Genomic DNA, 72,089 nt, shown 5'->3' on the forward strand with positions numbered 1-72,089 from the left:
ACGATGCCACTCAATAATATATAAAAAAAATAAGTGGTGACATCGTCCGCCAAATATCCTGATCAACTAAACAAATGTCTGGAAGCAACGCTACTATGTCATCTGTGTAAGGTTGCCATAATACCTAATATATTCAAATCTTAGTATGTATTTAATAAAGTTTAAATTATAATATTAATATTAATAATCTTGTTAAAGAATACTAATATTTAGCCCAAACCTGATCAGATCACTGTCTATCAAACTCATCTCTGTTTGTGACCAACACATGATGAGGAGTGTTTGTATGAGATAAGAGGACTCTCCACCTACTCCCTAGTGCATCTGGTGGTAATCTCTCATCTATAGGCATTGGTGCATGTGGAAGTGATCTACTAGGACGACCCACATGTAATCACTCCCATGACCATAACTAAAAATGAAACAAAATTATGTTTAAATGCACATAATTATGACAAAATTACATAATTAATAAGACTTGTAGTTATATCTACAACAATTGTAATGGTTCTGCAATAGTTTCTGCACTATCTAAGCTAGCTCGACATAACTCTCAATAAAGATGTGCTAGTGTTGCACTCCCCCAACTATATTGTGCAGTCTCACCAAAATCTCTTTTCATGGGTAGAATTGCTAATTGGATGTAAGTTCCCTTCTTATCTAGAAATAATGAACCACCAACACAATAAAAGATATGCTCTAGCATGGCACTGTAACGTGACCTCATCTATAACCCCTGGTGGTAAGTGGGAGAAATGGGTAGTAATGAAACGAACTCTAAGGGATGCTCCACGAATATCAATCTCTGTCAGTCAAACACCCAATAACTCCTCACAAAGTGCATGCCAATCAATATCTATAGAACCAGTGACAGGATGACCATGTACATGTAATCCAAATAAGATGGCTACGTCCTGCAATGTGATGGTTATCTCACTAATTGGCATGTGGAATGTGTGCGTCTTTGGGTGCCATCTCTTTACCAATGCAGTAATCAAAGGCCAATCAACCTTAACATGGCCTACTTGATGAAAGACATAAAATCCTGACTGTATAATATATGACCAAACACGATCATCCAAAACCCACTCTCGACGAAACCTATGTTGACAAGTCAAAACATTACCCATATCTGGATCAACACGAATGGTGGATGATCGATGTCGATGTTGAAGAATAAGCACAGATGCATCCTTAGGGTCAGGACGAGCAGGAAACAACGGAGTATCCATGTCTGCATGTACATCAATACATGATATAAACAAAATATGAATGAATTGATAAGAAACAACAATATCTAACAACATGAATTTCATGATTAAAATTGTAAAAATTTGAGCAGCATTTCCCTTAAACAGTAGAGATTCAAATTTTTTCAATATAACCTGATATAATCAAAATATTAATGAAGTGACAAAAAACAACAATTTCTAACAACATGAATTTCATTATTAAAATTTTAAAAATTTGAGTAGCATCTCCCCTAAATAATAGAGATTAATATTTTTTTCATGTAACTTGATATAAGCAAAATAAGAATGAATTGACAAAAAATAACAATTTCAAACAAACAAACGTCAATAAGATGTTCAATAAAATAGTTTCTACATATATCTTAAAACGATTAAGGTCAATACTAGTAAATAAATAAATAAAAAAATAGTACAAAAGATGTTCATGAAGTACATCAACTCCTCCTATCATTGGTTTCTCTATTAGGACAAGAATGTCGATTGTGACCTTATTGCTTGCAAAGTCCACATGTTTGTGGAGTTCTAGTTTCCCTTGCATCCATCTCATTATGCAAACGACTTGATTTTGGTCGACCAAAAGTTAGCTGTTTCATTGAGTGCGAAGGTACAATTATCGGTCCATTATATTGAGGCCACTCCAACTCATCAAATATGGGATAAAACAAGGGAGCCCATGTTGATAGGTAAGCACGTGTGGTGTAATAACCTTGTACAAATTGTCGGAAATCAATTACTCGACAATGACAAACAGCAAGAATGTGCGAACATGGGAATCCTAACAAAAGTGTTTTGTTACATGTGCAAGACCTCGTTTGAAGGGTAACATGATATGTGCGAGGTTTCTTATTACCGCTTCCAACAGAGTGTCTGGTTTTAACATGAAAACGTCCCGCCACATGATCATACAAAACAACCTCAATTGAACCAGCCTTAACAACTTTAGCCTTCATTTTGGCTTCAATATATGGAGCGAGTCGACTAGCACCATGCTCTCGCCTGACTGTGAAGTATTTGTTAACCCGATAGAAAGTTAATTGGACTAAAGCTGTTATTGGTAAGTTATGAGCACCCTTAAGGACACCATTAAAAACTTTAGACATGTTAGTTGTCATAATCTCATATCTTCTCCCACCATCATGTGAGAGTGCCCATTTTTCAAGAGGAATATGCTCCAACCAATTTCTAGCCTTGGCATTTATCCGACCAATCGTATCCATGTGAGAAATAATTTTTTTGACTTTACTCTCCATAGCAGCCCTACACATAAGATCCTTTAAAGTCTTATATTTGAACTTTGTGTTGAAGTTACTCGCTAAATGACGCATACAAAATCTATAATAAGCATCTGGCTTAGTCCATCCTGAATATGTTTCATTCACAGCAGCTATAATGCCAGGATGACGATCAGAGATTAGACACAAGCCTTTCTTTTGTATTACTCCAACTCTGATACATGCCAAAAACCAACTCCAACTATCTATATTCTCTCTTTCTGTAATGGCAAATGCAAGTGGGAACAATTGGTTATTACCATCACATCCCATAGAAATCAGCAAAGTCCCTTTATATTTTCCATACAAATGTGTCCCATTAATACTAAGAACTGGTCAATAGCGAGTAAATCCTTCAATAGATGGAACGAATGCCCAAAAAACACGTTGGAAAATTTCTTCATTTGGGTTGTTTCCAGGAACCATTTTGGAATAAATAATACATCCAAGATTTGACTACTCCAAAGCAAGGAAGAAGCAAGACAACTCTGCATAAGACTTGTACCAATCACCAAATAATCACGTCATTGCTTTCCTTTTTGCCTTCATTGCTTTTTGATAAGAAATTTGGTAACTAAATTGTTCAACAACAACAGCTTGAATTGTAGCAACTGTAATGACCATTTCTGCTTTCACCAATGTTTCAATATACTTAGATACAAAGCTAGAATCCAACTGAGAATGATCCTGATTTATACATGGATTGACACATGTATGAGGACCTTTGTACTTTGTGATTCTAAACATACTTGTATCTTTCACCGTCATTGCCCTTAGTTGCCATTGGGACTCTAGTGTTTTTTTACATTTAAGAACTAACACACTTTCATTTAATCTATAAACAGTAAACTCTTGGTGCGACTTTATGGAAAACATCTTCATAGCATGTTGCAAATATGATTTTGAGGAAAATCTTTGGCCAATTGATAACTCCCCATCAACATTTCCTAAAGTTAGGTTTTTCCACGGAGTCCAATCACTTACAACACAATTAATTGCCTCGTCCATATTTAAAAATTGTTGTGTAGGTGGCATATGGTATGAAACGGGTGCAAAAGTTGCCCCTTAGTTGTCATGTGGGGAGGCAACTGGTGATGTGTTTTCAACCTCAAACTCAACCTCAGGATTATTAGACCTATCACCAACTTCAAGGTTCACATATCTTGTGCTTTCACATTCCACAACTAGCTAGACCATAACCAAATCAATATTTTCTCTTTCACAACAATTCATCATCATTAGGTAAATGAATGTCATTTGTATTGATTGCATCATCTCTATCATCTTCCTCATCTCTTTCATTTTTGTCATCAACATCAATATCACCTGCCGACAACCGTGTCAAATGGCCCATTTTATTACTCAAATGATAGTGATTGGGAGCTTGCTCGATGAACAATTGAACTGAAGACATTCCATACTTTGATGGCACCGCTAACATACGTGCAACTGTTCGATCATTCTTGACCACTAATGGTTGAAATTTGTTTATTTCAGTTGGATGTCGACATTTCAAGACTAACTGATAGTGTCTATTAACATTAATGATATCATATATCATGTTTAACAATACCACAAAGGTCGTATGATTTTTGATTTTTTTTTTCTTTTCTTCAATTTTGAAAATATTTTGTTTATGTTATTTTGTTTTGCTTTTTTAAATCACAAATTGAAAAATTAAATTTCAAGTGAATTATGTCTTATTACTTTTTTAAATCAATTATATTATTATATATAGAATTTTGATTATTATTATTATTATTCTTATTTTTAGAATAAGTTCCTCCGATTAAAAAACTTCAGAAAAAGATCTTGTGTTGAAGTATGTTATTGAAGGTTTGAGGGAGAAGTATATAATATATAAATTTTGCAATCAAAGATGTACAAGAGGGGTGAATAGACTTAAACATTACTTAGTTGAAACTCATCATGGTATAAAACCATGCAACAAAGTTAGTCAAGATGCTAGATTAGAATGCAAAGAGGCATTGACCAATTATAAGGATAAAAAAAAAAAAAAATGAATTGCTCCAAGAAATTGGTATGGATCCAACTTTAACACATGAGAGTGCCTTCTTTAAAACAATAGGGACATTGAAGAGTGGGAATGGGGAACCTATACCTAAGGGACCCATGGATAAATTCACTATTTCATAACCTAGACAAAGTACTTTGAATTCTAAGTGGAAGCAAGAATAAAATAAGGAAGTGTGTAGAAAAATTGGTTAATTTATGTACTTAAAAGGTTTCCTATTCAATATAGTGAATGATCCTTATTGGGTTCTTATGATTAATGCTATGGCAAATTTTGGACCTAGGTTTAAGCCTCCATCTATGTATGAATTCAGGACATGGATTTTTAAAAAAGAGGTAAATGACATAAATATCATGATGGGAGAGCACAAAAAAGCTTGGAAGCAATATGGATGTCCAATTATGTCAAATAGTTAGACAGATGGAAAGAGTAGGTGTCTTATAAATTTTTTGGCGAATAGTCTTATTGGCACATGATTTATAAAATCAATTGATGCATATGATACAATAAGAAAAATGAGAATTGATGTTCAAATATCTTGACGAGGTGTTTGAAGAAATTAAAGTGGAGAATGTTGTGCAAGTTATTATTGATAATGCCTCTAATTATGTGAATGCTAGAACAAGGCTTATGGGAAAGAGGAAAAGATTGTGGTGGACTCCTTGTGTTGCTCATTGTATTGAATTGATATTGGAGGATGTTGGAAAGCTAAATGTTCATAATAATAAACTTTTACGAGCTAGGCAAGTAGTGAAGTTCATATATAGACATACTTGGGTTCTTAGCTTGATGTGAACATTTACAAAAAACCATGAACCTATTTGTCCAAAAATTACACGATTTGCTATTGCATTTCTTACTCTTCAAAGTCTTTATAAGAAAAAACAAACTCTTATAACAATGTTCTTATTTGAAAAATGGTATTCAAGTATATGGGCCAAGAAGGTAGAAAGTGTAAAAACTCGAAGTATAGTGTTGTTTGATCCAAATTTTTGGCCTCATGTTGCTTTTTATATAAAAACCTCTATTTCATTAGTTAGTATCTTAAGAGAGGTTGATTAAGAGGAAAGGTTAACCATGAGTTATACTTATAAGTTGATGGATTCAGCTAATGAGAAGATTGCATTTAATTGTGAGGACATAAAGAGAAAATATGGCACAATTTGGAGAAAAATAGATGCAAGATGGACTTCACAACTTCATCGACTTTTACATGCAACAGGTTATTATATTAATATTCAATTACGATATGAAGATAAGTTCTCCAATGTAGATGAAGTGAGGAAGGGATTGTTTGAATGCATAGATATGATGTTAGATTATTAAGATCATTTAAAAGCTGACATTCAATTGAACTCATAAAACAATGGGTGGATTTGGCAGTCGTGTTACAATTGATTCTTGAAAATTAAGAAGACCTATAAGTTGGTGGATTCGTTTTGGGGGTTCAATGCCGGAGTTGCAAAAGTTTGCTATTTGAGTCCTTAGCCTTACCTGTAGTGTTTCATAATGTGAGAAAAATTAAAGTACTTTTGAATCAAATACTTCTATTTTCAAAAAATTTATACATATGTTTCTATATTTAGTGTTAGATAACTTTAATTTCTTGTTAACACAAAGTTATTTCTTTTAATATTTGTAAATCCATACAAAAAAAAAAAGAAAAAAAAAAATAGACTTGAACGTAAGAGGTTAAATGCTTTAGTATATGTGAGGTACAACACTAGATTAAGAGAGCGAAGTCTACAAAGGAAACAAAATGTTAATATGATTTTGGTACATGAGATTAATTCGGATGATGAATGGATTGTGGAAAAAAAAGCTCCCATCCTTCCTTCTGATCTTTGTTGGCTTGAAGATAATGAGCTATTCAATGTTGATGTTGTTAAAGTTGTGTCATCCAAAGACCATGAGACTCAAGTATCATTGGATAATATGATTTTTTCACATTCTAACAAAAAGAAACATGATGAATTTGCAAGTGAGTACTAAAATTTTTAAGTTATAAATGTGACTAAATGTATTAATGAACTTATAATATTTACACCTAATTGATACATTGGATGATGATGATGATGACATTGGAGAAGAGGCTTTAAGTTGAAACATTTTAGTCATATGTGTTCAACTCTCTTTGTTATTTTATGACTTAGTTGTGGTTTTTTGTGAAAGTTTAGAACTATTAATATGTTGACTCTATTTTTCATTTTGTGACTTAGTTGTGGTTATTTGTAAAAATTTAGAACTATTAGTATGGTTGACTCTATTTTCTATTTTGTGACTTAATTATGGTTTTTTTTTATGATTCTAATAGATCGTTTTCATGTTTTCGATTTATGTTATGTTATTTTTATTTTTTATATAATTTAAAATATTTATTAATTATAAAATGAGGGTCTTAAAAGGCTTACGCCTTAACGCTTTGAGACTTATGTCTCGTCTCATGAACACAAGAACGCCTCACCTTACACTTTCACCTTTCAAAATTTTGATTCTTACATATTAGTGCCATAATAAAATATTAACAAGATATAAAAATTTGTAATTTGATTACATTCTTTTTCTATCTTTTTTGCATGATATGAACCACCTTCCTCAATAAGTGAATCCACTCTACTCCCTCCATTAGGTGAAAGCAACCCTTGATCATCATTATCAAGGATGAAAATATCGGTAATTACAGATATATCGGTACTTTCATTTTATGGATATATCAGATATATCGGCAGATATTTTGACATAAAATATCGATGAACCTAAAATTGATAAAAAAAATTAAAAAAAGTATAAAAATAGAAGAAAAAACACGTAAAAATAAAATTAGAAATATAATAGATATTTTAAAATTGTTTTTTCAATAAATTGATATATGTATAACATAATTTATCATATTTGATAATAATATTGTATGTGCTAATAAAAAAAATATGAATTTCATAAGTAAACATTTATTATTAAATTATATCAAATATTATTCGATAATAATATTATGATATTTGATTATAATATATCTAATTTTAAAATATATTTAATATTAAAATTATAGTTCATTTAATTTAATTGTATTAAATGATATAAAATAAATGATAATATATGTATGATTTTTAATATTTAATTAATATATTAATGATATTAAAAACACTATGAAGAAAATTATCACGATAATTTTTATATTTTTGGTATTCAAATAGATGAAAAATTTTCATTTAATTATAAAATAATTATAATTAATTTGTTCTTTAAAATATATATATTTTTTTAAATTATGTTTATATGATGAATTTGAGTTTGTATATGTTTGGTGCGGTTTATATATCAAAGAGCAAACTTGCCCTAATGGTTGGCTCCATGCCGACCAAACCTTACAAAAATATCATGATACTAATATTTGTTTTCCATATATCGTGTCGAGATGCATCGATACTCAATATTTCGGCGATATATCACCGAAATATCTCGATATTTTAATCACTGATCATCATAAGGTATAAATTTTATATATGTTCTAACATTAATCCTTTTAAAGTTGTGAAGAGTCATTGAAGCAATAACAAATCTTAACTTGTTTTTCAAGAGGAAAACTATGCATTTCTCATAACATTCTTTATTTATTATTTCATATGGTAAATGTTTTTTTTTTCAATTGTGCACTTAAAATATGAATGCTATGATTAAATATTTCCTTCTTACCTCTATGTAAACTATCCCATCGAAAATCTAGAAGATAGTAACACTTGCCTTTATTCATTTTCTCTCTCCACGACATAACTTCAAATATGGTTTTCCTTTGAATTACACGTGTTTTTCTTTTTCTAAATTTTCTTTAACTCTAACATTTTTCATCCAACAAATAAAATTCCAAATTATACTATATTTCATATATAGAATTTATTAATTTTAAAAAATAGTTTGAATCTCTAAAACCGATTTCAATGGTACTATAAAGTCATGGAACTTAATCACATTAGAAAGTTATAAACCAAAATTTATTTTGAATGATTTGATTAGTTTTCTTTACATGTAATTATATTTTTGTAAATTTTTCACTAGGAAAATAAATTCCAAATTAAGCAAAACATAGTTGGATTTATCAATGAATCCAACAATTTTTAAAAATAACTTAAAACTTAAATAATGATCTAAATAATATTAGAAATTTATGAACAAAATTAGTCTAGAATAATTGTATTGTTTCTTTTTTACATAGAATAATATTTTTCTGATTTTCTTAAATAGACAATTAAACAATAATTAAGAAGTACTTAATCTTTTGGATTCATTAACAAGTTTATAAATTTTTAAAAATAATTTCAAACTTAAATAGTGAAAAGTTAATATAAAAGAAAATTATAAATAAACATTGGTCCATAATGACCTGATTATTTCTTTTCTATACATGATTATATTTTTTTTATAAATTTTCTCACTAGAGAAATAAATTTCAAATCAAACGGCATTTTATATTAAATTTATTAATAAGTGTAATATTTTTTAAAATAATTTATAACTCAAAAAATAGATTTAATCGTTATAAAAAATAATGGACCAAAAATGACACATTATAAGTCATGACTTTATTGTTTCTTCTACACACAAAATTATATTTTTTTTAATTAAGTAAATAGATTCTAAATTAAGTAATACATAATTAATAATTTAAAATTTTTAATAATTTTTTTAATTTTGAAAATAACTTAAAATTAAAATAATTGGTTCAATTAATTACAGATTAAATCAAAGCATTCCAAATATACATTGTTAATAATTGAGGACTAAATATACATGTAGTGAAAACTTCCACTTATTTAGATGTTAAAAAAATTAAAATTTATTTATTCTAAATAAATATTATAAAACAATTATTATTTTAAATGATTATTATTCATTTTTAACAAAAAAAAAAAATCAATTATGCTTTTAGAAAAACGTTTATATACATATTTTTATAATATATTGTGAAAAAGCGCTTTTTTTATAAACATATAATTTATGAATTTATTATAATAGTATTATTCATATTTTACTAAAAACTATTTATTTTTAATTATAAAACTATTTTTATTTATTTTTAATAAGATTTGAATTAAATTTAATTAATATTGTATAAATTGAATTTACATTATCTTTACAAAATCAAAATAAAAAGCTTATTTTTGAAAACAACTTATCCAAATAATTTTCTTTTTATTTTTATTTTTTGAAAGAAAAATTAAAAAACAATTTGTCAAACACTCTTATTTTTATAAAATATTTAAAAAAATTGTTCATAAACTTAAAAACAGTTTTTAAAAACAAGCATAATCGAGCCCTAAAGTTTTCATGTTGTTAAATATTCAAAATATACTATTTTAATATTTTAAAAATGACTATTTTTTAATAAATATTTTAGAAACTTGCTAACTATGTTTAAGTGTCATTTTCATTTTTATTTTTTATTTTTAAATAAAAAGACATTCTCATTTTAGCTGTCAAACAGGGCCAAACTATTTATACATATTCAAATATTATTGCCGAGAACAGGGCAAAAATGTTCAGTAACCCCAACTAATGGAGCAAGAAAACTGGCCCAGCCCAACTTTGAAACCAAAGCGGAGTAGGCCCATCAAAAACCCAGAAACTATACACCTAAATGCAACAAGGCCTTCATTAATTAGAGAATGCCTGAAAGTGCATTCTTGATCGGGTGCAACTTGTTTGAGTTCACCCCAACTTATTTCGGGCCGGCTTGGCAGCTCCTTTTACAATTTGGGTTATGATTTGGCCCAAAAGCCAACCCCAATTCAATTTGGGTTAGACTTGGGTTGAGATGCCGAACAACCTAAACCCAATAATATTTAGAAGTGTTTATAGTGACAATGTTTTTTGTAAAAGTATTTTTGAGATAAAATGCTTTTTTCGAAAACATTATAAGTAATTTTTTAACTTTTTAAAAATATTTTTTAAACTTTGTTAAACATTTTATTTTTCTTTAATTTTTTTTAATGGTAAAGAGGGTTTTTTTAATTAAACCAACTCCCAATTAATTTTGATTTAAGCTATAATTTATAAACAAATGTGTCATAAAATATCGATAAATTCAGATATATTAGTATTTAATTTTATAGATATATCAAAAATATCATATATCTTGACAAAAATATATCGATTGATTAAAATTATTCAAAATTCATGCAAATGTTTGAAAAAGTAAAAAAAAAATGATAAAATAAGTAAGAATATTAAAGTTATTTTGTAATTGTAATTGACACAAATATGATCAATGATAATATTTATCAAATCTATTTAGAAAAAAAAATCTAAAATTCCTTTAATGTAATTGACCCAAAATGTATATATATATATATATATATATATATATCAAAGTAAAAGTTGGTGATATGTCCTTTCCCCTTCTAAGCGTGGAGTGTTGAGTTCAAATCCTTGACCCAACAGCACTAAAAATTTAAAATTTTGAATGTTGAAATGCCATCCCACATCGGAATTTAATGATATATTTAAACAGAGAGCAGCTCCTATACGTCAACCGCATCAAGCTGCACTGGGCTGGACGTGCGGGCCCACACAATGGGCTATGAGTTGAGCCCAGAAAAGAATTTTGGCAAAAAATCAGGAAGTCAAAATCGACGACGTGAACGCAATATATATTCATATATTCGGGATATATCCTGATATTTTCAATACTTTTTTGCAGGGAAAGTCTTAGGGAAGATGTGTACATGCAACAACCACTTGACTAAAAAATTACTCATGGCGGCAAGCCCCACTGGCTTCCTATGAAAGTTAGTTTCTTTTGAATTTTGGTTTCACCAACCCAAGATTGACACCTACTCATCCATCTCACATGCACTGAAATCGTTACTCATTTATAATTCCAAAATTACCCTTCAAAACTTCTTTATGCTATCACCAAAATAGCCATATTTGTACCACACCCTTTTTTTTCTTTTTCTTTTTTTCACTCTTTTTTTATCAATATAAATGTCAAGTTTTTTTTTTTTTTTTTTCCCTCTCCCTCCTTTTTTTTTTCTTTCATACAAAAGTTATAACATAGTTTTTGAATTGTTTATTTTTTCGGAAAAGACACGATTCTTATAAAATTTTGGAAACTTATTAAATTATTATTAATTATGTATGGGGGTGTTTGTGACATCTTACATTGGATAGGGAGGAAATTTTTCTGGTGTTATATAAGTATGAACTTCTTTTAACCCTATAAATACGTTTTAAAATCGTAAGAGCCATTTTGAATTCAAAACGGATAATATTTACATGATTGAAAGTGAGTTATTACAGTTCAAACTCCAAATCCAACCAAATTAAGTTTAAATTAAAAAAATATAACACAATTCTAATTTAAGTATTGAAAATGATTACTTAAATCCAACTAAACATAAGATCAGGTTTAAGTTAGGTTAAAACATCGCACCCAAGTTACATATTTAATAATAAAAATGATTTTGAAACAAAACGTACCAAATTTTAGTTAAAGAATCATTAATATACTTTTTAAAATGATTAAAAATGAATTTTAAATTTTACCAAAATGATTAGAAGTAGGAATTGCTTTTCCCATTCCTAAAATCACTCTCTACTCATCCTAAATTCTTTAAAAATTTTATTACTCTATAAGTCCAAAAAAAACTTTTCAATTTCACCTACCTTCAATTGACATCCATTCATAACTTTCCTTCAACGCACCATGTTACCTTTTTGAATTTCCACCAACCCCCTAATGTTCATTCAACAAAAACCTTTGACCCACCATACTACCATTTTGAATTTTCATTCCACCTACCCATAATGTTCCTTCAACATATTGCCTTTTTGGTTTTTCACCATTAGTTCGATTGATGGTAGATCATTCCCCCCTATCACATTGTTTGCCTTTTGGAAACGACATTAAAGTAAGGTTTTTTATTCTCTTCTTCTACTTTTATTTTCAAAGAAAACAAAATTCAACTTTAAAAATATGTTTGGATGATATTTTTTCATTTTAATTTTCTAGAAAATTGAGCTCAAAAAAGGGAAAAAAGTAAAAATATCATTTTGGTTTTTTCAAAATTTTCTTAGCAAAAAAAACATTTTTTAAAAAAGTTGAAGCCAATATAAAAGACTTTGTGGAATGAATATAAAGTATTATTGGTATTAAAGAAATATTAATATAAATAAAATATTATCTCAAAACAAATATTATATACCTTATAAATATTTTGTTTATTTATTAGAATCGATTTTATTAATGAATATATTTTTATATTAAAATATTTTACTTGATTAATTATAAATATATTAGAAAATTTTATTAAATATTTTAAAATAAAAAGAATAATAAAATTAAGATTTATAAAATATAATAATAATTATCATTATTGCTACTTAATATCACATTATGTGTCTTATAAAAGAAATAATATTATTCATTTTAATACTAAGTCTCATAAAATGACATATAAATTATATAAAATTTTACTTATATTTTTTTGTCCACAATTTGTTTTTAAACTTAAAACCAAATAATGTTTTACAACTTTTATTTAAAAAAAACATTTTTCACTTTTATTAATCAAATGAATTTTCATAAAAAGAAAAACTGAAAATAAAAGCTAAAATGAAAATAGAAAATTAAAACTAGAAAACGTTGTTCAAACCAAACACAACCTAATATTAAAATTAATTTTCAAATTACCATAATAAAATTTAATTGATCATCAAATATTATTGGATAATATATTTAATATTTATAAATATTATTTATTGATTAATATCATATTCTTAATTGAATTATTAGTATATTATATCATTCATTTGAAATTAATATTTTTTTAATAATGAATATATTCATGGAAAACTCCTAAATCTAATTTAAATTATTTCATTAAATATGGTAAAAAATAATTTACAAAAGGTTCATGCATTTAAAATGATAAAACCATGAAAAGTAAGAAAAATATATATATAATTAAAATTAGTTAAAAAAATATGTATGTTTAATTATTTAATTTATGTATGAAAAAGAAAAAAAAAAGGTGAAACAAGTATGCAAAAACAATATATTAAGTTCAAACTATTTTCTATATTTTAAAATTTTATATTTTTTTTCACAGGAAAATAATAAGGAAAGTGAAAAAATGTTAAAGAAAATAAATTTATATATATATATATATATATATAATTATTTAATTTATATATAAAAAAGAAAAGAAAAAGGTGAAACAATTATGCAAAAAATAATATATTAAGTTTAAACTATTTTATATTTTTCTTTATTATTTATTTTATATTTTCTTTTTCTCTTTTTTTTCCTCCAAAATTTCAAGAACCCATGAATTTTGATCCCTTTATACGTATCATGCAATAAACTCGTAAGTATATACATATAAAATATTGTGGCCGAAAATAAAATTATTATTCCCTTTCCTATATTAAAAAAATAAAAAATAAAAAATAAAAAATAAAAAAATGGGGAAGTATGTAAATATGCACTATTTACAAATATATGGATGAAAAAACAGTCCAAAAAGATGCATGTTGGTGGGAGAGCATTTTGGGAAAAATAATGGTCATTTCATACACTAGAAGAGTGTTTTACCATACATTATCAAAAAAATGCTTTTATATGTTGAGGATGATACACCGTTCAACTACCAAAGATATTTTAAGCCTAAAAAAATGTTACTTTAAGATCAAAACACATACAATAGGTCGACACTATTTCACAGCATGAAATGATTTTTTTTTCATCTATATGATAAATAATGCATGTTTACATAATTCATTTTTTTTTTTTATAATTCCTTTTTTCATCTATTCCTTTTTTTATAATTCATTAAATGGTAAATAATGCTTTTGAATATACTTCCTTTTTTATTTTTATAAAATAAGAAACTTTTATATGATGTAATTTTTTTTTCAACAAATATAAACTTACCTTATATCTTTAAAAATCATTTAAGAAATTTTAAGATTCAAGGAAATAAGTTTTTTTGATATCTCAATTTTTTCAAAACAATTTTTTAAAGCATTACTTTTTAAAATTTTTTATTTTATATATCTTTAGAAGTTCTTATAGAAAATTATTATTATTTTCTAATTTTTAAAATACAAGTCAAAAAAGTTATTCAATTCATTGTCATCTCTATAGTATATCTCATCCGTATATAAAAGGCATAATATTTAAAAATAAATAAAAAAATAAAAATTAATTTCTTTCCAAATTTCAATGTAATAAAGATCAATCATTTCATGAAATTATATAGATTAGAAACCTTTTCATCCATAATTTTTTTAAAAAAATTATATAAATTAAAAAAGAAAGGATATTTTGCCAGGTGGCATATGATAATTTCTTTTTTATTTGTTGCTAAAGGACGAGGGGAAATCGATAAAATATGAGGAAAAAGGAACAAATGAAAGGCGATGATTTCATACCCAAACTCAACGGCCACAATTTACTCTCTTCACATCCAACGGTTGTAATTGTCAGACACCTCGTGCCCACCGGACAACACACTTGAAAGGTCGATCCTTTAGGTCTATCTCTCTTCGTCCCCGTAACGAACCCAATCCATACAATAAGAGCCTTCACAGAGAGAGAGAGACACCCCCTATTTCTCTCTCTACAACTACCCAGAGCCACCATCAACCACCACCATGGCGGCTGCTTCTGCTTCGTCATCGCTCTCTCTCCTCCCCCGCACCCTCAACCACCACAGCTCCACCCCACACCCCAACCGCCTCTCCCTGTCGGGTCTCACCCCAAAGACACAGGCTTTACGCACCCGCCATGGAAGGCGCGCAAGGGCCACCGTTAGGGCGGCGGCGGTGGAGACGCTCCAGAAGGCGGACACGTCTCTGGTGGAGAAGTCGATCAACACGATAAGATTTCTGTCGATAGACGCAGTGGAGAAGGCGAATTCCGGTCACCCAGGTCTGCCCATGGGGTGTGCTCCCATGGGTCATATACTGTACGATGAGGTCATGAGGTACAACCCCTCCAACCCCTACTGGTTCAATCGTGATCGATTCGTTCTCTCCGCTGGCCACGGCTGTATGTTGCAGTATGCTTTACTTCATCTTGCTGGCTATGACAGTGTTAAGGTGAATTTTTGATTTCCAGTGCATTTTTTTTTAAATGTATATTTTTAATCTTTTTATTTTTTATTTTTGGTATATGGCCTTTGCCAGAGTTTAGCAAAACAAAAGAAAAGTGAATTTTTTAATCTTGAAATCAGTTTCTTTGATTATTTTTGGCAATTGAATTGGTTTTGAATCGGGGCTTTTTTTAATTAAATTTTTTTTTTTTCATTTGCGTTCTGTTTGTTTTCTGAGAAAGCTGAGCAAAAAAGGGCATGATTCTGGGTGTGCTAATTTGTTGATTTGGGTTTCGTTTGGTTCCTAGGAAGACTGGCCAGAAATGAAAGGAAAATGAGCCTTTTGTTGTTAAATTGAGTTTTTTTTGAGTAGTTATGCTAAGTGCATTGGTTTCGATTCTGGGGTTTCATTTTGTTTGGTTTGCCTGAAGGAATTGAGGAAAAGGAAAGAAATGTTTCTGGGTCGGGCTGCCCTAGGTTGCTGAGAGAAAGAGAAGAAAAAAAAATGAAGTTTTAAATTTTGTATTTTTCATCCTTTGGATTGTCGGAAATTGCAGGCTGAACTAAATTAAGCCAATTAGTTGTATTAGTCTCACTTGCATGGGTTGTTTTTCTTTTGAAATTCTGGGCTAGAGCTCATAAACTAGATTTGAACTCTTTTGTGAACTTCTTAGCAGGAATCGTTATTTTAAAATTGTTGAGGTGAAATCCTGATTGAATAAACTTTGGGCAGGAAAATAGCTAGTTTACTTTGGATGGTAGGACAAAGTGGGATTCATGGGAAAGGGAAGGAAAAGAAAAAACTGTAATAATTGAAGCCTGAGCTGAGACTAGCACAAACAAAAAAGTTTAAGGATATATGTTGATGAAAGAAATCCATATGTTTCTTCAGATTATTTCACATTTTAATTTTGTTCATGACTTCCTCCTCTGGGATTTGATTGCTCAGGAAGAGGATTTAAAGTCTTTCCGACAATGGGGAAGTAGAACTCCTGGTCACCCAGAGAACTTCGAGACACCTGGGGTTGAAGTGACAACTGGTTGGCTGCTGTTCCTTGAAACTTAATTCAATGTCTGTATGTTAGAATGCTAATTACCGGTCCTTATGTGTTATTGCTTTTATAGGCCCTCTTGGTCAGGGTATTGCCAATGCTGTTGGTCTGGCCGCTGTGGAGAAGCATTTGGCTGCAAGATTCAACAAACCTGACAATGAGATTGTCGACCACTACACGTAAATCCTCATTCTTGGTGTTCTTGTTCTGTTTCCTATCTCAACGTATACAATCATTTGGCCTTACTTGTTTGGTTTTTTGATATTGATTATTCTTAGGTATGTGATACTTGGTGATGGATGTCAAATGGAAGGAATTTCAAATGAAGTTTGTTCCCTTGCTGGGCACTGGGGGCTTGGGAAGCTGATTGCATTTTATGATGATAACCACATTTCAATTGATGGTGACACTGAAATTGCATTTACTGAAAGTGTTGACACCCGTTTTGAGGGACTTGGGTGGCATGTGATTTGGGTGAAGAATGGTAACACTGGGTATGATGAAATTCGTGCTGCCATCAAGGAAGCAAAGGCTGTTAAAGACAAGCCCACATTGATTAAGGTCATTTCTCCAACATGATCTTTAAGGTTTTGGTCATGAGAGTTCCAACTTAAACTTCTTTTCCCCCTTTTCTGAAGTTGGACTTTACCTCTATAAACTTCTCTGTTTATGCAGGTGACAACTACCATTGGTTATGGTTCTCCTAACAAGGCAAACTCATATAGTGTTCATGGGAGTGCTTTGGGTGCTAAAGAAGTAGATGCAACAAGGAAGAACCTTGGTTGGCCTCACGAGCCATTCCATGTGCCAGAGGATGTCAAAAAGTATTGAAATTGAGAAGGTTGCTTTTGCTTCATGTTTCAAATTAAGTTTGAATCCTTTAGTGAGCTTCTTGTGTTTCACAGGCACTGGAGCCGCCACATCCCTGATGGAGCTGCCCTTGAAGCTGAATGGAATGCCAAGTTTGCAGAGTATGAGAAGAAATACAAAGAAGAAGCAGCAGAATTAAAGTCCATCATCACTGGTGAACTACCTGCTGGTTGGGATAAAGCACTTCCGGTGAGTGATGGATTTCCCTAATCACGGTGTTCATGGACTTGCAATCTTCCTAATGATGATCATGAACGTGCAATTTTTGTACTTTTTATTGCTTTTAGTAAAACGTTATTTTCTGTCTTTTTCTCAGACTTACACTCCTGAAAGTGCTGCTGATGCTACCAGAAATCTGTCTCAACAATGTCTTAATGCTCTGGCCAAAGTTCTTCCTGGGCTCCTAGGTGGCAGTGCAGATCTTGCTTCCTCCAACATGACTTTGCTGAAAATGTTTGGTGACTTCCAAAAAGGCACCCCTGAAGAGCGAAATGTCCGTTTTGGTGTCAGGGAGCACGGGATGGGTGCCATCTGCAATGGAATTGCTCTGCACAGCCTTGGCCTTATTCCCTACTGTGCAACCTTCTTTGTTTTCACCGACTACATGAGGGCCGCCATTAGGATTTCTGCCTTAAGTGAAGCTGGAGTTATTTATGTGATGACCCATGATTCAATTGGGCTTGGAGAGGATGGACCAACTCATCAACCAATTGAGCATCTGGCAAGCTTCAGAGCCATGCCAAACATTCTAATGCTCCGTCCTGCTGATGGAAATGAGACTGCTGGTGCATATAAGGTTGCAGTTGTTAACAGAAAGAGACCCTCGATTCTTGCTCTCTCACGTCAAAAGCTTCCTCAGCTTCCTGGAACATCCATTGCAGGAGTTGAGAAAGGAGGTTACGCCATTTCTGACAATTCTTCAGGCAATAAGCCAGATGTTATTTTGATTGGAACTGGGTCCGAATTGGAGATTGCTGCCAAGGCAGGAGATGAGCTGAGGAAGGAAGGAAAGACTGTAAGGGTGGTGTCCCTGGTTTCCTGGGAGTTGTTTGATGACCAGTCCGATGCATACAAGGAAAGTGTCCTCCCAGCTGCTGTAACAGCTAGAGTCAGTATTGAAGCAGGATCCACATTTGGATGGGAGAAGATTGTAGGAAGCAAGGGAAAGGCGATTGGCATTGACCGATTTGGAGCCAGTGCACCAGCAGGAAAGATCTACAAGGAGTTTGGAATTACAGTGGAGGCTGTAATTGAAGCAGCTAAGGCAGTTTGGTAGGCCTAGACCTGTATTGTAGTCCTTTGGTTGGTTCATTGTCATTTTGATGGGATTTCAGGGAATTCAGCAGAGAAGAGCTTGAGCTTTAGCTTTAGCAAAATAAGAAAAAGTAATAAGGAAATGTGTTTTTGTTGTTTTTTTTTTTGTTCTTTTATCAATGAAGTTGGTGATTTCTCATTTGAGATGAGTCTCCCGGGATATGACACAATGTAGTTTATACAAAGGATGATGGTCTCAAATGTGTTATATTATCCTCGCATATTTCTTTTTATATGTTGTTTTGCGATGGGATTGGGAGCAATTCTCTCTTTTTGAATGGTTATCCAGGAAAATGGATGTGAATGGTTGGCATGGAAGGGGGGGATGTGGGTGATTTTGTGAGGACAGAAATGGATTTAGGAGTGGATTGAAGCCATCCAATGAGGCTAAGGCAATCCTTTTCATGTCTGGGCTAAGGTATTCCTAGGCTTGTGATGCCTGTGTGGCTGCTCACTCTCACGGTCTCACCTACTTATCCTAGACTCTTCCTTACTCCTGCGGCCCTGCCTAGTTTTTGGATATTCCAAGCATCTACTCTTATTCCTAAGACTTGCCATTTTAATTTTATTTTTAAATAATTAAATATATAATAAATATAGCCTGTTTTGTGAAGTTTTTAAAAACATATATTTTTTTTTATAATACAACTTTTAAAATTCATAACATCGTTAGGTTATTGTTGTTTATTTTCAATTTTAAAAACAAAATGAAATTGAGGATAGTTTTTAAAGAATAAGTAAAAGTTATTTTCACAGATTTAAAAAAAAAAAAAAAAACACACTTTGATTTCCACGTAGAATGATTTTTTTTTTTTTTTTGTTATACAATATAAATAAAACTTAATGCCTTAGATTTGTAAATAAGTCTATTAATTTTTAAAATTAATTTAAAACTTAAATAATAAATTCATTAATACCAAATAAAATATTATTTTTTTCTAATATATAATAAAATAATATATTTTCTAATAAAAATATAATTTATGATTTTATTTTAATATTAAAAAATTATTTGATTTCTATGAAAATAATGAAAGAAAATAAAATATAATTAAAATTAATTAAAAAATTATGAAAATTTTAATTATCTAATTCTTATATAAAAGATTAAAATAATGACATCTTTACTTCAAAGAAAGAGAATGAAAGAAACGAGATTGATTCATTTTCTTTTCATTTCCTTGTTTACGTGCGTAAAGGAATGAAAGGGGGTATGGATCCCACAAATTTAAGGCAAATCCATTCTCCAGAGGGGAGGAATGGGCCCTCTATCATAGTAGAGGAATGTGATTCTTGGAAAGGGAATCAAGAAAATTTTAACCCAATATTAAAAATAATTATTAAATATATGAAAATAAATCATTATAATTATAATAATAATTAAGTAATTTTACATTTGAATATGTAAAGTTAATAAAAATATTTAAATATTTTAAAATTATTAAAAAATTACATATTTATCAAATTTTAAAATAATATTTAATCTTAGAAAACCCTAGTGATTAATTTTTTTTTTTGAAACAAAATTTAATTTTTATCATGCTAAACATCACCCAAGATGTCTTCAATACCGTTATACAACAAATATTAAAAAATAATATTATGTCTAATTAAGCCCCAAACAACAAACATTTCTATTTTAAAAATAAATTCATAATTTAAATTAATTATTAAAAAAAAATGAAGATGTTAATAAAATAAATTTCATTCATCTTCAATTCCATTTAAATATTTTTTTAACCTTGAATAATAATTGTGAAAATTATGTGCATAAGGGTAAAGTAATAAAATTATTCACTTTAAGGGCAAACATATTCATTTTGATTTTGTTTTACAAATAAAAACTTTAATAGAATTCTTTATTTTGATTTCTTTTCCTAATATTCCCTAATCATGATTTTCTCTCCTAATATTCCCCCTTTTCCCTTTTGAGTGATTTTCTTTTTCATGAAGTAAAAGTAAACATGTCCTAAATGAGATGTTTTAAATATATTTACATTTTTTTTTCACATTTTTTTTTCTTTTCATTACATTTTTTTTTCAATGTTAGTATTTCCACCATATGAATGACAGTTGATCTATCCATTTAAATAAGCATAACAAAAGATTTTTGAATGGGGTAAAAGCTCCCTAAGTCATTTAAGATGTGTATGACATAATCCAATACTAAAATATAATTAAAAATCAAAGAGGTAGGACTGATTTACAAAAACAATTTGGCATGCAAAAACAGTTGTAAATAAGCATTTGAGAAAAACAAATTATTCAACAAGCTAGACAAAGGGTTTTTTAACAAAGAGAATTATTTGACACATTCATGATGTCTAAAACACATCCTTATTGGGAACCTCGGATTACTTCGTTCCCGAACCTTGGATCTCATAAGGTGCATGCATCTGTCCCTAAACATCTCTAAATCTATCACAGTGGAATAAAATGATAAAAAAAACCGTTATCAACTATAAATTTAGAGATAAAGTACTCATACCTGAATTTAGATGTTCCAAAATCAATTCCTTATAGTGAAGAATGTATATGGATAGTTTGGAGGTCCTGTTCACCCAAAATCTTCTATTCGATGACTCGAACCATGATCTTGGTACTCAAAAGTATGGGGTATGGAAAGGTAGAAATCCAGGCTCTCTCTTTGAAAGTGAAAGACGACTATCTAAAGCCATGGGCTTATGTGACTTGAACCCATATGGGTTTGGGTCACTTAATTTAGCCCAAACTGAGTCATAATTGATTAATTAACCACACATGACCATCTAATTAATTAATTCAATCTAAAGACCTTATTTATTATCCCTTATGCAACCTTGTATAATTAACAAAACACCTTTATGCGCATGAGTGAACCAAAAACCCATCCAGCCCTCATAAACCTTGTTGACATGGTAGATGAGTTTGGTACGGGGATCACTAGGACCCATATGAGTATTGATTCCCTCATAATCTAATTCTGAAGTTGATTTAACATCCTACTATAGAGAATCAACTACACTCCAATACTCTATGTAAAAAACAATGAGACAAAGGTTAGGTTAATGACCAACTATCCACTGCATGCAAACTTCCCATGAATTGGTGTTTGTAATCCAATAAGATAATGTTATCACTTATCAAGACTATATCCCTAATCTTTGAGTTATAGATCCCACTTATTATGTGATTAATTGACATACTTTAATTTCAAGGAACATGTTAAATTCCACTAAAAGAATTATTATGACCATAGATTTCATTATCACATGCCCTTTGGATAACTCAAGGGGACACATTGTCTCAATCCCATGAGATATCATGATATTTCTATTGAGAATACCTGTTGCCACTAGTCTTTATCAATGGTAACCTAATCCTTAAGGATATATGACTACTTTAAGGTCTTACTTATAGATCAAAACCTCTTGTTGATTTTGACATAAACTTAATATTCTCTCAAGGTTGAGAGTTCATACAATATAGTAGCTTGGTGAATCATGAAAATTGATAGTCTTACATAATGCTTCACCGTAGGTTTTGTCTAGTGTACATCACATATACTAATGCACTCACCATGGGAAACCTATCCTGACGATCAAGACAAACCATCCCTCCAATTAGGAGATAGTGCACTACAGTCCCTATTAAATTACCCAAATTCATGAATTGATTGTTGACAACTTATCTACTTATAAGGAACCTATAGCTTGTATCCTCTATTCAACTCCTAATGTACCCAAGTTATGTACAATGTAAGAAATATGAACTAATTAAATGCTTAAATTAATGTCAATGCATAAAAGGGATAATAAGGGAACAATCAAATTTGACTTTATTATTACATCATGTCTTGTCTTCAGGTGCTCAATCCCAACAATCCTAAGCCTAAAAAAAAGTTTAAAACAAGTCAAGAAGTTTAGATTTGCAAAAATAGTTTGAAAGTAAAAAACAAGGCAACAAGGAATTGAAAATTGGAAATCAAGATATATGGGATTTGACACAAGCCCAAATTATTTTATGTGGATAATCTGACATCTTAACCCTTTAATGAACATGGGAAAAGGCTCATAAAGGTTGGAGATAATCCCATTCACTTAGGATTTGTAGGAACATTGTATTTGAAGAGGAATATGCCACTATTCCTACTATTGCAATTGATAATGAGCAATTAATTGCACCTGTCATTATGCAAGATGCAAATACAGATAATCAAGATGCTCCTGAGATATCTCCTACTCATACTAAAGAACTCACTCCTACTCTTGTAGATGGGCAACAACAGTCTCAATTGGAGGTGCCATTGAAGAGATCCACTAGGGAGAGGAGATCAATGATTTCAAATGATTATATCGTGTACCTTGAAGAAGAGTTTGATATAGGATTGGAAGATGATCTAGTATCTTTTACTTAAGCCAAACAATGTGTAAATTCCCATAAATGGATAAATGCCATGAATGATGAGATGAAATCAATGAAAGACAATGACGTTTGGGATCTAGTCGAATTCTTTAAAGGACCGAAACCAATTGGTTGTAAATGGATTGTCAAAACCAAACAGGATTCGAAACGCAATATTGAAAGATATAAAGCGCGTCTAGTCGCCAAAGGTTTCACAAAAAAAGAAGGCATTGATTATAAAGAGACTTTCTTTCCAATTTCATTGAAAGATTTTTTTAGAATCATTGTGATACTTGTAGCTCATTATGATTTAGAGCTACATCAAATGGATGTTAAGACTACGTTTCTTAATGGTGACATTGAAGAAATGATATAAATGGTGCAACCAGAGAACTTTGAATCTAATGATTCGAAACACCTTGTGTGCAAATTAAAGAAGTCCATATATGGTTTAAAGCAAGCATCCCATCAATGGTATTGGAAGTTTGATGAAGTGATTACCTCTTTTGGATTTTAGGAAAACACTGTTGATCAATGTATTTATCACAAAATTAGTGGTAGCAAATTCATTCTTTTGGTGTTGTATGTCGATGATATTATCTTAGCAAGTAGCGATATAGGCCTACTGCATGAAACTAAGAGATTTCTTTCAAATAATGTTGAAATGAAAGATCTTGATAATGCATCTTTTGTGTTGGCAATACAAATTCATCGAGATCGTTCTTGTGGTATTCTTGGCTTATCAAGAAAGACATATTGATAAAGTGCTTAGTAGATTTGACATGAAGGATTGTGCGCCAAGAGATATGCCCATTGCTAAGGGTGATAAATTCAGTTTGCTTCAATGCCTAAAGAACAAAATTGAGAAGAAAGAGATGGAAAATATTCTTATGCTTTAGCAGTATGGAGTCTTATGTATGCTCAAGTTTGTATGCGTCTGGATATTGCGTACATAGTCGGTATGCTTGGAAGATGTTTAAGTAACCTAGGAATAGATAATTGAAGAGTAGTTAAGAGGGTTATGCGATATCCACAAAAGATTTCGCGCTCACATATTGAAGATCTAATCATTTAGAGATCATGAGGTATTCCAACTTTGACTTTATTGGTTGCCTTGATAGTAGAAGACCCACTTTTGGCTATGTTTTCATGTTGGCTAGAGGAGTTGTGTCATGGAAGAATGTTAAGCAATCACTCATAGCTACTTCCACCATGGAAGCAAAATTTATAGCTTGTTATGAGGCATCGAATCAAGGAACATGGTTACAAAATTTTATCACTAGATTGTGTATTGTTGATGGCATTGAGAGACCATTGAGAATAAAGTGTGATAACAAAGCTACAAAATTATATTCTAAGAACAAAAGCTTGTCAAAATCGAAACATATTGACTTAAGGTTTTTGGTTGTTAAGGAAAGAGTTCATAGTCTTCAAGTGTCCATTAAACATATTAGTACAAACTTCATGATTATAGATCCACTCACTAAGGGTTTACCATGTTTGATGAGCCTGTAGTTGGTATGGGTGTGGTTCATCTTAGTGATATGCTAGTATAGTGACAGTTTGTTAATTGATGTTCATTTCTTATTGACATGTTTTTCTAATTAGATTTAAGTATTATTCTTTCTTTATTGAATTCTTTCAAATAAAGTTATATTCTTTCAACCGTAGTTTTGAATAAAGTTTGAAAGTGTGTTGTTTAACTCTTTTGAGTTATAAAGTTGGACCAATTGGAAATAGTCATGTTAAGGGATTACATTGCATGAAATTTCCATGCTATGCATCTACACTTGATCTACGTTGTTGATTATATTGATATATGTGACCATTCATGGGTTTAGTTATGAAATATGTAATGAAGATTGCTTTGATCATATACTAGTATAATGGATGGACCAAATTGTTTAGAGATGTTACTTGGTAAAGATAGAAAATATTGAGCTCATAAAGTTGTTTAATAATGTACTATTGTAAAGTGACATGTGTGGCCCAAGTGGAAGATTGTTGGGAATTATTAAAATGGGCCCACATATGTTAATTAATTGTAAATTATTTGCTATCATTTTCGTTTAGCCAATTAAAGTTATCATATAAGTTTTTTTATTTTTTTATTTTATATATATATAATTTTTAATTGGGCTTGGGCATCTCATTAAGTGTGGGTTTTAATGTATAAAGACCACTTTATTTTATTTTATTTTTATGATAGGCCAAAAAATAAAATAAAAATAAATATATAAATAAGCTGAGGTCCCTAGTCTAAACAAATTTAAAGAATTTACTCATATCCCAAGTGAAATAAGGCTTTTCTCTCTAGAGAAGACATGGAAGACTAAAATCTCATTTCACTACGTCACATTAGATCTAGATACACTTTCGATTTATTTTTCTTAATGATTTAACATGATCATGATTTTGGGTTATAACATATATGATCTTGATTTTGGGTTATAATATGATCTTGTTGTTTTTCGGTTATTAATATGAGACTTGAATGAGTTATAACATGAGATCAAATGTATGAGTATTCCTACAAGTAGTTTGGGTGGTTATTAATATGAGACTTGAATGAGTTATAACATGAGATCAAATGTACGGGTATTCCTACAAGTAGTTTGGGTAATCCCTCTTGTTAAGCAGAAACTAATATTTTCTATCATTTTATATTTATTTCTTAATTTTATTTTATTTTATTTTTATATTTTATTGTTAATATATTGGTGATTTATTAAATAGAAATCAACAATTTTGGTCATTCTAATTTATATTTTATTTTTATATTTTGCTATCATCAATCTTGATTTCCATTTTTATTTATAGTTTATATTCTGGTGAACAAGTTTTTATTAAATTCAAATATGAAGAGATAAGAAATCAGGAATTTAATGATAGACTTCATATTATTGAAGTGATAGATGTTTAGTCATTATTCAGCACATGGGGATCATATAGATTTATTTTCTTCGTGGAGGATTTTTTCACTTGAGGTGAATTTCTTTTTTTTTTAATTTTATTTTATTTATTGTTTTAAATATAATATTTTAGGATGATAACAGTTGTTAAACTACTAATTTTTCTAAAAACTTAAACTTACATAATTTGAATTCACAATCTCATTACAAATGAGTCACTTCTCAAGCTCCAAACGGATATGAGAATTATCCCATATTGTCGGGCTTTATCTTGTTTATTATTATTATTTTTAACTTTTAAAAATCTAAATTATATTAAAAATAAATATAATTTATAAATTAAAAAAATATTATAAATTTATATTATTTATTTTAATGATATATTAACTAGAAGACAAAATGAGTAAAAAGATACAAGGTAATACTCAAACCCACCTCATTATCTACTAATACTTGTTCTAATTTACATTTAATACCATTCATTATAAAATGTAAAGTAAATAAGTTAGTATTATAAACATATTTAAAATTAAAATTCTCCTTTCATAAAATAGAAATATTAAGGATTGGACTTTAAACAATACAATGACTCATTTAACTAAGAGTTTATTTTGAAAAAAAAATGGTTAAAATTTTAACATGCCCATTTAGGCTAAGGTGCATCTTCATAGCAATTTAAAAATATAGTTTCCTAAATACCTAAACAAAGTTTTGAAACTTACCAATTGCCAAAAATTTGAAACTATAATCTATGAATGCTGTATTATTTTAAGTCATAGTTGAATTTTTATTTTTGTTTTTTTGCTTAAAAACAATTTTCTTAAAAGTTATTATAATGTTAAAGTTAAATCTCCACCCAAACCCAAACATAGTGTAGTATGCGTTTGGGGGATTTTTCTCAATAGTACGGTAATTTAAAAAAGTTATGCTTAAATTATTGTAGTAGAAGAAGTTATTACAAATATACGGTAGTTTTTGCCACATAGGAGAGAGGATTTGCCACTTAGGAGAGAGAAAAGAGGAGAGAGGAGAGAGGGTGAACGGATAAATTTTTTTTTTAACCAAAATCATCTTTTCAAATTTCAAAAGTCAAAAGGGAAATCGTCTCTTCAAGAGACGAGTTCCATGAAAAAAAAAATTTAGTATTTAAAAAAATTCCCCATTTACAAGGGAACTCGTCTCTTGAAGAGACGAGTTCCATGAAAAAAAATATATATATTTTAAAAAAATTCCCAAATTATTATTTAAAAAAAAAAAAACAATTCCTCAAGGGAACTCGTCTTTTGAAGAGAAGTTCCATGAAATATATATATATATATATATATATATATATATATATATATTTAAAAAATTCCCAAATTATTATTTAAAAAAAAAAAAAAAACAATTCCTCAAGGGAATCCTCTCGGACGAGTTCCCATGGGAAAAGAAATTCCCAAAATTCCTCAACGTAACTCGTCTCTTCAAGAGACGAGTTCCATGAATATATATATATATATATATTTAAAAATCCCAATTATTATAAAAAAAAAAAAAAACAATTCCTCAAGGGAATCTATTCAAGAGACGAGAAAATAAAATATATTTTTTTAAAAAAATTATCAAATTTAAAAAATAAATAAAAAAATTCCCAAATTATTATTTAAAAAAAAAACAATTCCTCAAGGGAACTCGTCTCTTGAAGAGACGAGTTCCCATGGGAAAAAAAAATATTTAAATTTAAAAAAAAAAAAATTCCCAAATTTAAAAAAAAAAAAAAAAAAAAAAAAAACCAAATCCACAAGGGAACTCGTCTCTTGAAGAGACGAGTTCCCATAGGGAAATTTTTTTTTTAAATTAAAAAAAAAAAAACATTCTTCAAGGAACTCGTCTCTTCAAGAGACGAGTTCCCATGGGAGAAAAAATATTTTGAAAAAAAAAAAATAATTTTTTTTTTAAATTCCCAAATTAAAAAAAAAAAATTCCTCAAGAGTCCATTATATATATATATATATATATATATATATATATATATATATATATATATATATATATATATATATATATATATATATATATTTTAATTCCCAAATTATTATTAAAAAAAAAAACAATTCCAAATTATTATTAAAAAATATATTTATTTTTTTTAAAAAAAATTATAGAAAAAAAAAAAAAATTCTTCAACGTAACCATAAAAAAATTCCTTAAGGGAACTCATCTCTTAAGAGACGATTTCCCTTTTGGAATTTTTTTATATTTGGGATTTTAAAAAATATATATATTAATTTTTTTTCATGTGAAGAGACGAGTTCCCTTGACGATTTTTTTTTTTTTTAATTTGGGAATTTTTTTTTTTATAATTTGGGAATTTAAAAAAAATATATATTTTTTTTTCATGGGACCTCGTCTCTTGAAGAGACGAGTTCCTTTGAGGAATTTTTTTTTTAATTTTTTTTATGGGAACTCGTCACTTCAAGAGACGAGTTATGCTAAGGAATTTTTTTTTTAATATATATTTTTTTATAATTTGGGATTTTTTTATGGAACTCGTCTCTTGAAGAGACGAGTTCCCTTGAGGAATTGTTTTTTGTTTTTTTTTTTTTTAATAATAATTTGGGAATTTTTTAAAAATATATATATATATATATATTGGAACTTTTTTTTAAAAAAAAAATATATATATTTTTCCATGGGAACTCGTCTAGTTCCTTGAGGAATTGTTTTTTTTTTTGTTTTTTTTTTATAATTTGGGAACTTTTTAAAAATATATATATTAACTCGTCTCTTCAACAGACGGGTTCCTTGAGGAATTGTTTTTTTTTTTTTAAAATAATAATTTGGGAATTTTTTTTAAAAAATATATATTTTTTATTTTTCATGGAAAAGAGACGAGTTCCTTGAGGAATTGTTTGTTTTATTTATTTATTTATTTTTAATTTGGGTATTTTTTAAAAAAAATATTTTTTAATTTTTTTTTTCCATGGGAACTCGTCTCTTCAAGAGACGAGTTCCCTTGTGGAATTGTTTTTTTTTCTTTTTTTAATTTGGGAATTTTTTATAAATTTTTTTTCCCATGGGAACTCGTCTCTTCAAGAGACGAGTTCCCTTGAGGAATTGTTTTTTTTTTTTTTTTTTTTTTTTTTTTTTTTTTTTTTTAATTTGGGTATTTTTTTATAAAAAATTTTTTTTTTTTTTTTTTTAAATTTCCATGGAACTTTCCCTTGAAAAAATTCCATGGAACTCGTCTCTTCAAGAGACGAGTTCCAGGAATTGTTTTTTTTTTTTTTTTTAAATAATAATTTGAGAATTTTTTTAAATATATATATTTATGGAACTCGTCTCTTGAAGAGACGAGTTCAATTTTTTTTTCAATTTGAGAATTTTTTTTTAAAAAAATATTTTTATTTCCCTTGAGGAATTGTTTTTTTTTTTTTTTAAATAATAATTTGGGAATTTTTTTAAATATATATATATATATATATATATATATATATATTTTCATGGAACTCGTCTCTTGAAGGGACGAGTTCCGTTGAGGAATTTTTGGGAATTTTTTTTTTAAAAAAAATTATTTTTTTTCCCATGGGAACTCGTCTTCTTAGACGAGTTCCTTGAGGAATTGTTTTTTTTTTTTAAATAATAATTTGGGAATTTTTTAATATATATATATATATATATATATATATATTTTCATGGAACTCGTCTCTTGAAGAGACGAGTTCCCTTGAGGAATTGTTTTTTTTTTTTTTTTAAATAATAATTTGGGAATTTTTTTTAAATACAATTTTTTTTTTCATGGAACTCGTCTTTTGAAGAGACGATTTCCCTTTTGACTTTTGAAATTTGAAAAGATGATTTTGGTTTTAAAAAAAATTTATCCGTTCACCCTCTCTCCTCTCTCCTCTCTCCTAAGTGGCAAATCCTCTCTCCTATGTGGCAAAAACTACCATATATTTGTAATAACTTCTTCTACTACAATAATTTAAGCATAACTTTTTTAAATTACCGTACTATTGAGAAAAATCCTGCGTTTGGGAGTGTTTTTATTTAAGACCCAATTTAGTGTGTGTTTGGTGGTATTTTTATTTGGAGTATTTTTAACGAAAATATTTTATTTGGAAGTGTTTGTAGAAAAATCATTCTTTAAGACTATGTTTGGTTCTAAAAAACATAATACCAAGGAAAATACTTTTTTCATATTTGATTTTATTATGGAAAATGTGAAAGAAAATTAAATATAATTAAAATTATATATATTTTAAAATTATTTAATCTTTATATAATAAAGGAAAATAAGTGAAATAAGTTTGAAGAAACATTTAAAAATAATTTATTGACTTTGAATTTGTTTTTTATTTTTCGTCATTTCTTTCTTTCTACTTTTCATCTCTACTTTCTTTCACTCTTATTTTCCTTCAATTGTTTTGAGAACCAACATAACCCAAGTATTTTTTTTAGAAAACACAAGTGATTTTCAACACTACAAATTATTTTTTAGATTTTTAAAAGGATTTCCTAAAATTTGTCAAACACCTAATTATTTTTCAAAAACACTTTTTAGATTAAAAAGCTTTTTAAAATCCTTGTCAAATGAGTGCTTAATTTAGGAAGCATGCATATTTTTGAATTTATTTGGGAGGCTTAGTTGAACATCAAACAGATATGTTAAATAATCACTTCCATTATTCCTTTCCCACTCATTAATGATGACATCAAATATATAATCAAGTTGAATTACAAAGATGGAGTCACTTCTAATTCACTTTCCTTCTATGGATTACATATTCAAAAATTTTACCAAATTAATTACATCCAACTTTAACTCATATTAATTAATAAACTAATTTTAATATTTTTTTGGAATATGTCATATATTTTAATATTTTAATGCACACATCTTGATTAAGTAAAGAAGATATCAAATGGGTTAAGGTAGAGTAGTTTGGATTTAGCTTAAATTTAGTAATTATTTAACATAAAGCTCTTATCTTCTCAATTATTTTCCTCTCAATCATTAAGTAAGATGCTCAAAAATTAAAAATAAAATAAAAAATTTCCCACCAAAAATAAAATTAAAAATTAACTTTTAATGTTATTTTAATTTAATCTTACAAAATATTAATATTAAAATGTCCAATCACACAATTACACTTCCCTATTATTGAATCAAGATAAATATTCTTGAAAATATTAATCTATTTTTTCCCCATGTATATCATTAAATATAATTTGAGATTTTTTTCTTCATAATATTGACTTGTCTATCCTAAGTTGTCATATATAAATAATTAAGATACGTTCACAACTCTATTTAATGTACATACCTTCTATTGTATGGTTTTTGAGTCCCATCTCTTTCAAATATCTTTTAGAATCCGGTTAGTCATACTATTAATGGAAAGGTATCCAATTCTTTTTTTTGACCATATTCCTATTCTAAAATATTAAATACTATATATTGCAAATTAAATTTAAAAAATAATACTCTAAAGTCTCATATATTTGGGAAAAAGTTGAAGAATCTTAACATAAGTTTCTCATATTTACTAGAGTTTTACGAAAACTCTAACTATTATATAGGAAGAATATCCAAAACCGAAGTCTAACTTCAATAAATCACTCTTCATTTTATTTATTTTTTGTTTTCTACACAGATTAAACAGAAACTTAAAGATACTTTATAATAAAATAATCTTTATATTTGTGATTTAACCCTTCTCATGTTTTCCTTGAAAAGTATCATTTTTTTTTTTTACATAAATACTCTTTATCATATCGAGTATTTATACGTAATTTAAAAAAAAAAATTAGTGTTTTTATAAGAGAAGAATAAGAGTATTTTTTTATCAAAATAAGACCAAAAAAATGATGAAAAATTAAAATTTCAAAATTAAGTTTTCAATGACCCATATAATAAAAAAACTCTTTATAAAAATAGGTAAGTTTACGATTTCTTTTAAATTTTAAGCCTAAATGACATTTTTTTTTATTGCTGATGTTTCAAATCTAGTCTCCTTTCTAAGTGAAATTGCATTTTAAAAATACGGCTTTGTATTTCAACAAACTATGCATTTTCAAATTTAGTTAATTTGTTATAAGTTTGGGAGAATGGCAAAAGATAATTTTTGTTTTACTTTTAAGATTATTTTGTCCCAAAAATCATTTTATAATCACTCAAATATATAAATTTTGTTAATAAATTTGTTTGATACTGATTCTAAAAAGCCCTTTTAATTTCTTAATATTTGAAATATTTATTAAAAATTATTTTTAATACTAAATATTAAAACGGTTTTAGAATCGAATATAAACTCGAGTAAAAATGAAATAAAGATTATATCATAAATTATGTTAATGAATAAGATTTTTCTAAGTATTAATTAAAGTACTTGTTGTTTATCTTTATTTAGAGCCTCTTACGTTTAAAATCAATAACTCATCTTTCAAAAATGCTGAACGCTCCCATAGAATTAATTATGAAGGACTCTTTTTAAAAAGGTGATGAAATTTTGATAAGGACGGAAGTGCACATAAGAAAGAAACCCAGTTGAATCATGACAACAGACTTGTCGTTGCCGTTCCCATTACCATCTCTATCGCCACAGTGTTTGGTTCTTGGTAGAATTCTTCTCCTTTTCTTTCTTTGATTCTTCTCTTTATTACCTCCTCCTCTTTATCTAAACCCACCCCTAAACTATAAAACCCCACAAAGTCTTTCTCTTCCCATTGGCTTTTTTGCTTCTTAAAATAAGACTCAGAGCCTGGAACCCCGCATTGCTTTTCTCAAGAAATTTTCTGAGAAAATCCCTTCCTTTGGATTTTCCCGGAAAATTTCCTCGATGACGAGATTCTCCAGTGCCAACCGCTTCCGCTTCCAGTTCTCCGTCTCCAAATCTGCCTTCTGGTGGTGCCTATTCTTCATTGTGCTCCTGTGCTTCGTAAGCAACCACTTGCTGCTGTCCGACAGCGACAGGCGTCTCCTCCGGAACAGAGGGAAGGGGTGGGAGCAGAGGGTCCTGTCGTCGGCGAGCCCCCGCTCCAGTTCCGGCTCCACCGTGCTCGTCACCGGCGCAGCCGGCTTCATCGGCTCTCATGTCTCCGCCGCCCTGAGGAACCGCGGCGACGGCGTGGTGGGACTGGACAACTTCAACAACTACTACGATGTATCATTGAAGCATGACCGGCGAGCAATGCTGGAGAGCTCCGGCGTGTTCATCGTCGACGGCGATATCAACGACCAGGAGCTTCTCAAGAAGCTGTTCAGCATTGTTCAATTCACTCACGTAATGCACCTCGCGGCTCAGGCCGGCGTGAGGTATGCAATGAAGAACCCAGCTTCCTATATCGATAGCAACCTCTCTGGTTTTGTGAACTTGCTTGAAGTCTGCAAAGAGGCTAAACCACAGCCAGCCATTATCTGGGCATCCTCTAGCTCGGTATATGGACTCAATTCTAAGGTTCCCTTCTCCGAAACCGATCGAACAGACCAGCCTGCAAGTCTCTATGCTGCAACAAAGAAGGCTGGTGAAGAGATTGCACATAGCTATAATCACATCTACGGTTTATCCATCACCGGGTTGCGGTTTTTCACAGTATATGGACCTTGGGGGAGGCCTGATATGGCCTATTTCTTCTTCACCAAGGATATATTGCAGGGAAATTCGATACGAATTTTTGAGGGTGGTAAAGGAGGGGTAGTTGCAAGGGATTTTACCTACATTGATGATATAGTAAAGGGTTGTTTGGCAGCATTGGATACTGCAGAGAAGAGTACTGGGAGTGGAGGAAAGAAGATGAGGCCAGCCCAGTTAAGGGTGTATAATCTTGGGAACACATCTCCAGTGGAAGTAGGGAGTCTTGTAAGCATATTGGAGAGGTTGTTGAAGGTGAAAGCCAGGCGAGTTGCAACGCCAATGCCCAGGAATGGGGATGTGATGTATACACATGCGGATATAAGTTTGGCAGAGAAGGAGCTTGGATACAAGCCCACTACAGATTTGAGGAGTGGGTTGGAGAAGTTTGTCAAGTGGTACCTCAGTTACTATAATCAATCCACTGTAAATTAAGCTTTTGTGGGATTTCATGGTAGACCCATTTATCATTTTTTTTTTTTTTTTTTTTTAAGTATTTCATTTAGAACATATCCTCTATTTCCCTCTTCTGCGTTTTTTGGTAGTCTAGACACTGTACAAACAGACTAGTTATGAGCAAAAATGCTTGTGACTAAGTTATCATAATTAATTCATATTGAAATTCAATTCAGTAAGACGTGTTTTTCTGGCCTTTTCATTCATGTTGGTGGTTGTGCGCTTTCTGAGTGATGTCTTTGGTTTACTTGTAAGGCTTTCTTGTGAAACTTTGAGGCCATGGTGATACCTTTCTTACTGTGTCTTGTTCTAATCATAATAATAAAAAAAAGAATGGATACCTTAAAGACAAGCTAGCAGACTCATCAATCCAATGGCTCTTTTGATTTTTGAAAAAATTATCTTTATCAATGTACTGCTTCTTCTACACATTCATCTCCGTTCGATAATAGAGAAGACATCGCTAATAATTAGGATCAAAAAAATCGGTCGAGACTTTTCTTAATATAATTGATCATTCTAAAGAAAGCAGACTCAAAAAATAGACTCATCAATGTACGTCTTCTACACATTCATCTCCGATCATAATAGAGAAGACATCGCTAATAATTAGGATTCATAGAAAAATCGGTTCGGAGACTTTTCTTTAATACTAATTTGATCATTCTAAACATGTTGAAAATTTTAAGCTGCATTGATTAATACATTGAATCATCCCATGTACTAGAAGGAGGCGATTGACCATTAATGTTTCACATTCGTTCATAAGTTTGTAGAGAAGTAGGGATTTGGAACGTCCTATAACTCTTTGCTAAGTCTTGGCTTTGCCCATCAAAGCAGGCATAATTCCTTAGAATTTAAGAACATTGTGTGTGAAGCATCTAATCTCATTGAAGGAAAAAGAAAACTAGCAGAAAACGAGCATATTGTAAAGTCAAATTATTAGTTTATAATTAAAGCAAGGATTTTTAGTGAAAGTTGTTACAAAGTAACGAGAATGGGCAATAATAAAAAAAATAATAATTCAAAAACAAGATAAGTAGGTGGAAAACCCTAGATGGGGAAAACCATCGACAGAAGATTGGTATAAGAGGGGAGAGTTGTGAGCAGCTAACTTGTTTTATTTCGTAATTAACAAGCTATTTTTATTTTTAGTAAGACAAACTGAATTTAATTAATATTATATAAATTGAATCTATTAAATTTTTTTATAAAATCAAAATATAAAATTATTTAAAAAAATAATAAAAAATTATTTATCCAGTGGAGTTTTTTTTCTTTTTGTTGGTTGAAAACAATTTTTAGGAACAACTTATCAAAATAGTTCTATTTATTTATTTATTTTTTTAAGAAAGGGACAAAACTGTTTTTCTCATCAATTTTAAAAATAATTTTTGAAAACGAGTTTTAAAAAAATGGCCAAATGGGCCTTATATGTTAAAATGCTAGGAAGAATTCATATTTTAGAAAAAAAAATCCTTTATAAAAAAGATTCATCCATTGATGGTCATATGTAAATATATGGACCGAAGAAAAAAAATTACGTACTCTTTTGTTTATTAGACTTTGATTTCTTTAGAAGTACATGTGTGAATGAGGTGTGTTTTTAGCTATGAATGAAAATAATTGGGAACTCGTCCTGAATGAGTTGAGTATGAAGATATGTGAATTCGGAATGAGATTGAGATTTTTTTTTTTTCCCTCAAAACCCAATGTGGGTTTAAGCTAGTTTCCGGGTTTTTCTTCTCTTACCCCATCTCTTCTCAATTATATAGATAATTCAAATTAAAAATGGCTTTTTTTTTTTTTTTTTTTTCATTTTCTCCCTTTTAACACATAAAATAATAATAAGTTTACTTCTCAAATAAAATATATATATAATTTATTTTTACAAAATTTAAATAAAAAGTAAATAAATAAAGAGGACAGAGAAACTCTCATACCCATCGTCTACCCCATCCCATTCAAGTTCTTTTTGTTAGCATGAGATGAGAATAGGTTTATTTCAAGCATGGCTAACTTGTTTTGTTGAAGAAGAGGTAGGAAGACCTATCTTCCAATTATTCGAAGTTCCACTTTTATGCCTTCATACACATACATTAAATTGGTAAATTAATAAAAATTAAATCATAAATTTAGTTTCCGCTTCAATATATTTCCGATTTTCTACTTTTAGATACAAAAAATAATAGTAACTTTTATATAAGAGATCGTCTTCAAAAAGTACTTAGAAAGATAATGGGTTTTAAAAATCGATACCTATAATTTTAAAATTTTTGACTTTTTGACTTTTAAAACATACACTAATATTGATAACATCTTTCAAATATAAAAGCCAAGCATGAAAAAAAAATGGAACATATAATGTGCGCCCCATTATCCTCATCAAATAACCAGGAGAAAACCACTGAGTCTTCACCCTCACAATGATGAATCTATTTGATGTTCAACAGCTTCTTCATAGCATCATTTGTGCCTATGCTCATGTGCAGATTCAGCAGAACACACAAGGGCAAACCGACCAATAGGGCAAACTTGGACGCTATGCAACACCGATTCAGACTTAAGTAGGGACGGTGCACAATTTCAAAACATTCTGAGCCAAGCACCCAAGAATTCAGAAGTCGCCTATGTATCTCAGCATCAAAAACACAACAATAAATAAGAAGTATTTCCATTCTGAGGTAGGTTTGCAAAAAATATTAATAGCACCCAAAATTGACTTCGTAAACAGAAAACAAGAATCCCTCTCCTCATACCAAACTCTTAAATTTGAAATTATAACGCTTAAACAAGAACCACATGAGCCTAAAACCTTCTTGAACCCTAGAGGCCCAGGATATAGATTCCACAAGCCTAGATGGCTGCAAGGAAGGAATGTTCTAATTAAACAGACTACATAGGAAAGCTAAAGGAAACGCCCAGTGCATTTAAGAATCTGCAATAGTAACCTCAACCTCCACACCGGGTTCAATTGTGATGGAGGTGATCTGCTTAACTACATCTGGAGAGCTGAAGAGATCAATCACTCGCTTGTGAACACGAAGCTCAAATCTGTCCCAAGTGTTGGTTCCTGTGAATCAAAAAGTGAGCCACAATGATTTAGAATTGGGAGAAGTTCCATGTCAAGAAATAAATAGCCTGTGGCACTTCATTTGCTATGGAAATGACAGCCTTAAGCAAAACATCACTCTTCAAAACACATGCTAAGAATTAGTCAGGTACAAGGAACTAGAGATAAGATACATAGAGAATATAAAACCCAAAAGCAAGAGAAGCTACTATACTCGCAAGTGTTCTAAAAGGGATTATAAAAAAAATATAATGGATAAGATATCCTGAACACTGTCAAGCTCTGAAGACCTTAAATGAGCTAGGCATACTAAAGAGATGAAATTCAGATAGGTGGAGCAACAAGTACCCAACAATAGAATACACCTATTTTAGTGTATTGTTTGTGTAGATAATTAACATTCACATCAGAACATAAACTGCCTATGGGATTATTTAATTATTTTTATAGGCAGAAAGATATGAACAGGGTTGATGTTTTGGATATTTACTACAGAAAAGATGAATAGCACTGGTTAATTTAGCACCCTCTCAAGCATTGAAAAAATCCAATACTTTGTTCACCTCCTAAGACCAAAAAAGACTTCATCACATCAGGAACCAGCCCCAGAAACTGGTGGTCTATCCTGAGATTGCAACATCCCATGTACCCACTACTTTCAGTATCCATAACACACAAATCAATACTCTTTTAAATAATAGTGAATTAGTAAAAAAAAAAAAGGTAATTTCCTAGAGTCAGAAATTAAACCATAATAGAGACTGGATATTTCATCACATAGATTTTACTGTTCACATAGTTGAATATGATATGCCATTTATTTTGGAGATCTCCCTCCACTATAATTTCAAATATAACTAATGCACAACCCAATAGCTAAGATGAGAAGCATAAACAAAAACTAAAATAAGGTTCACTTGTGAATAGCTCTATCCAGTTGGTTTCAAAATCAATACCTTCACCACAGGGAGATTTCCTGGTAGTGATGTGAAGAACCTTGGTGGGCATTCTCACAGGTCCCTTGACCCTCAACCTCTTGTCCTTGGCACCACGAACCAAATCAGCGCACACTGTGGACAATAAATCCAAAAACAAACAAAGAAAGTTAAAATGAAAACTAGCCATCCTAATAGAAAATTAAACAAATGTTCAGACTGGTTTACACAAATTAATCAGAAAATACAAAGTACCAGAAAATGATGCTACATTATGATGAGAATCAAATGGGGCTGATGTGATTAAAACAATAAAAACAAAATTAAAATTAAAATACATTGATTCCTAATTCTGTTAATTTCATTGCATCCACCGTATGTATTATCTTCAGGGTTGTTTTCCTGGTTTTTAGAGCTTTGGAAAGCAGAAAATGTTTTTTCTTTAAAAAAAATATTTGTACACATTACCCAAAAATAAAAATATGATCAAAATGGGTTTGATTATGCATGTAAATCATATTAGAATAACAAGAAATTACAATAAAACAAAATATAATATAAATAACAAGAAAGAATAAAACAAGCTTAACATAGAGAAGATCAATTCTGAAAAAATTAAACATTAAATGGATATAATAACAGGTAAGAATAAAAAAAAAGACCTTTCTCAAGGTTCTTGACATTCTTGGAGGACAAGGTGATCCTGATCTTATGAATAGCCTCCTGGGGTTCCTCCAACCCAGGCTTTGTTGGTTTCATTGCTGCATACGCCATGGTCCCTTTGTCTTTAGATTTGATGCATGAAATATAAATTATACATTAGTTTAGAAAAGATATGTAAAATTTGAACATAGACAAGAAATCAACAAAAAATTTTCCTTTCACTCCATGTCGTTGCCCAGAAAATATACAAAGCTAACTGAATTAAATTTTCCGTTAGTCAATGATTGGACTAAAGAGTGTGAGAGAACAGTAAAAGAAAAAAAAAGAAGAAGAAATTGAAGGCAAAAATTTGAAGGCAAAAATTTGAAGGCAAAACACAGGGGGTTTAGACAAAACGGACCACAAAACATATTATATAACAGATTTTTCCCTCAATTATCCCAGCAACCAAACTTCTTCCTCATTAAATCAAACAGAATTTTTACAACACCCAAAATAATAGGAAATACAGAATTTGAAACGACATTAATCTCATGTTTCGAGTTTTCTCAGCAAGCAAACAAAGGTTTAGTTCTTCCAAATCAAATCATAATAAACCATAACCATAAACCAGAACATTTAAACTCGATTTGAAGTCCATTTTCTTTTCCTCGATTTTGTAACACCAAAGCAAAGTACAGGATCTCCTAATCATATGCCGCAAACGATTTGCAAAAGGATACAAAACAACATCCACTATACGATTTACAATATCGAAATCCAATCTAGATCCAATTACCAAAAGAATACCAAACACAAAAAATGCATAAAAAAAAGTTGCTGTTTTCTCTATTTTCTCGACAAACGAAGAAAAGGTAATCATAGAGAGGGTCGAATAGTAACGAGAGAAAGTGAAAGGCAATCACCTGGCCTGAAGCTCTGGAGCTGAGGAGAGAAGGCGGCTTCTACTCTGAAGAAGCAAAGGGTTAGGGTTTTGGCCGCAGCGACTCTGCACTTTATATATACGGCCTAGGGTTAGGTTTTCTTCTCGGTCCAAATGGGGCCACTGCTGGGCCTTGTTCGAAGTGACCGAATCCGGCCCATTTCCATTCGGGCTATGTCCATATGAGCATATGGTTGTTTAATATTCCAGAAAATCTCTCGCAGTATTGCTCGGATGCGGAGTGATGAGTATAAAAGACACTAGTTGATGTGAATAAACAAATAGGGTAGGGAGATAGATTAGTGATTTAAAAATGTGTTTTTAATTTAATTTTTTTTTTTTAATATTTGGAAGATAAATTTTTCTAAAAGTTTGTTTCACAGTGATTTCAAGAAATACTTTTAGTCTAAAAAGTATTTTTTATAAAAAAAAATGTTTGAAAAATTTTAAGAAACACTTTTAAAATTTTAAAAAATCACATAAAATTAAAAAATTAGAGTCTGTTTTGTAGTTATTCTAGGAAGTACTTTTAATATTTATATTTAAAAAATTTATCATTCAAGTATTAAAAATGTTATAAACGTTTTCTATAATTTTTCTCAAATGCATTCTTAGAGTACGTTTGGTAGTGATCATAGGAAACATTTTTAGCATTTCTAACACTTAAAATTTTTTTATCTTTCAAATGTTAAAAGGGTTAAAAATGTTTCCTGTGATTACTGTCAAACATATGCTTAGTATTTTTTAGAGAAATGCTTAATAACTGATTCTCCTAAAAATATTTTAAGAAAAAACATTTTCCCTAAAAACACTTCAAGAAAAAGTACTCCTAAACACATTTCAAGAGCCAGTTTGACAATGATTTTAGAAAACGTTTTTAAATTTTTTAACACTTAATTTTTTTTATTATTTAAATGTTAGATAAACTAAAAACGTTTTTTAAAATCACTATCAAACACAATTTAAGAGTGCGTTTGATAGTGATTTTAAGAAGTGTTTTTAATTTTTTTAACACTTAAAATTTTTTATTTTCAAGTAATAGAAATACTAAAAACTTTTTTCATAATCACTACCAAATATACTTTATAGGTTAGAAAGACTATAAATGCATCCTAAAATCCAGATCGTTAAAATTAGTTAATTATTTTTATTTTAATATTTAAATTTTTTTAACTTTAAATTCTAGCATTTGATTATTTTATTAAATATATTTAATTAATTTGATAATTTAAATTAAATTATTAGGCCGACTTACCAAATACCTTTTATAGGAGTTTTTTTTTAAAAAGAAAATAGTTGATATATCATCTAAATACTACAAAAACATTTCCTTTTTGTTTATATTGAAACATTCACTCCTTGTCCATTAAAAAAATTGGGAGAGAAGGGTACAAGTTAACTTTTACTAAACAGTATGAAATAAGCCCTTGGAGATGTTATTACCTTTGAAATGTTAATCTTTTTGTAAACTTACTTTTCTTGAAATATTAATGGTGTATAAAAGAAATATTTGAATTTAATTTTTTTAGTAGAAGCAATATTAAGGCTAGTTTGGTATGTTTTCTAAAACTTGTTTTTAAAAATTATTTTAAAGTTAAAGAATAAAAACATATTTTTTATTGTTTAGCAAGTCCTTTCATAAAATACTTTTTATAGGATAAAAAATAAAAGAACTTGTTTTCAGTGATGAGGTTGGTCCTAGATCTTAAGCAGGTTGATCGTAGATCAGGGTGTGCTCCGAAAGGGGAACTAGGACTCTTATTGCCAAAAAAGACAAAGAAAACATTCCAATTAGCTATGATGTTACACCCTCATCAAGGGAAGACATTAGATTATCAATAACTTAATAATTGATTAAGGGATATAACAGAATTCTTACTTGATTAGGGGCACTCACTTAAGTGCACTGGCAAATTTGAGATTGAGTGATAGCTCTATTCACAATTCAAACTATCTGACACTGCTATGTTAACAAGGAAAGGAGAACTTAGCATAACTAAGAACTCCTTCAAATACACTTTTGGTGTTTTAATTGAATCAATATGTAGATTTCAACCCTCCTTTCTTTTTATGGCAAGCTCTTTCTAAAACTAAGAAGCTTTTTCTCCCATTCCTCAAGAAAGATGAACTCTTATAGTATGAAACCTACTTTCTATCCTCAAAAATTACTTTTAAAAATTTATTGCCTTAATTTTTTTAAATAGTTTTAAAAACCAATAATTTTGTAATACAAGCTTTTAAGAGTTATTATATTTTATATAGAATTTATTTTTTATTTTTATTTTTAAAAACAAAAAATGGTGTATCCAAATGAGTATAAATTTTAGTTGTTTTTTAAAAAATATATATTTTTTACTTTAATTTTGTAAAAAAAAAATTATAAATTCAATTTATATAAAATTAATTAAATTTGATTCAGCTTTTATTAAAAATAATTTTGAAATTATCAATAAATTGAAAATAAATAATTTTTAGTAAATAAATGTTGATATTATAATAAAATCACAAATCATATTTTTATTAAAAAATGATATTATTTTGGCATATATTATGAAATATAGATATTAATACCTTCATAAAAGCAATTTTTTGTCAATGAATAATAATAATAATAATAATAATTTAGAAATAATAATGGTTAAGGGTATTTTATTTAAAATAATAATAAATAAAAAGGGGGAAATGACACCATCTAGCCGTGCCTATGGAAAACACAATTCCTGAAGAAAAAAAAATTGTTGTACTTAATTTTTTTTTTAAAAGGATTTTTTTTTGTAAGCCCCATATATAATAAATTACTCTTTTTTTTAATTATTTTTTATTTAGACTATGACTAAAGACTTAGTGTCTAATATAAATTTTTTGGGTTGTAGTCCAATTATACATATTGTTTTGTTCAAAACATAATTAGGAAATGATAAAATAGACAATTGGGTCTTTCCAATTAAATTTTTTATTTTTTTAAATATTTAATTAAAGTATGAGTATATGTTACTCATTAAAATTAAATTAATTACAATTTTTTTTGTTAGGTCTAAAATGGTAAAAATGAAGACAAATATGAAAGTACTAAGGGGTATAGGACCTTGCTTGAAATTAGATATGTTTATGAACCACATAAAGAATCCTAACCACACGATAGATCGGCATATGGATCATATCGTCAATATGATTGAGTGATTACAAGTGGAATATATTTTTCCACCAAGTTATAAGAAAGGGATTTTGCAAACATCATTAATTGAACCAGAGGTTAAAATTTTACAGTGTATATGAGAATTCGTTCAGAAAAGGGCCTCAGGGTTTGACGAATAAATCTTTTGATGAGTAGACTTTTTTAGAGAATATTGACTAATATGCTTTGTGAAAAATGTCATTAAACGAGAACAACGATGCTTTTTATTTCTCCTAACTTGCAAAGTGTGAGAAATCTAATTTCAATCAAGTATAAAAAATATTAGAGGATTATGGTTATTGAAAATAACATCTAGAGTTATAGAAGACACCGTGTATAATCTAGATGTTATTCCTTTTAGCTTTAAGGGAGAAGATTAGGTTTTCTTCTATATGTTAAATTTTAATGCTTTGTACATGAAATGTAAATATTTGATATATAAGACATGACATATATACCTTTGACAAATTAATATGTTTTTCATTTTTAATATATAGTATTGATGCATGCTAGTTGAACAATAATTTTTTATTGAGTGAGAGTTTTTAGGTTAAAAGAAATTTAAGTAATTTCTTACCTAAGATTAAGATACTTGCATGAATTATTTATAATTTATAATAATTAAAATTGTATATAGGAATTAATTGGGAACATAGTAAACTTTCATTTCTCTTGCAATTTAAGGTTATTACATATTAGAAGATAATTAAAACAAGTAAGAGTATCAATATCCATAAAAGTACCAATTAATAAGATCATACGATATTGCTATGTGGTTAAATATGTCAACTACAATCAGGAACATCATAGGAGAACTAAACAAGGGTAAGAAAATTGAATGGTTATAACTATAAGATTTGACATCATAATGTTCAGTATATCCTTGAAGAGCAAGTGACTCTTGAAACATTAAATCATGTCATGCAAGAACTTGAACAACGAAACTTTACTCAACATATAAGAGATCAAGAAGCTTATGTGGCCTAGAAGAGAAAAATTCTTTAGCTTGTACTACATTGTTGAATTGTATGCAAAATGATTTCTTGATTGAGTATAAGATATACCAAATTGCTTGTGAAATGTGAGAAGCTCTAAAGGAGAAGTATGGTGGACTTGCAGCTACAAAGCTAAGGGAACTTGTAACGAAATTTGGAAATTATGTGATCAAACCATACAATGAAACAACATCTCAAGGAAATGAAAAGAATGATAAGAGAGCTTAAGGCATTCAACATATCATCACTGTTGAGCAACAAGTTAAGGCACTCATCGGATCTCTTTACCAAAGTATTGGGAACGCATAGTGGTGAACATGACACATAATGAAAGTTTCAAGACTTTTGAAGATATAGTTCATCATCTTGAATTGGAAGCGAAGCAACTTGTGGTTACTAGGTCTAATGAGTTCAATTCATGCAAAACTTTCAATTGTAAGTGTAATAAAAATTCTTTAAAAAGAAAAAGAAATTTGATGATGCTCCAACGAAAAGGAAGATTGTGGTATTCAAGAAGTTTAAGCTTGCTAAGAAGCATAAGAATAAGTTGAAATGCTACAACTGTGGTAATTAGGGTTACTTTGCTTGTGAGTGCATTGAGCCAAATCAGGTATGACCCTATTTATATAACTAATGTGCTTATGTTTCTAGATGTGTAATGCTAACTAAATCTATTCATTTGTGGACTGTAGAGTCAACTGTCATTGACCATATAACTAGAGACCGAGGAGCATAAGTAAAGTCCAATAAATTAGTTTTGGTATAAAGTGTATCTATGTAAGAAACGATTGAGATTGAGTCCCAAAAAGTAAGACATGATGTAACAAAGTTAGATTTAACTGTCCCATTGTTATCTTTTTGGTGTGTTAACATTGATTTGATCATTCAACTTATGTCTCTTTCATTGTACATGACTTGGGTGCATTAGGAGTTGCATAAAAGATACAAGTCATGAGTTCCTTGTAAGTAGATAAGTTGTCTACAATTGGTTCATGGATTTGGGTAATCCAATAGAGATCGTAGTGCATCACCTCCTAATTGGAGGGATGACTTGTCTTGACCATTAGGATGAGTTTCCCATGGTGAGTACACTAGTGTATGTGATGCACATTGGATAGGATTTACGGTGAATCATGACGCAATGCTATCAAGTGTCATGATTTACCAAGCTACTATATTGTATGAACTCTTAACCTTGAGAGTATATTGAGTTTGTGCCAAAATCAATAGGAGGTTTTGACCTATGGGTGAGATCTTAAAGTGGTCATATATCCCTATGGATTGAGTCACTATTGATAGAGGCTAGTGACAATAGGTATTCTCAATAGAGGCACCATGATTTCTCATGGATTGAGATAATATGTCCTTTTGGGTGATCCAAAGGATATGTGATCATGAAATTTATGGTCATAGTAATACCTTTAGTGGAATTTGACATATGCTCATTGGAGTTAGAATATGTCAAGTGATCACATAATAAGTAAAATCTGTAACTCAAGAATTTGAGAGGTAATCTTGATAAGTGATAACACTATTTTGTTATATTATAAACACCAATTCATGGGAAGTCTACATGTATTGGATAGTAGGTCACATAAGATATCGTCTCATTGTTATTTGCATAAGATATTGGAGTCCAGTTGATTCTCTTTAGTGGAATGTTGAATCAACTTCAAATTTGGATTTTGAGGGAGCTAGTACTCCTATGAGTCTTAATGGTCCTTACTTTAAGCTCATATACCATGATAATATAGTTTATGAGGGTTGGATTGACTTTAAGTTCACTTTTATGCATAAGAGTGTTTTGGTAATTATGTAAAGTTGCATAGAGAATAGTAAAAAAGGTCTTTGGATTGAGTTAATTGATTAATTGAATGGTTTTGTGTGGTTAATTAATCAAATAGGACCCGTTTTAGGCTAGATAAAATGACCTAAGCCTTGTTGGGCTCAAGTCACTTAAGCCTAGTAGGGGAACCCAATAAATACCCCCTTAGGGGTTAGAGTTTCTATCACTTTTTGGTAAGAGTCGTTTTCCACCTCTAGAAAGAGAGAGATAGAGAGAGATCCATAGCTTCCTTCCTTCCAAAGTCCACACTTTGAAGTGCCAAGATAATGGTTTGAGTCATCGGGCGAAAGATCTTGGGTGTACGAGACCTTGAGACATGTTTTTCATCGCCAGGAATTGATATGGGAACACCCAAATCCATGTATAAGTATTATATATCTAGATCTATAGTTAATAATGGTTTTTATTGTCATTTTATTCCACTACGATAGATTTAGAAATGCCTAGGAATAGATGCATGCACCTTATGAGATATAGGGTATGAGAATGGAGTAATCTAGGATTCCCAATAGAAACAACTTTTGAGTTGAGGTCAACGGTATTGGAACTTGCAAATTGGAATTGCATAAAGAATGTATCCTATTCCTACATGATGTTCTTTATGCTCTGGATATTCAATGGAACTTGGTCTTAGTGTTAGTCTTTCTTAGTTTAGGTTGTAATTTGAATTTTCATGATTTGATAATGGAGTTGTATTTGGGAACAACATACTTTGGTTTTGGATTTATTTTGGATGGTTTTGTTCTTGACTTTGATAACTATGCATTGTCTAGTACAATTGATAGTTATTATTCATTGATGACTACTTCTAGAAATACATGTGATAATATGATCATATGACATGCTAGACTTAGGCATATTGGACAAGAAAGAATGAATAGAAGCTAGAGAAAATATTTTTAAGTCAATTTGCTAAAATTGATATGCCAAGTTGTGAATATTGTCTAGATAGTAAAAACAACAAGAATGAAAAAGGAACTAGAGTTAAAACACCATTACAATTAATCCATTTTAACATCTATGGTCCTATGAGTGTTAGACCAAAGCATGATGCATTGTACTTCATCACATTTATATATGACTTTACTTGTTACAATCATGTTTATTTGATTTCTCATAAGTCAAAAGTATTAGATTGTTTTAGATGATATATTAATTTAATTGAGATTCAATTAGATAAAAATATTTAAATATTAAGAACAAATGGGGTAGAGAATATATGTTAGATCAATTTAAAGATTCATGTGATGAAAGGGTATTAATAGACAATTGACTATTCCAAGAACTTCATAACAAAATAGGGTTGTCGAGAGAAAGAATAGGACATTGTTAAATATGGTTAGGTGAATGATGGCTTAAGTAAATCTTCCATTTCATATTGGGGATATGCATGGTTAACTTCTAATCATGTACTTAACTACCCTTAAAGTCTACTCTATCTACTCCATGTGAGTTATGGAATAACCAAAACCCCGATCTTAACAATTTGTGACCTTGGGGGTCAACAACTTATGTTCACAATCATTCTCATAAATAATGTAAAATTAGGTCATAGAAGAAGAAAATGTATCTTTATAAGATATAGTGAATACTTTAAAGGGTACATGTTCATAGGTGAGCAAGAAAATGAAATAGTAACTGAATTAGAATAACAAAATGTCATATTCTTAGAGGACAATTTCCCATGTACAGGTGAGATTGATAGGGATTTACATTTTTATGAAATGATAGAGTCTGACATAAGATCCACACCCGAACAATAATTGATGCTTGAACCGAGGAAGAGAAAACTAATACCTATAGCAAGTATAGTAAGAGAGTCGATTTTGAGAAAAAGTTATTGACAAATTATTCCTCGACAATGATTTGAAACTAAAGGGAAAGTTCATATTGTAACTCAATATGATGATATTGAGCCTAAGTTGGTTTCTGAGGCTTTTACTTGTCCAACTAAGGATGAATAGTGAAAAACAATGGAAGAGGAATTAGAGTTAATGTGAAATAATCAAGTTTGAGACTTGGTTGATCTACCTTCAAATAAAAAAACTATTAGGAACAAATGAGTTCTTAAAATAAAACAAAAGGTAGATGGATCTATTGAAAAATATAAACCTTGACTAGTGGCAAAAGGTTACACCTAACAAGAAGGTATAGACTATAAGGAAACCTTTTCTCTAGTAGTTAGGTTTGCCTCAATTAGCCTTATTCTAGCTATAGTGGCTCATATAGATTTAAAGCTACAAATGGTTGTTAAGATCACTTTTCTCAATGGAGAGTTGAATGAAAAAATCTATATGAGACAACCAATAGGTTTCATGATCGATCCAAGGCTAAGAGCACAAAGTATGTAGGTTATATCGATCGAGTTATGGCCTTAAACAATCATCTAAGCAGTGGTACTTGAGATTTCATTATGTAATAACTTTGTATGATTTCATAATGATTGATGAGGACCATTATGTTTATATTAAATAACATAAAGATAAATATGTGTTATTATCTTTATACGTGGATGATATACTTATAGTTGGAAATGATTTAGAGTTTGTCCAAACCATTAAAAGATGATTGTCATCTACATTTGAGATGAAAGATATGAGAGGAGCATTTGACATTCTTAGAGTAAAGCTCCATATAAATTGTTCTATAACTATTTGCTCTTTCACGAAAACAGTATATTAAGAAAATTCTTGAATGATTTATTATGTAAGATTGCAATCCATTGACACTCTGTTTGTAAGAGGTGAAAATTTAGGCAAAGAAAAATCCATAAGAAAAGAGAAAAATGACTAATGTTCCTCACTCCAATGCTATTAGGGGTCTAATGTACACTACAATGTGCACAAGACCAAACATCTGCTATGTTGTCAGAATGGTTAGCCGCTACCAAGCAAATCTTGGAATGATGCATTGGAAAGTGGTAAAGAGAATTCTTAAGTATTAAAAGACACTATGGACTAGTCTCTTAATTATCAAGGCAAAGAATTGAGCTTAGTGAGTTATTTAGATGTCATCAGGCAGGTGATCTAGATGAGTATAAATCAACATACGGATATACATTCTTACTTAATAAGGGTGTCATCTCATGGAGAAGCTAGAAACAAACTTGTATAACTTTGTCAACCATGGAAGCTGAATTTATTGCATGTTCAACTGTGGTATAGGAAGTTGTGTGTTTGAAAAGATTTTTATAGCGTTAGGGGCAGTTAAGGATGTTTTTGAGCCAATGACAGTCTATAGTGATAGTCAAGCTACGATCGCTTATGTAAAGGATTCAAAATATCATGGAAGAACTAAACATATAGATATTAAGAATAATTTTATAAGAGATATTATTTCATAAAAGAAAGTGATCTTGAAATATTTACTTACATGTGAATGGTTGCTGATCCATTCACAAAATCCATTCCAAGAGACATGTTTTTTGTACATATAAAGTCATTGGACTAAGTAAGTTATAATTTATATTGATCATATATCATGAATCATTATTGGCTAGATATAATATACTCTATACATGATAAAATGAGTTGAGTATTTGTTATTTATATCATTGGCTATATAATTGGTACTTATATATATATATATACTCTTAAATGTATGTTATTAGGTAGAGATTGACTCTTTCACACAAACAATTGCTCCAACTAATGTGTTTATGTGCTGGGATGAGATACAATATACTAATAATGATAAATGAGTGAAAAGTATACAAAGATAATGTGTTACTTTGATTAAGTATCAAGATGAGGTTTATAATAAGTGATATCTTAACCAAATTTAATCGCCCATAATTACATTTACCTATTTTAATCAGACTTGACTTCTAACATAAGAAGCTTTAGAAAAACTATAGATGCGAAACTCAAGCAGGATATGATATAGAGCTTTTGATTAAGGTTCGTATGGTGGAAGCTTGACATACGCTCTTAAAGTAAAGGGAGACTACCATAGCATGTATTTCATACTACTTGTATTTGAATGTGACTAATAAGGAAAGTGAATGATTAATTCCTACGTCCTCACTATATGAGATCCTTAGGGCTTATTTTATAATAGTCCATTATCGCACTCTTTGTACTTTTGACTATATTTTGAGATGACAAATAAATGTTGCTACTTTGGTATGTTTCTGATGAAAATGAAATAATTTATCCTTGTGAGAGATATTGGGCAAGCAGTTAATTTAAATCTAAAAGACAAGCTTAAAATGAAGACTTTTTAAGCTACATTGACAAAAATGAGTTCATGGTCGATCAATTATATTACTTTTATAACTAATATAATTGTAAATATACTTATAATATTAGATAGTATACAACTTCAAGGGATTAAGTGTATATATTAAAAATGTAACTAAATAAGTCTAGGATACAATGAGGCATGATTATTATTATTATTTACTCATAAATTTTAGGGTTGAACTACTATTATCCCTAATAGGTGAATAAGTTTATAACTCCTAAATTGTAGGTGTGTTCTCATGGTTGCATGACCCATTTGCTTGTATGAATGACCTTCAAAAGTGAAAGGAATGGACTTAAATGTTATTGATCAAGCTATTTTAGCCCATCTTGTGTAAGTAGGAGATGTTAGAGTTGGGCCTGGTTGTCTAAGTAGGTTGACTTGACCCGACCCAACAAATAAATAAAAATAGGGGGAGCAATTTCTAAGAGTTTTAAAATTGTTAAGAAGCAAAAAATCAGAAAGAACACTGTTCTTTTTTCTAATCACTCTCTTAGAAAAAATAAAAAAGAACACAAAAGTCATCTCTTTAATTTTTTTCCTATTTTCTCTATGAAGACAAAGGTAAAGGTTTTTAATACCTAAAAATGCCTTCAAAAAATTTTATTACCCTATAAATCCCAAAAAACTTTTCAATTGGCACTTGTCCATAAATTGGTGATGTCTTTTCAATTAACGCTCCAACAAAAACCCTTCAATTACTATATTGTCTTTACAACAATTTATTCCTCATAACGGCTGAAACTTTTCTATCCAAAAAGACCTTATAAATAAAACTTTTCTACCCAAAAAGTCCTTATAAAACATTAATTTCCTTTTATATTAAACAAATAGTTAAACCTTACCGTATGTCGATATTCTCTTTTCAATCCATGCCTTCCCAACTCATACCTTTTCATTTCCTCCCATTATTATCATTATTCTATCTATGTTACCTTTTGGAAACCCTTTTTCCAATTGGCCTTCTATATATATTAAGAAAAACCCTCAAACCCATTTATTTGTCCTTAGAGTAAAAATGGAGGGTTCTATCCAAATTCGTACTTCATTCATCTCTTGGTTTTTCTTCTATTTGTATAAAAAAAATATGTTCCTATGATTTCACACACCTTTTTTTTCCCTGCAGATAAAGTTCTGAAATCATATCCATCTTATAGGCACAACAAATCCAAGTGCCATTATTGTATTGTAAAATAATTGTGAGGCAATAGTCATGATATACACTGGGTATGATATTTTTTTTCTTAAAGATCTTTTATATATATATATATATATATCAAAATTTAGTCATCAATTGAAAATAATAAGATTCATAAATATAAGATAATAAGATAACAAGTATTAATATTATATAAATAAATGAGAGAATAAAAAGAATTATTCATTGTAAAAAAACAAATATAATAAGATTAAGTATTAATATCATATAAACAAATAGAGTTATAAATTTGAAATGGAACTTATATTTTTTTAACCATTGAATAATAATTTATTATTAATTTATTTATATTAAGGATATATAAATATGAATATATTATATTTTATTTAAATTTATTTAATATAAACTCTTTTGTTTAACATTTTTCTATATTATAAGTTATCAAATATTTAAAAAATTATATTGCACTATCTTATATATATTGCACATCTTTTTTAACTAGTAGTATGTAAAAGAAAAAGGTGTTTTATAATTTTTTTTACTAAAATACCCCTAACCATTTATTTAATACCATAAAATTATTCAATTTTCACTCTTTTATTTATATTTGTCATTAAATTATTCTAAAATATCATAATATAAATTCTTCTAATTATTTATTATAATTATTGGTATTAAATCAAAACCATTCAACTTCCAAAATTATTCTAATTATTTCTTTCTAAAATATTCCTATCCATTTACCCGAACTTGCAGGCAGGTAATTTCAGCCAGTAATACCAAAAAGGTGTAATTTCATATCATAGGGTTCTTTCAAAAGTTTGTATCTTAAAAAATTGGAGTCTAACTTTCTAAGTAACATCAATCATCATGATGGTTTCTAAGTTATAGATCTCAGAGAAGAAACAAACTTTTATTAGGGAAATTCTGAAGTACATTACATATGCCCAAACATAGTTAAAATATTCATTCAGTTGGATCATAATGGCCTAAGTTGGACAATCTCGCAGTTGGAATGGCGAGAAGTGGCTCATTTTTCTTCAAAACGATTCCAAACCTCTCCTCAAAATCAAACCTTGTCCTCCCATTGGGTAATTTCCAATCAAAGGAATGTAAAAGAGAAGCCAAAACATATGGCAGCATCCTCTCAGCTAGAGGTAAGCCAGCACAAATCCTCCTCCCTGACCCAAATGGCACAAAGTTGAAATTGTTGCCTTGGTAGCCAGCACTTGCAGCATCTTCCAAGAACCTCTCTGGTTTAAACTCCAGTGGATGCTCCCAGGCCTCGGGGTCCCTTTGCATCGCCCATGCATTGACGAGTATCCGCGAGCCCTTTGGGATAGTGTACCCGGAAATGATGCAAGATGTACTAGGAGAGTGTGGGATTAGGAGGGGCAGCGGGCCACGCAAACGGAGGGTTTCTTTTATCACTGCATCCAAGTAGGGGAGTGGGAAGAGATGGGACTCTTCTACAATGTTTTCAATTCCTACTACTTGTTCCAATTCTTCTTGGACTTTTTGCATTGTTTGTGGGTGTTGGAAGAGATGCCACTGCCCACTCCACTGTGGTGGAAGTTGTGTCTGTTGCAGCAGCGACCATGTCCTAATAACACAAAATTAAGTTAAAATACCAAGCACCCATATGACATTGGGCATTTGCCCAAGATGCGACACTAAATAAATTAAGGTCTAATGCTAAGTACATTGTAGATGGCCGATTATATTGTGTGCCAAGTTCATGTCACCAGTAGAAACCGAGAACAAAATAACAATATCACTTGCTATCATTTTGTCTATGCATTGTCTTATACTTCAAGAAAGGCTTGTTGAATAAACATTTGGGAGAGTGACCAATTTTGTATAAATAAAAAATAGATACCAGATTGAATGACCTAATTAAACCATGACGTTTGAAAGATATTTGTCAAAATTAACAAAAATAATGGAAGTCCCCTTTTTCCAACTGTTGAGGTTTTAAGGAATAGTGATTTACCATGAACAATGCCTTGAGTTGGGTGATGGAGACAGAGGTTTTGTCATCTCTTTGCTGCATCAGCTCCAACAGCAACTGCAGGAAGTCCCTGCTTTCCTTGCTCTTGTTCTTGCCTTCTCCATCGGCTCCATCCAATTGTGTCCTCTGAGCTATCAGGGATTCGAAAATCCTATCAAACCACAAAACAAGCTTTTTCCCCTCGATTCAATTCCTTGGAGATCAAACCATGCAAGAGCAGGAAAAAGATCTGAAATATTAGGTTTTCCTACCAATTCAACCATCTCCTCCAGCACTCGTCTAAACTCAATTCCAATACGACTCCTATCCTCACCATGAAGTGTTCCACCCCATAACATGCTTGTTACAACATTTAATACAGTAAGAAACATTTGTTCCCCGATATAGAGAGGTGCAAGAACAAGCATCAAGGCTTGCACTGCTCATCATTTGTCGGACAAAAACTTTGCGTAGTTTACGCCATTCAGGAGTATTATGCCTCCAGGCTACGTCCTGTCTTCCATATGCGATGGCTAATCCAGCAATAGGTGGATCACGATTTAAACCTTCTTGTACAAATGGCCTCTCCTAATATTCTGGACCTGAATCAACTCTCCTGTTATTTTATATTTGATTTCTCTCTGGAGATTTGAAATAAAAGTTTTAAACTAACATAAACAACCTTTTATGAGCAGATGATTTTGGTGGAATCCCGATGAAAATAAAGAAATTATTTTTAATCTCTTTTTTCCTTCTTCATTTTCATTGTAAATGTTTGTTTATTCTATCCCCAGTTTACTGTGGAAACATGCAAGCCTGAAATATGTGTCAATCACCTTGTTGCATTTGTAAAATATAAGGGAATATATTGTTTTAGTTATTATAAAGGTAATTGAGAATGTGTATGGCAGTGATGACCATGATATATTTTTGCTTGAGCAATGCTAGCTAATCAAGCTAAATGGTAGTATATGAAATTGTTCACCTAATCAAGACTTGCTTAAAATTACGGACGCTTGTGTTCATACTGCGTTGAGTAATAAAAAGGGAAAATTACCAAATAGGATGAATTAGATGGGTAATGGATGTAACAACCAGATTGAATGAATCCTCTTTATTAATTTGTACATAGTAAGGGAATGGTACAAATATACAGCCCTATCATACGGGTTTGATAATGCTGACTAAAGTTCTTAATAGGATAGAATTATGGTGATATGCAGCCACAGTATATGGGATTGCACTGGTCTCTATATATTGAACAGGGTGATGAGAGATATTAGTGGGATGTGTTCTATCATGCCCCCGTAAGATGGTAATTCTATTGGAAATACCAATCTTGGATCAGAGAATAGAAAATTGTTGGTGGGGAAGTGGTTTAGTGAGGGCATCTGCTAACTGATCTTTGGTGGAAATAGATGCAACACAGAGAACCCCTTCAGTAACATGATCACAAACAAACTGAATATCAAGGACAATGTGTTTCATTCTATAATGAAATACCAGATTGACCGACATGGGTGGCACCAATATTGTCATAGTAGATGGTAGATATGTGAGGTAGTGAGACACCAACTTCAACTAGAAGAGAACGAACCCATAGAGCTTCAGCGACGGTGGAAACAAGGGCACAATTAATACAGCCGTTGTAGAGGAGTGGGCTATAGATTTTTGTTTATAAGAGCACTAGGAAATTGCATTACCACCGAAGTAAACAATGTAGGTAGTGGTGGAAGAGAAATCACCCTTATTGCTAGCCTAGTCAACATCAAAAAATGAAATGAGGGCAAGAGGTTGATTTCATTTGAGAAAGAGGCTATGATACATGGTGCCTTTGGGATATCATAGTAGATGCATAATAATTGACTAGTGCAGGCCCATGGGCTAATGCATGAACTGTGCAAGCTTGTTGATTGTATAAGAGATATTTGATCGATCGAGTTAAGGATAGATATTGTAATGCACTAAAAAAACTTTTGTAATAGGTTGTATTAGTGGAAAAAGATCCATATCATTCTCAGTTAGTGGTGGAGACAAGGTGATTGGAATGCTAACTTCTTTAGCTCCACATAAATTGGTTTAAGTAAGCAAATCAAGAATATATTTGTGCTATGTCAGGAAAAAACCAACGGGTGTAGAGATAGCTTCAGTGCCAAGGAAATAATGGAGTGCAGTACCCAAGTCTTTGATAGAGAACTTCATAGAAAGAAAATGTAAAAACGACTGAATGAAGTCATCATGATTTCTTGTAACAGTAAGTCATCAACATACATAAAAAAATATGTTGTGTTATCCAAAGCATTACAAACAAAGAAAGAAGTATCAGCCCAAGAGTTCCCAAACCCATAGGAAAGCATGAACTCCTTAACCTCATTGTACCACAAACGAGGGGCCTGTTTTAGATTGTAGAGCCTCTTACGAAGTTTGCAAATAGAAGGATGTGTGGTGTCTATAAAGTAAGGAGTTTGCTACATAAATACTTCTTCAGTTAAAGTGCCATGTAAAAAGGCATAATTAACATCAAGTTGATGAATAGGCCAACCATGAGCCAAAGAAATACTTTGTATAGTGCCAATGGTGGTAGGTTTAACCACTGGGCCAAATGTTTCATGGTAGTCAAGCCTTAGTCATTGATGAAATCCCTTTGCAATCAAGCGAGCCTTATAATGAGTTATACTACCATCAAAATTCCTTTAATGTGAAATACCCATTTGCAACCCATAACATTTTGATAAGGATGAGAAGGCACAGGATCCCATGTCTCATTGTGTAGAAGAGCATTAAGCTCATCTTCTATTGCACAACGTTAAAGAGGATCCTTAGTAACCTGAGATACACAACTAGGCTCAATAGAATCAGGAAGAGGATGCTTAGTGGTAAGGTTGACCTATTTGGGTTTGAAGATGTTGTAGGAATAAGTTATTATAGGATGGGTTTGAGCAGTCAAGGGTGGAGGTGGTAGGGATAAAGAAAGTGAAGAGGACTTAGAGAGAGATGAGACAAGGGTAGGGGAAGATGTAGGAGGTGGGAATATAGAGGATGGTTTAGAGGACATAACTAGGGTGCCAATAGGTGTAAAAAGGCATCCCTAACACCATTATTTTAATTATAGAAGTTTGATACAATAAAAATACACTACACAAATTACAACATAAGTACACTCACATTACAATACATGAATTAATTTATAAAGTTTCGAACTTTTTTACAAAACTGAAAATTATGGGTTATTGTGCTATGCTCTCTACCATGCTTTGTGCTATAGACCAATCTTAGAAGACAAATGAAGTATGACTTTGAATTCACAAGACATACAGGTTTTTTAAGAAACAATTGAGTATTTTTTGGGAAAGTATCAACCGATAATAACCAAGAAATGTTTTCTTGTAATTTCTGGGATAAGATAAGGACAAAATATAGGATAAAGCTTCTAACACAACTTATAATGTTCGATAGTAATGAAGTTTGGGATACCATTTATCAGTGTATAGAGAACACATAAAGTCTATGGTGCTTTATTGAGGGTTCATTGGGATTGTTTGAAGATGAAAAATGTTGGAATAATTTGCATGTTAATGAATTCGTTGTACTCCATTTATATGCTAGTAAAATTTTGCCTTATTGTTCTCTTAGTCATTGGGTAGTCCAATAATTTGTTGTATCTTCAGAGAAAGAAGTTAATATAAATTGATTATCATACCAAAAAGTCAAATACTTAGGCAAAAAAGAATTAGGTTGTTTTAATATTTGTGACATGTTTTTCTTCATGTAATTTGATAGTTAATAGATGCTAGTCATATTATTTTTAAAAAATTGTATAGTTACTATTGAATGCAAGCTAGAAGTTTGTGTTAACTATCTTGCTACAAATTTTTTATATATACATATTTTCCCGGTTGATTATGACTTAGGATAACTTATGCATACCTCATTGTTTGGATATTGTTGGAAATTTTGGTTACTTAAGATGATTAAGGTTGCTCTATATTGATGTCAATTCATTGACTACTATTCCTTGTATTGTCTATTTAATGACTTTTGCAAGGAAATGCAACTATAACCAAGTGTTTGTTTGAAAGAAATATTGAATAACTTGAAATTTGGTCATTTGTAATGCATCGTACTTGCTATATTTTTACATTGTAATGTTAGTAGATTTATATTGTAACTATAATTTGATAGGCTAAAAACCTTGCAACATATTACCATTAATGATATACAACACACAAAAGGTAAATACAAAACTTTAGTACATAGATCTCCAACTACGTACATATTTATAGTGTATTACATTAACTTAATTTTGTTAAAATAGGACTGACCTCTTCATTCACTTTTTTCACATACAATTATTATATATATATATTAGATATTCACCTCTTCTTCCATTATTTCCAGTATTCCTAAATGATGCACATGAAGATGCCATGATAGCTATGTTATTGAATGCCCGATATGAATTCACCAAATCTAAGAAGCTTGCCTGAAAAAAAACACCACAAAATAGCTCATCAAAATAAAATATTTAATTGTCTAACATGACCTCTATTACTATACAAATGCATGATAATAATAAATAAAAAATTAATTGAAAATTTTCCTATTGTTAAAAAGTGTATTTACTATGCATAAGGCATACTAATGAGTATAGCTCAATAATCCACAACTATCAATTCATAAAAAAGTTAAAAACTTTCTAAATTAAGTTACATCATAATGTTATTGTATTTATATTAAAAGTGTAGAGTATTTGTATTAAACTTATTTTTTATGACAAAAGTAACAGTTTTAGAGATGTCTATTAATACCCTATTGACATTTGGTACTCATGCATCATACTAGTGTGTTAGCATCATTCATTCAATGCTTTTGAAGTTGCTTAATGATTTTTATAAAAATAAAAAAATAAAAAGCTACAAGCCTTGTGAACTGAAATTAATATTTTGTTTGGTTTTTAAGGTTGATTTATGGTAGAAGGCATTCTAAGGTATATTGTACAATCACATAAAATTGTTAGTTTTATAAAACAATTCAGATTTTTTATATTAGATCTTGTTGTAATGTATTATAATGTAAGAATATTTATATTGTAAATATACACATTTGTGTTGTTTTTATAATTTAAAGCAAAATTAATAGTCTTAGAAATATTTTTTTTATATATCATTGACATATAACATATCATATAAGTGTATGACCACTATTTTCTGTTGTTTAAAATACTTAGCCTAAATTATATAGCAACTTTAGTCAAGAAAATCAGAGAAAAAGTCACCACGACTTTTGTAATACTTTGGGTATCCTCCCCAAGGATTGATATATGAGATTTGTCAAACTAGGTCCAAAATATTACTTGTTATCTGATCTTCTAAATTAAGAATGTATAAAATTGATTCAACTAAATTTGGTTTTGCTAAATAAGCCTAGTTAAAATGTGAGAATTTATTGATTTCTTATTCAAATAACTCAAGATTGGGGGGTTCCACAATCCAACTTCAAAATTAGGGCTTTAGGTAAAATAAAAAATGGTATCTATTTTTGTTAATATTGTGACATTCAAAATGTATGGTAAAACAAGATCAACTTGAGTTTTGTAACCTAGGGTTGCATATCCTCACTTTTAATATTTTGAATTACCTATTAGATGAATAAATATAAAATTTGGGTTCAAGTATTGGATTTAAGCTATTACCACCTTTTGTATATTTGCCTTAGGATATTAATGACAAAACCTTAGATAACTAGGAATTAAAACTTGCCAGCAATTCCTAGTATCAAAGAATAGGCAATTGTACTATCTCTCAATCGAAACTAACATTAGAGGGTATTTTAATATTGACGTTAATGCCTTAATCTTCATTTAACCCATTATTAAGTTTCACATGCACCCATTGTTTCCTTTTGGCTCTAATATTACGTTTTCATGTTTTATACTCTAAGATGACTTTTTAGCCTTTTATGGATGTGTTGTCACATACACAATCCATTAAAAAAAGAATAAAGAACCATTCTTGAAAATTAAAGAAAACGAAAATAGAGAAGAAAAACAAAAATCATTCACTGTCTTCTTCTCTCTAAGAAAAAAAATCATAAACTCCTAGACAGATCTAAAAGTTGAGTTTTTATAATTTGGGCAAAAATCCAACATGTGACACCTATTAGCCACTTATTTCCAAAAACTCCCTAAAATAATTAAAAAGTAATAAAATTGTAATGGGAGAATTGTGTTTTGGGCCCAATTGGGCCCAAAAATTAACATTTGGTCCATATATCATGCATATTTAAGCTCAAGACCTAAACAAAGTATGAAAATTAAGATGAAGGATATTATCTTTCATTAATCCCTAAAATACCATTAACCCTTACATAGGCACAAGTGAGTGTGAATTTCAAATTTTTATGTTTTTTTTTTTCCTTTTTTATTCCCTATTAAGTATTACTTATTTCTAACTTTTTCTTTTTCTTTTTCTTCCAATCTATATTTCTATTTTATGTCAAATAAAAAGCAATAATGCTTTTTTGTTTTTCATTTTTAAAGATATTGAATCTTTTTGCTATTATTATAAGCAATAATAAAAATTTTGGGAATTTTCATCCAAATATTTTTTTATCTTTTTGTATTTATCTTTTAGTTTAATTTTTAATTTTTATTTTAAATTTATATTACCCTTTCATTTATATTTTTCTCTTATTTTTAATTATTTTTCTATATTTTCTACATTAACCATATTTTAAAAATTTTAAAAATTGACTATCACTTCACTTTATTATATATATATCCTTTTAGCTTTTTAATTTTTAATGTTTTTATTTTAAAATTTTTAAAAAGATAAATTTATTGAAAAAAATAACTAAGATATGAAGTTCTAATATTATATTAATAATTTTTCTTATCTAGATAGACTAATGCAAAGTATTTTGACTCACAACAAGAAAATTGTCAATACAATTTTTTAGTTAAAATTTAGAAATTAAATTTCAAATAAAATATATTTTATAAAATTTTGTCTAAAAATTATTGAAGGTGGTATTTAATTTTTTTTTTATTGACTTTCAAACTTATGTAATTTTTTACTTGAAAGGTAATAGAACATGTTTACAAAAAAAAAAAAAATTAGTTTTTCATTTTTTAAATAAATAAGTATAAATATATTAAAAGAATTAAAGATAATCTTAGTAAAAAATTTGATAAATATGATTATAATTTTAAATATAGATTCATTTGGATAAAATTTCACAAAAAAAAAAAAAAAAAGTGGAAAGAAAGAACATTGCTAAAACTACAAAAACAAAATATGCAATTACAAAATTTTGATGATGATAAAATTCGAAACAATGCTTGAGTGAGAGAATTTGAGTGGGGAAAAAAAATCTTTGAGTGGAAAAAAATGGGAAAGTTTTTCAAAATCACTTGAAATCCTTAACAAAAAGTGGTCTTGTACGTACAATTAGTAAATTTGTCTTGCACAATTAGTGTAATACCCTTTGTACAATAATTCAAATTTCATACATCATCTCATGAATATCTGACAATAGGGCGATTAACCATGTTTGCATTGGTTTGCTTTTAAAAAAGTAGAAAAATTATTGCATAATTTTGTTTTACAATCATCATAAATGATGTACATATTCAAATGACCATATACAAGTTAGATAAAGTGCATGAGATGAATGTACACTTAACCAATGTGTGTAAGGAATGTCATTTATCCTTGGTTAGGGGAAATAAACAAACAAGTTTTTCAAAATCACTTAAAATCCTTCACAAATAATAGTCTTATACACCCTTATACAGTTAGTATATTTGTCATATACACTTAGTGTAAATACTTTGTACAGTGACTCAAATTCCATATACCCCCTACTCAATGTGTAACCATAGGTAGATTAATCATGTTTTCATTGGTTTGTTTTAAAAAGTAGTGGAAGATGGAAAAACAAAATTTTCTCTTGAACATCATTAGTGAGATAAGTATTCGAATTATCATGTACGAGTTAAATAAAGTGCATAAGATGAGTGTATAATAGAGGAATGTGTACCTTAAGAGTGTGCAATCCTTAAATGACAAGACAAAAAAAAAGTTTATTTATTTATTTCCTTTTATTTTTGGAAATAAAGAAAAAAATAAAAAATTTATTTAACCATAAGAAATATGAATATAAGATCAGTCAGAAAATACTAAATTTATTTATTTATTTCATTTTACTTTTGGAATTAAAGAAAAAAAATAAAAAATTTATTTAATCATAAAAAATATTGATATAAGATATGTTAAAAAATATAAATAACCCCAAATTTATTTACTTATTTCATTTTATTTATTTAAATTAGAGAGTAATTTATTTTAATAGATTAAAATGTGCACAATTGATTTATTAATTTGTTAATTATGGATATATTAAAATTTTATATTAGACAAAAAATAAATAAAGAAAATAAAATTAAAAAAAGTAATAAATATATATAATTTAGTTATTTAATTATTTTTCATGTAAAAGATAGTCCCACAAAAAACACATAGTTGATCAATTTCTTTGTTTAATTGTAAACATACTATATTTTTTATTATTAAAATAACTAATGGAAAAAAAATGGATAATCAATCAATGAAATTTAATTCTTTTTATTATTTTCATATAAAAAAAGTACTAAAAAAAGTTTTCAATTTTTATTTTTAAAAATAGTTTTCATTTTTTAATTAATTTTTTTTTCAAAAAGAAAATATAAAAAATATAAATCATATTACCATTTTTTTGGAAAGTATTTTTTAAAATGGTTTTTGAACATAATTTTTCTTTATTTATAATTTAAAATAGAAAATAATGCTGATTTAAAATTATTTATAAATAAATAAAAATTAAAAACAATGAAAAATCCAAATTGTTAAAATAGAATTATTATGGTTGCATAAATAGTGGTGCAATAAAGACAAAAAAAAATTATTTGAAAAGTCATTGGATATTTTAGTCTATCACTATTTTATATCCTTAAAAATAATATATGGAAATTTGAAGGATATATTGGTCCTTTAACATCTTATATCCTTTATATCAATTATGAAAATTATATGGACCAAATGTTAATTTTTGGGCCTAGTAGGGGCAAAAGTAATTGTTGAAAGCAAAGAGCTCCAAAGAAATTCCCGAACAAAGTAAAGGTGAAAAAAATAGGGTTCAAAGGCTTATTTTCAGGGAAAGGTCCTACAAACACTTAAACAAATACAAAGAAAAAGGCGATAAAACCCGCCAAAGTCAAGAACCAATGTAACTGTTAATTTTTTTTTTTTTTACAAAAAAGATAAAGAAACCATGACTTCAATCATTCTCCTAGATCGTCAATATGTGTAATGGGGTCCAAGCTGGCCGACAAAGGCTCTAGTTCTTCATTTCTTCCAAGGGTATTCTCTGGATTGTCCTAATCACCTGTCACTACAACTAGGGAAGACGCATTGGTGGCATGACATAAAGGAGAAGCCTCATCTGAACATGGGTCAATTTCTTATCGCAAAGAAACATTCGGGGAAGCTGACACACGAGCAGGATCGACTTCGTTCCTGTCTGTATCAGTCGTTCTCACTCTCTTGTCGGCCATACCTGTGCCTAGAGATGAAGTTTCAGGAACAATACTTTCGTCTTTAGTGACAAAGTATTCATTGGTATTGAAGTCTTCAATGATATAATGCTTTTGTTTTGCAACACTTGTACGCGTAGAAATACATTTTTTCCACCTACTGGATATACTCGACAGTTAACTTTGCATGATAAGTTTTTAGCACGGATTGGTTAATTTGAAAATGGAGTCGTTCTATCTTTTCCACCTTCCTTTTTCAATCTTCCTTCAAGTCCCCGCACTCAATCTAAAGAGTTTGTATTGAAGCCTGAAAGACTTTATTGGAATTCTCAAGTTCAGCCATGTGCAACTTAGTTGAAACCAGCTCTACCTCAAGGTTTCCCTGTTTGGCCCCAGATTCAACAATGTACTGCCTAAGCTTATTGGTAGCCTCCAACTTTTTATTGGCAGATTGAAGTTGATGCTTCAAATCTCTAATACCAGCGACCCCCTAGCACATAAATATGGTAACGATGTTGTTGAAACACCAAAGGAAAGTATATCTTAACTTTTGGAATTTGAAAAAACATAGTACGTGTGTCACCACAAGGGGGTAAGAGAAACCCCCAAAGGCGGCTGATGGGTGCATTGATATATGTGTCCAATGCAAAAAATTGAAAAGTCCAAAAAATAAGGGAAAATGTATTCCTTCATAAAGTGAAAGTAAATTTTTCCTTTGACCTCATACTAAGGTCAACGAAAAATTGGGGGCAATTGTGGGTACCCCCATAAATAAAGGTAATGGGCCTATCTAAGACCATCCTCTGAGTTAGGCCAGCTCGGACTAAGATTAAAGTCCGACTAGCTTGAATGGCCTAACAAAAAAAGTGGCAAAGTAGAACATGGAAGAGCTATCCACGAGTAGTGGAGACGGTTAGTGCTTTGGGTTGTAATTGCTTAAAATGACAAAGAAAGTGCTCCCAAATCTCCACGCTTATCAGTAGGTGAAGGATATATGAATGCAACTGGCTAGGCTACAGATGATAAGAGACAACAATACCAAAAAATTACTTTTTCTTTCAGAAAAACCCCAACTAACTTAACCATCGAAGAAGGTTATCCTAAGGTAACACCGGGTGAACCTTGTGTGGCAAGTAAAATAGAACACGTGGTGATAAGAAGACCACTGCTCAAGAAATTTTCAGCTCCAACACCTACTTTTTTTTTCTTTTTTTTTGGGTACCCAAGGCACCTCAGTACAATTCCTACCAAGCTGCCCATTCCTTGCAATAGTCTATTTTTTAGGCTGCCCAAAACCTATCTCAATCACTCCCACTTGTTGTCTATTCCTACCTCAACCATAGTCTCTTTTGGGTTGTTGAAATTATACCAACTCATCTAATAGTTGGCCTACTTCACAGCATGCAAGTCATCTTCTCAACTGACTCTTCCCTTGTTCTTTCTCAACTCCTTTCTCACTCTTTCATGGACCATGGTCGTGACCACCTCCACCTTCAACCCACTCTTTCTCAGTCTCACTCCCCAAAATCTCTTTCTCTCTCTTTTCCAAAACCCTAATTCATGGTGAATCTTCACTACAAGGAAAGCAGACTATAGTTGGGGCCAAAAGCCGCTACTATAGACAAAAATCTTGCAACTATATCCTAGTTTGTGGAAAAAGCTAGCTATGACAAGGTGTGATTATAGGTGGTGTAACCAAAGGCCATAGTCACGACCAAGGGTTCAAAATCTCAATCGAGACCAATACGACTCAGCTGAGTCATATCGCCTCAGCCATGGCCGACACCAAACCGATACGAAGTTGGATATTTTGCCGACTAGTGAACAAACTTAGTTGAATTGACGATAAATGAGCAGTCTCAGAGTGAATCCCATGGAAACTTTGAGACAACTCCAAGATCATGTTGAGACTAAGCTATTTAGGTAATTGGTAATGGAAAAAAATAAAAGTAATATTGGAGTAGAAATGGTGGAGAAGAGGAAAGGATCAAAACCCACAAAAATGAAAAATATAGAGTTCAAACCTTTACATCTTCATCCTTATTTGCATCTTTATCCTTTTTATATCTTCATAAAGATATTTTGTCTTCGGTCTAAACACTCTTCAAAAATGGGTAATATGTAGAGAAATAAGGAGTTGTGGTATTGTGCAGAGAAATAGAGTATTGGGTTTATATCAAATAAATAGGAAATGATATTTATATAAAAATTAAAATTAATGAATATATTTGATAAGAAAAATGATATTTATTTTTTTAAAGATGAATCATGTTTTTTATTTTTTTAATAATTGAAAATATTTAAAAAAAAATCAAAATATTTAATTTTTTTAATAAAAAATAAATTTACCTTTTATTATTTTCATCTTCAATAAGAAACATTTACTATCAAGTGATTAAATTAAAATATTTTTAGACATTTTTAATATTATTATAAATCATTCCACAATATGCTTTTATTACAATTTGAAAATTTTTAATACAATAGAAGTTTATTTTATTAAGTTTTTACTCTACTTATTTTTATAATAATTTTCATAATTTTTAAAAATTTTTTTGAGCCCTCAAATTAGAATTTTTAGCGTATCACCTGATACCGATCCAAAATACCAAGACTAATGTGCCTCGGGACCTCCCAAGTCAATGATTGATACTGCGACTTTGAACCATGTGGTCAATAGCATTTCCTCTACCAAGGGTGCAAAGATAAGGCAACAGCCATGAGTAAAGTGTTATAAAAAATTTCACATATAGTTGTGGTTGTGTACCTTTCCCTACTAAGAGTACGTTTGGCAGTGATTTTAATAAGTGTTTCTCAGATTTATAATACTTGAATGATTTCAAGTATTATAAAACCCTAAAACACTTCCAATAATCGCTGTCAAATGCACTCTAAAAATTGTATATAACATGTTTCTTCTTCCTGCAGCTATAAGGTTCCCATAGTTGTTCATTGACCCTGGTCGGGACAAAAAAGTGTTATATGGAGAACATTTAGTGGTGGCTAAATAGTTGTTTATTGACCCTGGCCAGGACAAAAAGTGTTATATGGAGAACATTTAGTGGTGGCTAAATTTTGACCGCCACCACAAGTTTTCTTTTAATATTTTTAAAATAATGCATGAAATTGAGAAATTTTATGAGATGAAATTACTATCCCACTTTACAATAATAAAACATTCACATATCCCATTAAGCTCTATTGATATTTCAAATATGTTTCAACCCCATTAAAACTCTACTGATATTTCAAGTGTGTTTCAACTGTAACTACATGAGCTTATTGGAGAAAAAAGAAAAAGATGAAGAAAAAAAAAAAAAAAACAGCCACCTTAAGACTTTTAAATTGTTGGCTATAAAAGCGGATTGAGTATATGATACCCTTAGATTGAAAGTAGGGCTTGATATGTGGCTTTGACACAAAACCGCTCCCAGATGAGTATCAAATTAAAGGCAAAATCTCTGATTCATTAATGTGGGGTCCCATTTTTACTAAGAACTCCATTTTCAAGCTGCAATGTTCTAAGATCAAGTGGAATGGTCCCAGAGGTTAACAAACAAGAGACTCTACAAAACCATTAACTTTGATCGGCATTGAAACCACTGACAACATCAACTGATTCAGTGCCCACTCTTGTACCAGCAGGAGTGGGAGGAGCAGCAACCATCGTTGGTTTTGATTCCGCTTGCTTTAGATTGATGGTGAACAAACCGATTTTTAAGGTAGATACGGTATCATCCTTTGTTTCAGCTGCACCGCACTTTTCATTCATACTACTTCGGTTTATGTCATACTACTTCAATCAATGGCAGTGGAAGTAGACACGGGCTTCTCTAAACTTTTCCCATCAGTCTGCTTGTTTATCTTCTCTTCACTTGGGGGCTTCTCTAAACTTTTCACATCAGTCTGCTTGGTTATCTTTTCTTCACTTCGGGGCAGGTCAATCACAAAATTTAGCTTGAATGCAGGGACAAAGAATGGGCTTTCATAGCTTTTAATAAGCAGCTGGTTTTCTCATCTTGCATGATCCTCTATCAGTTTTCATGTACAATTGGCCTCTCCTGATATAATTTGGATCTAGCTCATTCGTCCTGTTATTTCATATTTGATTTCCCTGTAGGGATTGCAAATAAAAAATCTATACTAACATAAACAACCCTTTATGAGCAGACAGCTATGGTGAAATATTAGGGTTTAGTTAGAATTGCTTATAAAACAAAGGTGATGTTGCATAAAATTACACTTATGTTCATACTGCATTGCTTGATAAAAGATTGCTAACAAGGGAGAACCTTGCTTTAATGATGATAGATGCTTGATTTTCACTTCCATTTGTAATGAGTAATGTAAATAAAGAAATATAATGAATTTATGTTTTTATTTTTTTATTCCAATATTCTAAACTTGTTCTTATAAAATACAATGTATTGATTAAATAGTTTGAGAATATTATTTAGGAGAATAACATTTTTTTATATGGGTGTTTGGTTATCTTTCCCTTGGGAAAAAAGAAAAGATTCAAACTTACTAGTTTGTTGTAAACTATTTATAAATACTAACATATCCTTTAAAAATTATTAATCACTAGCAACTAAAAAGTGTTTTTAGTATCCATTTTAAAATGTTTGACCACTAAAATTAATGATACATCGCTTAAAATTGATTTTTTGTTTAAAAAAAACAAAAATTTTTAATTAAGAACAAGTAGAGAAGAAGAGAATAGGAAATAAAGGGCATAAACAAAGAGAATTAAGAGAAGAAAATGTAAACTCTTTGTGGTTCAACATTTTACTTATGTCCACTCCCCTCAAACTCCTAATGAATTGAGGATTCTGCTACAACTCCAAAGTTTGAACCTCAAGCCTTCAATACATACACTTGAATTCCAAGATTCTAATGGACCTTAACATATATCTCAAGTGATCTACATATATCACTTGAAAAACAATTGTCACTAGATGAAGAAAAGGTAAAATGAATACTTCAATCCTAGTATAGCAAGTTAAGCTCACCATATAATGGAAATTAGGATGGACTTGAAGGTGCAATCGAAAAAATTGCAAGTTGAAGAATAAATGTACTTGAAAGAGTTTCAAATGAGAGAAAGAAATGGGTTAGCAATTGAATTCAATGGGTCTTATATACATAAATGCTCTTAAATAGTTCGGCTTATATATTTTCAATTCGAAATCCCCAAAACCCTTAAAAAGGGCTCGACTGGTTAGGCAACCAGCTTGATTGGTTTACTAGTTGAGCAACTTGTTTAACCAATCCTCTATCAACTAAGGCTGCTACCTCAACCAATTCAAACAAGCTACTAGAAGAAAAAGAGTGCACAAAGTGCACCTTGACTAGTCGTGCTAAACCATCTCAATCGATTCTCCTCTACTTTAATTGGTTGCACTATAAAGTATAGAAATAGTTCTAGATTGAGGTTGGGTACCTCCAATAATACATGTTCAACCTCAAATAACCCTTTAAAGTAAGTTTAGGAAGAATTAAGTTCAGGTTTCATCAAAAACATAAAATTATCAAATTTTAAGAAAATATAGTTTATTTAAATTCCAAAGGTATGATTTATTTAAAACTTTAAGTGCATGAAAAAAAAATTTATGACTCAAGTGCACCAACAAGAACAACCTTACATTATGTCCTAGGTCTTCTTAAATCTTACAAAAGCTCAAGTCTTCAAGGTCATGATCTTCTATTTTAGTTGCTTGAACGTTTTTTAAATTTTCAAGAAAACCTTAAACAATTAACTGATTTGAACCATTAGTAGGTTTAACCTCCTTTTCTAACTTTAAAACTTGATTAGGAGAACTCTTGGATTAATAATCCCTTCTTTTTTTTATGATGACAAAACTAAGCTATCTAGGGAAGAATTCCCTCTCAAGAAGTGCATAAAAAAAATCAAGTCATTAGAATTCATAAAGCATTTGTCAATGATGCTCAAATAGATGGATAATGGAAAGCATATGAAAACAAAATATCATCCATCAAATAACCGTTAAACTAAGATCCAAAGCTAATATGAATATCATAAAGTGAATTATGTGCAAACATTAAAATATATCTAAGATGATCTAAAAGATAGAAGATTATATAAAACTTGAACAAATGCAAATATCCAAAAAGAGATCAACATTTCTAAAATAAGCCACAACAAGATCCAAAAACAAGTTTAAGCAAAAACAAGTGTGTCCAAAGTATCCAAAAAGATTGACATGTCCAAAAGTATAATGATCTCAAGAGTAAACATGTACAAAAGTGTACACCTAGCCTAGATATATAGAGAATTCTGGATAACTCTGTTCCCAGGTTATGGATCATTAGAGTGCATGCAATCCTATCCTAGGCTCTCTAGATTTAAGCATAGCAGAATATGACATTCAAAACCAATAAAAATACCTTAGATCTAGAGATTAATGATGTACCTACAATCTGGATATTCTCATATCGATTCTTGTTGGTGTAGAAAGCTTCAAATTTATACGAGGTCTCATAAACACAACAGTCTTCCACCTAATGACTCCTCCTTGGACATTATATTTTTTTCAAGTCCTCGTTCTTCTAAGTCCTTCATTTTAAGAATAAAAATTTCATCAGTGTTTCACAATTTGCCAAGGATAATGGAGTTTACTTTGAATTTCACTCTTTTTCTTGTTTTGTAAAAAATGTGGTCATTGGAGCCACTGTACTCAAAAGGACTCTTAATGATGAACTTTATCAATTTCATCTTCCAAGGTTCTCATCTCCTTCAAACCAGTCTTTCACTAGTCCAACTAGTCATCGTCACACTTCCACTTCATCTGCACCAATCGATTCTCCAACTTTTAGTCTCTAGAGTTTACACAGCTAACTTATATTCTAGTTCAAATTCTAATTTAGTTTATTGTAATCAAAGCTCCATGTCTAGCCTTGATCTTTGGCATCAAAGACTTGGCCATCCAGGTAATAAGGTTGTCAAACTTGTCTTGAATCAATATAAAGAAAATTTTTCAAGAAATGAGCATTTTTCATTTTGCCCAGCTTGTCAATTGGGAAAAAGTCACAAGTTACCTTTTCCAATTTCAAATTCTGCATATTGCACTCCATTACAGCTTGTTCACTTAGATGTTTGGAGACCTACACCCACTCTTTCCTCCAATGGTTTTTGATAGTATGTGGGTTTTACAAACGCCTATTCCAAGTTCACATGGCTTTACTTCCTTAAAGCTAAACATGAAGTGTAATCAACTTTCCATAATTTCAAAACACAAGTTGAACTTCATCTTAATTGCAAATTAAAAACTCTTAAAACATATTTGGGTAGAGAATTTCATTATCACTTCACATTTTTTGAGTTTTTCATCAGCTCTCATGCCTTCATACCCCATAACAAAATGGGGTTGCTAAGCAAAAATATAGACATTGTTGAAAATGGACTCACTCTCCTTGCTCAAGCTAACCTTCCTATTCAATATTAGGATGCAACTTTCACTATTGTTATTCACATCATTAATCAACTTCTCACTTCTATTCTTGCTAACAAAAGTCCATTAGAAGTCCTCTTTAGAGCTCAACCCAATTACTATGAGTTCAAGGTCTTTGGTTGTTAATGTTTCCTTTACATTCTGACCTTACAACAGTCACAAACTTGAGTACATATCTCTTCTCTATACTTTTCTTGGTTATAGTTCATCCCATAAAGGCTACCAATGTCTTGCCTTTAATGGCCGAGTGTATATCTCTAGACATGTCACATTCAATGAAATTGTTTTTCCTTTTCAAAGAACTCCATTTTCATTTCCTTTTCTATCTACTAATCCACTACCAACTGTCTTTATTCTACCTTCTACTTCTCCTCCTATGACCCCTTCAATTTCCTCCCCATCTATCCTTTCCAATGATTCTTCCCTTGATAGTCCAACTTTCTATCTTCTATTCCTTTACTTGACTCCTTACCCTCTTCAATCCTTACACCAACTGATTAGGCCTCTACTGGCCCTACGCTTCCCATGGTTACTCAAGCTAAGGTAGGCATTTTTAAACCTAAAGTTCTCACTGCTTCTGTGGGTGAGGACTTGGAACCAACCATTGTTATTAAAGCCTTATCAAATGTGAAATGAAAACAAGCAATGGAAAAAGAGTTCAATGCTCTCATCAAGAATAACACTTGGACCCTGATTTCTCCTCCTTCTGAAAGAAAACGTATAGGTTGCAAATGGATTTTTAGAATCAAAAGAAATGTTGATGGTTTTGTGGCTTGATATAAGACTAGACTCATGGCAAAAGGCTATGAACAACTTGTTGGTTTTGACTTCTCTGAAACATTTAGTCTCGTGGTTAAACCAGTTACCATTCATGTAGTTCTTACTATGGCTCTCCTACATTAGTGGCCAATATGACAGTTGGATGTCAATAATGCTTTCCTCAATGGGATCCTAAACATTGCAGATGTGTATATGATCCAACCACGAGAACAAAGTTTTCACTTGGTGTGCTACCTTCACAAGGCTCTTTATGGTTTAAAAGAAACCCCCCAGGCTTGGTTTAACAAGCTTAAATATCGTCTTACTGCTGCTGTTTTTCCTCCTCTAAAGCAGATTGCTCCTTGTTTGTTAAATTTGGATCTCATTATCGTCTTTATGTGCTAGTTTATATTGATGGTATCCTCATTACTGGGAGTGATGTCGCACCGATTGATCAATTGGTTTTGCAGCTCCATAAGGCTTTTGCTCTTAAGGATTTGAGCATAGTTTTGTTGTTGGCTAATCCAGTGTTGCATTCATGAACTAAGCATATGGAACTAGACTTGTATTTTGTTAGAGAAAGTGATGGCTAAGAAGCTATTGGTTCAACATGTTCTCTCTTTGGATCAAATTGCAGACATTCTAGCGAAGCCCTTATCAACAACTTACTGCGGAAGATAAAATAGCAAGTTTAGTGTTGTTTCACCAACCACACTCAGCTTGAGGGGAAGTATAAAGGCTGTGTAACAAGGGTGCTGAGGTGTCCCTTTCCCTTTTCCTTTTTATTTCCTTTTGGATGCAAGAAGCACTCGCACTGGAAGTGTGATCATGGGTGTATAAAATATCTGTTCAGTAGCGGAGAGGCAACAAAAAATAGAATAAAAAAGGGGAACCCATTTTTCTCTCCAACTCTCTTTCTCTCCAAAGGGAAGGTTTCCAATCCTAGAGGTAGCAAGGGTGGAAGACCTCTCCTGGATTTCTTGATTGCCCAAATGCAGCAAGAGAAGGCAAGTGCTGCGGCCAAAAGGGTGGTCA

General features: G+C 30.4%; 3 protein-coding genes and 1 pseudogene across 4 annotated transcripts; 2 read left to right on the forward strand and 2 right to left on the reverse strand.

Annotated features, from left to right (window-relative positions):
- Positions 1–15,110: 15,110 nt before the first annotated feature.
- Positions 15,111–19,118, forward strand: LOC117933619 (transketolase, chloroplastic). The gene is made up of 7 exons (XM_034855072.1): positions 15,111–15,656; positions 16,599–16,689; positions 16,775–16,880; positions 16,980–17,262; positions 17,377–17,525; positions 17,607–17,760; positions 17,888–19,118. The coding sequence occupies exons 1-7, from the start codon at positions 15,210–15,212 to the stop codon at positions 18,845–18,847; spliced, it is 2,190 nt and encodes a 729-aa protein (XP_034710963.1). The 5' UTR covers positions 15,111–15,209; the 3' UTR covers positions 18,848–19,118.
- A 13,856-nt stretch (positions 19,119–32,974) lies between these two features.
- LOC117934203 (UDP-glucuronate 4-epimerase 2-like) lies at positions 32,975–34,240 on the forward strand. The gene has a single exon (XM_034855846.1). It carries the CDS (start codon positions 33,002–33,004, stop codon positions 34,226–34,228), a length of 1,227 nt encoding a protein of 408 aa, XP_034711737.1. The 5' UTR covers positions 32,975–33,001; the 3' UTR covers positions 34,229–34,240.
- A 2,667-nt stretch (positions 34,241–36,907) lies between these two features.
- LOC117934220 (40S ribosomal protein S20-2) lies at positions 36,908–39,929 on the reverse strand. 2 transcript variants are annotated; one of them, XM_034855875.1, is made up of 4 exons: positions 39,826–39,929; positions 38,920–39,042; positions 38,279–38,392; positions 36,908–37,322 (listed from the first exon to the last, which is right to left on the reverse strand). In XM_034855875.1, exons 2-4 carry the CDS (start codon positions 39,029–39,031, stop codon positions 37,180–37,182), a joined length of 369 nt encoding a protein of 122 aa, XP_034711766.1. In that variant the 5' UTR covers positions 39,032–39,042; positions 39,826–39,929; the 3' UTR covers positions 36,908–37,179. The 2 variants fall into 2 exon arrangements, with proteins under 2 accessions (XP_034711766.1, XP_034711767.1); XM_034855876.1 differs by having other exon boundaries at positions 38,920–39,045; positions 39,826–39,869.
- Positions 39,930–52,228: 12,299 nt separating this feature from the next.
- On the reverse strand, positions 52,229–66,490 carry LOC117933290 (annotated as a pseudogene).
- Between the last annotated feature and the right edge of the window lie 5,599 nt (positions 66,491–72,089).

This window comes from Vitis riparia, chromosome 16 (assembly GCF_004353265.1).
Source record: "Vitis riparia cultivar Riparia Gloire de Montpellier isolate 1030 chromosome 16, EGFV_Vit.rip_1.0, whole genome shotgun sequence".
NCBI lineage: Eukaryota > Viridiplantae > Streptophyta > Magnoliopsida > Vitales > Vitaceae > Vitis > Vitis riparia.

Excerpts from the sequence above, each read along its gene's own strand:
- LOC117934220 (XM_034855875.1), bottom strand. The coding sequence starts at position 39,031 with ATGGCGTATGCAGCAATGAAACCAACAAAGCCTGGGTTGGAGGAACCC. Across the intron at positions 38,393-38,919 it reads TGTCAAGAACCTTGAGAAAG|TGTGCGCTGATTTGGTTCGT; the intron begins GTCTTTTTTTTT and ends TATTGTCCACAG. Across the intron at positions 37,323-38,278 it reads GAAATCTCCCTGTGGTGAAG|GAACCAACACTTGGGACAGA; the intron begins GTATTGATTTTG and ends TTTGATTCACAG.
- LOC117934203 (XM_034855846.1), top strand. The coding sequence starts at position 33,002 with ATGACGAGATTCTCCAGTGCCAACCGCTTCCGCTTCCAGTTCTCCGTC.
- LOC117933619 (XM_034855072.1), top strand. The coding sequence starts at position 15,210 with ATGGCGGCTGCTTCTGCTTCGTCATCGCTCTCTCTCCTCCCCCGCACC. Across the intron at positions 16,690-16,774 it reads TGGGGTTGAAGTGACAACTG|GCCCTCTTGGTCAGGGTATT; the intron begins GTTGGCTGCTGT and ends TTGCTTTTATAG. Across the intron at positions 16,881-16,979 it reads GAGATTGTCGACCACTACAC|GTATGTGATACTTGGTGATG; the intron begins GTAAATCCTCAT and ends GATTATTCTTAG.